This window comes from Bos taurus, chromosome 19, assembly GCF_002263795.3.
Source record: "Bos taurus isolate L1 Dominette 01449 registration number 42190680 breed Hereford chromosome 19, ARS-UCD2.0, whole genome shotgun sequence".
Taxonomy (NCBI): Eukaryota; Metazoa; Chordata; class Mammalia; order Artiodactyla; family Bovidae; genus Bos; species Bos taurus.
In genome coordinates, this window is record NC_037346.1 from 43,540,260 (window position 1) to 43,611,642 (window position 71,383).

The following is a 71,383-nucleotide window of genomic DNA, read 5'->3' on the forward strand; positions in this document are numbered from 1 at the left end:
AGGCGAGCACTGTGCTTATCCTGAAAAGAGTTCCTATATGTGAGGTGGATACTTAGAGGATGAATTCAGAGGGCAGGGGCTCAGCTGCCTGCCCTTACCCTCACAGGAGCCACAGGTTCAATCCCTGGTAGGGGAACTAAAATCCCACATGCCTTGCAGCTCAGCCAAAAGAAAAAAGTTTGTTCCTAAGGGCTCTCATTCTGGCCTGGGCAAAGGCAGGCATGCTAAATTAGGGTGCCATCTTGGCCCGCATTTTGTTTGGCTAGTTTTTTTTTTTATTGGCCTGGAGGTGGGGATGGGTGGCAGCATTTTGAACTTTTTCCTCTGGCCACGGAGTGAGTAGACACACACACACACATACAGAGAAAACATACAAACAATGCACACACTTACGCACCTGTACACACGTGCACACATATACACACATACACCCATGCACGTGCGCACACATATACACATCCACACCTCCCAGGAGAGACCGCGGGGCTCCCTTAAGCCCCTCAGGGGCGGAGGGAAGGAAGCTGGGTGTCGTATATCTTTTCTCTGAGCAGGCAGTGTCCTCTGCCCAAAGCGGGGGTGGGGTGGTCGGCAGCCTTGAACTGGCCTCGGGGAAGGAGCCCCTCTGGCCCATATTTCACAGACACCCCAGACAGAGCCCGCTGTCAGGAGCGCTGTCTAATTTCCTCCCCTGCCTGCTGGCCCAGATCCCCCCACAAAGAGGGCCATTGTATCGTCCTCCCACCCCTGGCATCTGCTCTGCAGAGATCCGACATGGGGAGGGGGTTGCTCAGAGGGGATTTTCGGGATAAAGGTACTGCATCCTGAGCTGCAGCCCACAGAAGGGCCACAAATTTTTTTTAAGCTTTTTATTTATATTTTTGGCTCCCCTGAGTCTTCGTTGCTGTGTGTAAACCTTTCTTTTGTTGCAGTGATCAGGGGCTACTCTCCAGTTGCAGTGTGAGGTGTCTCATTGCAGTGGCTCTCTTGTTGCAGAGAATGGACTGTAGGGTGCTCAGGCTTCAGCTGTGGCTCATGGGCTCAGTTGCTCCAAGGCAGGTAGAATCTTCCTGGATCAGGGATGGAACCCATGTCCCCCGCACTGGCAAGTGCGTTTTTAACCACTGGACCACCAGAGAAGTCCAGCCACAAATTCTTGGGCAGAGAGAACCTAGTCCTGGCTGAGAGGTCCCCTAGCCACACAGGCCTCAGCCTCTGCAGCATCCTCCCAGGCACCCCACCTCCCCATGCTTCCCGACAAGCTTCTGGAATAGCTGCTCCTCAGGCCTTTCAGGGAAGAGGTGGGCAAGGAAAACACTGAAGGAGTGGTGACTGAGGATGAAAAGGCATTTAAAGGGACTGGAACACTATCTTGTCCCAGAAAAAATGTCCTTAGCCTTTGGTCTCCCTTCTCAGTGAAGAGAAGGCCAGGCCATCTGGGAAGAGGCAGCTGTGCCTGTTTTTTTTTCTGCTCTATACCTCCCATGGGTTGGACATTCTGGGGAGGGAAAGTGGGTCCTTGTGGGTAGTGTCAAGGCAAGACAGAATGAAGGGAGAGTGGGCTGGTGAGAGAGGATGGTGGGCCAAGAGCCTTCGCAAGACTTCCCAGGAGAAGGACTTCTCTGGCAGTTCAGTGGTTAGGACTCCATGCTTCCACTACAGGGGGCACGGGTTTGATCCCTGGTCAGGGAACTAAGGTCCAGCATTCTGCATGCTGTGGGCATGGCCAAAAAAAGAAAAAAAAAAGGTTTCCCAGGAGAATGCTGTCCAGCAGGGCACGGGGCATCCATTTTCTAATTCCCTCAAAAGAACCTCTGAAGAAGCTGCTTCTCCCCAGGTACCAGGCTACTGGATCAAGATCTCAGTGATGCCTCTACTGGTGATGGGAGGTGAGGGGAAGGATGCTTTAATAACTAAACTGCTATCACAGGGTTTGCTGGGGGCTGATGTGTGTGGCCATAGCGTGGTAGTGAGCAGGGGCTCTGCTCCGGGCCAACGTATCAGAAGCAAATCTAGACCCAGCATCCTGTAAACCCTTGACCTTCATCGCTATCCTCTACTGCCTCTCAGCAGTGCTTCTTATCTGGACAGCTTGGTGCTTTGAAAACTTTCTGCCTGTGGTATCTGTTTATCTTTTGTACTCAGAGCAAGGTATAAGATTGTTTTGTTTTTTTTTCAGACCTGGAAATTGGCCCAGAGTGGATAAGTGGCTTGCTTAAAGTCACACAGCAAATGAGTAGGACGGCAGATGCTAAAACCCAGGCCTCCTCCTTGCTCTGTGCTTTTATTGTTGCTGGGTTGCAGCGTCCCTGTAGAAATAGAAGAGAACTCTGTCTAGAACATGGTGTGTGTGTGTGTGTGTTATGTTGGGGAGGGGAGGTGAAGCTAGGGGAAGGAAGGTGGTAAGGAGTAAGAGATTTCTCCTCCTGCGATGCAGAGCATATTAGAAGAAAACAGTCTGAAGAAAAAGCCTGGTCTCACCAGACAGGCAGCTGGCCAGCTCAGACACAGGTCTGTAGCTCCCTGGCCAGGTGTGCTGGGTGCCTTAGAAAGGATTTGTGTTCCTGGAAAACTGGTTTTAAATCATTTTTAAAAACGCAAATAAAAACCATCCTTTACAGGCGCTGGGGAAGCCTGCAGCTTGCTAGGAGGCTGCAGCCACGTTTCCTTCGGTACCATCAAGAATTCTTTAGAGACTTAAAATCGCTTGACTGGCTTTTCTCAAAGCATGGTAAACGTGCTGGATGGGAGAGAAAACCGAGCATCAGGCTCTGGGCCAGATGAGCACAGGCTCGATGGTAGACGCCCTTCAGGGGGACTCTCAGACCCAGCTGAGCCTGCTCCTTTCCCAGTGATGCCGGAGTTCAGCCCAGCCGCAGGCCCCAACTCTGAGAACTAGGCTGCAGTCCCGAGCCAGCAGCTCCAGTTAGGAAATTAAAAAAGAAAGAGAATCTCTTGCAGCCAGGCCCATGGTGAGAGACGAGTTAGGTCATGTCTCTTTCTTTTCAATCAGATATTAGTCCCGACCCTGATGTCACCTTCAAGCTATTAAGCATCACACTCAGAGGCTCACATTAGCTGCTCACAGACCTCTTATCAGGCGTGCTTCTGAGTCTTGCTGTTGTCAGTGGTTGGCCCTGGACACTATTTCTTTGTCCACTGCAGGTCAAAGGAAGCGGCTCTTTTAGATCTCAGGGCTCTGGGCAGGGAGTAGGGGAGTGAGTGACAGAGGATTTGGTCCTGTGGCCAGATCAGTTCCCTTGAGCTGCAGGAACAAGGTGGGTGTCTACTGTCCCCCTTTTGGGAAAGGGTATTGCCTGCCAGACTTGGTGGGTGCTAAAGGTCTGGACTGCATCAAGCCAGCTGGTTTAACCAGCATCTTGGCCAGAGATTCTGCTTTGAGGTCCATGTGGCCAGCAATGGACACTTGTGAACTGAGAAGCCAGTTGACACCACTAATTTAACAATTCACCCATCCATCCATCCATTCATCCATCCAACTAGCTAGTGAGCCCTCTGTCCATCCAGCCAGTCATCCATCCATCCATCCCTGCATCTCTGCATCCATCCATCCGTCCCTGCATCCATCCATCCATCTTGTCCACTCATGCAGTATCTCTTGAACATTTATTATGTTTCAGGCATCATGCTAGTAGGTGGGAATAAGTGATCAGAGAAACATAATTCATTTTCTTTCCTCCAGCTTGGAATACAGATCACAAGTGAATAAACAAACAACAAGTAAAAGAATTATAAATTGTGGTAACTGCTATAAAGGTATACACATAAGGTGAGAGGACACAGATCAAAGGACAGTGGTGGCCAGAGATGATGGTGGCATCAGAGAAGGGCATGGATGTGAGATATTTTTTGAAGTTATATTCAGGGTTTGTAGCAAATGGAACTGAGAAGTCACAACCAGTGAGAGAAGGAACGTGATGAGAGCCCAGTGCTATGGTGGCAAAGAGAGGACACTATTTGCAATTGCTAACTTGGTAGTTGTATGGGATTAGTTGGCACAGGCCCCTCTGCCTGGCTGGGGAATATATATCTCTTAGTGGAAAATATTTCTACTCAATGTAAGGAAAGAAAGTCACCCAGCATGGGCTTTCTTGTTTACTGGAGCTGTGGCACTTTGGGGTTCCAGATAGGAAAGAAGGGATTCTTGCCTGATATTGGTTCTCCTCTTTGAATAGAAGAACTGTTAGAAATGCATTCATCATAGGGTTTGTCCCAGGCAGGTGGGTAGATTTCTGAAGCCCTGAGTTGTTCCAAGCTCTTTCATTTGGAAATGGATTCTTTTATCTTGCTTTCTTCTCTCTCCCTCTCTCCAAAGGGCAGTCACGCACTTGCTTGTCCTTGATGCTCTCTGAAGGATGGAGAAACCCATTACTGAAGAGTTACTCTTGGAGAATTCTTGCTTGTTTGGATTCCTACCAAGCCACCATCTCTGGTCACAGTCACTGGTTCCCATCAGGGAGTTGCCAGTGGGTGGCCTTGCTTCCCTCATATAGCTTTGCACTGGAGGAAAAAGCAGAAGGTTTTTACCAACTTGAGGAGCAGTTGGTCCCAGCTACTGTTCATCCAGCACTGGCCAATCAAATGCCAATACTGAAGAGTGGGAGGAGTCAGGGGGAAACCAGAAAACTTGACTGATGTGTGTGGTTGTTGTTGTTCAGTTGCTCAGTCATCTTCGACTCTTTGGGATTCCATGGACTGTAGCACACCAGGCTTCCCTGTCTTTCTGTATTTCCTGGAGTTTGCTCAAACTCATATCCATTGAGCCAATGATGCCATCCAACCATCCCATCCTCTGTTGCCCCCTTCTCCTCTTGCCTCCAATCTTTCCAAGCAGCAAGGTCTTTTTCAATGAGTTGGCTTTTCTCATCAGGTGGCCAAAGTATTGGAGCTTCAGCTTCAGCATCAGTCCTTCCAATGAATATTCTGATGTGTGTCTGCACATTTAATTTCATGATCAGACTCTCTTCAGTGGATTTATTAACTATTATTAAAGAAATTAAAATTCTCATATCGAAAGAGATTTTCTTCTATTGACTTTAGAAATTGGATAATGTTGCTGCCTGATGTCAAGCATCAGCCATACTGTCCAATTAAAACTTCCTGTGTTCCTTTCAAGCTGTGCTGTTAAGTGCTAGTAGAATACATAAGTCCTTATGGGGTCCAAGTCTGGGAGATCTTTCCAAACAGAAAGGAATGAGAAGTGGATATAGGCATGAAATCACACTGTATGTGCATGCATATGGAACACTCAGTGGTTTGGTATTGCTAGAGCATGGGTTCTGTGGCACGGGGTACGATGAGATTGTAGAGACATGCAGGGGCCAGAGCACAGGAACCCTGAAGGCATACAAAGGGTTTTAAATTTATTTTGTCGGTGATAGGAAGTCATTGATAGATTTTAAATCAGAGGTGACAAGGTTGAATTTCTGTGTGTGCAGTTCCTTAGGGGATTGACTTGGAGAGCTACTAGAGGCTTTAATGGAGAAGGCAATGGCACCCCACTCCAGTACTCTTGCCTGGAAAATCCCATGGTCAGAGGAGCCTGGTAGGCTGCAGTCCATGGGGTCACTGAGGATCGAACATGACTGAGCGACTTCACTTTCACTTTTCACTTTCACGCATTGGAGAAGGAAATGGCAACCCACTCCAGTGTTCTTGCCTGGAGAATCCCAGGGACCGGGGCGCCTGGTGGGCTGCCGTCTATGGGGTTGCACAGAGTCGGACACGACTGAAGTGACTTAGCAGTAGCAGCAGTAGAGGCTCTAATTCAACTGGGAGACATTGACAGCCTGAACAAAGGCAATTGTGGCTGGAAGGCAAAGCATGCACAGGTGTAAGAGAATCTATATGTGAACTGAAATCAACAGGATCAGGTAACTGATTGGTTCCGCAGAGTAAAGATGTTATTTTCAAGGATGTGTCCCAGGTATGTAGCATGAGTGAATGGGTAGGTCGTGGTGTTGCCAACTAAAATACATGATTCAGAATGCGGGCAGAGGAGCCAGCCTAATCCAGAGAATGGAGGTTTCCCCTTCAGGTATTTTGAGTCTGAAGTACCTGTATGTGGCAAAGGGCAGTTGACAGCAGAAGATCAAACATGAAGCTTCCAGAGCAGGGGTGGGGAATGTTGGTCTGGTGCCAGAATGCCAGGATGCAAATCTCAGTGTCATCAGTGGAGTGGTTGGTTTCCATGAGGTGGTGCCCCAGTGACAAATGACCCTCAAATCCCAGTGGCTTACAACAGCCAATTTTCATGACCTCACTGACAGAGATGAAGGTTATGGGCTGGCTTTAGCTTTGCTCTATGTCTTTCTCATTCTGGAACCCGAGGTAATTGTGGAACCCCCATCTCAGCCTCGAGCAGAAGGAAAATAGCAATGACATAGCCACATGATAACTCTCAAACTTCTGCATCAACAGGGCACCCAGCAGGGAACATTCTATTGGCTGGAGCAGGTCACATGCACAAGACTGAAGTCAATGGGGAGGGGCCATACACTGCTTCCACAAGAGTACAGCACACAGCAATGGTCAGGGAGACATATTCATCTACAGGGGAGGAAAAAAAATTGGGACCCAACCATATGATTATGAGGGCTTCCCTGGTGGCTCAGTTGGTAAAAAGTCTGCCTCCAATGCGGGAGACCTGGGTTCCATCCCAGGGTTGGGAAGATCCCCTGGAGAGGGAAATGGCTACCCACTCCAGTATTCTGGCCTGGAGAATTCCATGGAATATACAGTAGTCCGGGGGGTTGCCAAGTCGAACACGACTGAGCCACGTTCACTTTCATATAATAATGGGCTTCCCTAGTGGCTCAGAGGGTAAAGAATTCACCTCCAATGTGGGAGACCTAGGTTCGATCTCTGGGTTGGGGAGAACTATTAATTAATAATTTAATTTGTCCATGTAAAGCACTTAGAACAGTGCCCAAGTGACTTCCCTTATGGTCCAGTGGCTAAGACTCTGAGCTCCCAATGCAGGGGGCCTGGGTTCAATCCCTGATCGAGGAACTAGATCCCACATGCCACAGCTGAGATCTGGCACAGCCAAATAAATAAACAAATATTAAAAAAAGAGAGAAGGAGACAGAAAGAACAGTGTCTGACAGAGAGTAAATGCTGTATAAATGGAGGTGAATGGAAGGAAGAGGGAAGGTAGAGTTACCGTTTAATGGGTAGCAGTTCAGTTTGGAAAGATGAAAAAGCTCTGGAGACAGTGGCAATGGTTGCGTAACAGTGTGTGAAAGTACTTAATGCCACAGAACTGTACACCTGAAAATGGTTTAAAATTTATGTTGGGGCATTTTACCACAATTTAAACAAATGTAGGTAAATGGGGTCATTTGGGGAAGGTAAGAAGAGGGAAAAAAGGGCAGTAGACAGAAAGAGAAAATCCTGGAGCTAGGAATGCAGGCAAAAGCATTGAGAAAGGGAGATTAAGTCTGCATGGGAAACAGAGAAGGAACATTCTAGACAGACAAGAAAACCAAGAGAGAGGTTGATGTCCTCTGAAGCCACAGGAATTGAGTTAGCAGCGGGTGTTGGAATGCCTGGGGTGTCTGCTTTGCTTGGCTTTGAACCTGAACCTTCCCTTTGGCACCTTGATTTTGGTGGGTCTGCTTTCTTCTGCCAGCTCCTGATGATGTCATTTCTGGTTACCTCCCACACCAGGGCCAAACAGCCTCAGAGCCAAATCCTGGCCAGGACTCTCCTCCGAGCTCCCTCCCTCCTCTCTGTCCAGCCAGGCCTATTTTGTCCATTGCTGACATCTCGGTGAGATAAATCCCTTGTAATTAAAAAGACACAGAATTGAGGACACTTTTTCTCGTGTCATTTTTATTACTGTTGGTATATACTGTTGCACCCTGAAAAACAAAAACCTCTAAACGTTGAATTTAAAAATTAGGGATGGTTAGTTTTATGGTCAAGTTTCCTTTATTAACAAAGGAGTTCACCTTTTGTTTATGGAACTTTGTCTATTTGATAAGCCACAGGTTACAGAAACTGAAAGCTAAAATTTTTCAATGAGAAATGAAGACAATACAGTTGCAAGGAAGACAAGACTGTTTTTTTTTTAAACATTCATTATATTTGCACCCCTACATTTTGAAGAACCAAGGGATACCTTGGTTTACAGGAGTTCTGTTTTCTTGTTGTTTCTAGATCTTGTCTGGCTGATGATCACATGAGTATCAGAGGACTACGTACAGACATGTGGTTCTTAGCTCTTCCAGGAAAATAGACCTGGAAACTCTGCTCTTTTTTTTCTTTTTATTGATTTTATTTCTCGAAGAATTTTCTAAGTTAATTGATCGTACACAGTTAACTTGATGTAATCTAAAGAAAATAGATGAAGTATAGTTTAGAAAAAATTACACATGCTCTAACCAGCCATCTCACTTGGCAATCATTTTCCAGAGAGTCTGTCCTTTCAAGATAGGGAGGTGGGTTTTTGGTTTTTGTATTTTTTTTTTTTACACATGAATGATTACATCTACATATAAGAACTCAAACTCTTGCTGACCTCCCTCTGCAACACCAGCTGGCGTTGGGGGACAGAGCACTGAGGCAAGCAGGGGCCTCTCTCAAGGTGTCAGTAGCCCCAGGTTGCTGGGCCAACAGTCCTGGGGTGGGGGTTGGGCAGTCCACACATAAATGTGGCAGCTCCTCCCATCATAACAGCATTTGTGGAATGCACACTTCGGAGGGCTTCAGATGCATCCCATGGAGAAAGTAGGACATTTTCTTGGTCCTTTTGCAGGCAAAGTTCTTTGAAAGCACAAGACCCTGCAGCTGGAGAAAGAAACCACACCAGGGTCCCACATTTCTAGGCCCTCACCCAGTAAGCAGCCCTCGTATGGTTGCTCCATCCTCGGAACACTGGGACCCTCTCCAGCCCTCACTTCAATAATGTGAGCATCTGGATAGTTTTTCCGTCCAGAAATTACTGATTTAAAAGGAATAGCTGTTCCAGAGATTTGGAGTCCAGCTCAACAATCCCAGGTATGTCCCTGAATTGATTTTGAAGAAGCAGGTGCTGTCCTGGGTCCCTTCTCACCCACCTAGTCAAGCCAGCATGAAAGGCCAGTGTGGGGAACACAGAGACCTATACCAAGCTGCTCTCCTGACTGTCTGCTTCCAGCCAGCGCTCATGAACTTGCCCACGGAGCCAGCCAATTTGGATTCATGGATGGCTTCTGATTTGTAGCAGCTAAGTTTCCGTTTTCAGACTTCCTCACACTGATTTTTCCCTGGGGTTTTGGGACAACTGAGGTCTCCCAAAGCCTCAGAACAAAACCCAGAAAGGAGAGGTGGTCTAGAGTGTGTGTGTGTGTGTGTGTGTGTGTGTCTCCTTGCCCTCCTTTGGGGGCATCTGTTTTTGTGACTCACCAGCTGGTCTCAAGGCTCCTCTCCCATCAGGCCAGGTGTCCAGAACTGGAGGAGGTCTGGCCGGTGTGGGAGGAAGGTTGTGAGAAGGAGGCGTGGGTGGCAGCTTAGACCCGAAGAAACAGTGTCCCTGGAGCTATTCTCCGAATTCACTTGGGTTGACTCCATGAGAATTGTGGTAAGCGAAGGCCCTGGGGAAGGGGCTGCTAAAGACAGAGTAATGCTGGACAGAACTTTCTAGAAACTTCAAGGCTCCCAGGAACCCTGGGCAGCTTTCTGTCCAGGAATCACTGTGAAGCGTGGAGAGGCTGCCCTGGGAGAGTGGGAGAAGGTTAAGGTGGGATTGGGGTAGGGGTCATTGGTAGGGGGCTCAGTCCTCAGTCTTTTTTTTTTTTTGCTCCCTGGAGAATCTCACTCTGAACTTGGAGAGGCGGCAGAGTCCCCATCCTCGGGGTCCTGCCTGTGGGGGGAGATGGGCTGACCCCCCTTCACACGCTTCCACTTCATCCTTCGGTTCTGGAACCACACTTTGACCTGATGAAGGAAGCAGAGGAGCCCAGTCACTTCAGGGCAGGTGTGACCACCTCACCAATACTGATGCTCAAGGTACCTGGGGTGCAGCTCCAGGGAGCCCAACTCGAAACTCTGCTTGCCCCTCCCCATGCCTCCAAAGGCTCCAGGTATTGAGACCAAAGGGAAGACTCATCAATCTGTTCAAAGACCTATCTTATGTCTCCAGATAAAGAAAACATCACAGACAGAAGAACTAGTACTAAATGTCACTTTGCATTGACCCCACCCCCTCCACAAGTCCCACCCCTCTTATGTGGACACCCTCCCTCAAGCTTCTATTACCCAGGAATCTGGGAACACAGAAACACCAACATTTCCCTTAGGCACATTTGGAAAGCATTTTCCAGCTTAGGTAGCTCTGATGTGGGCATTTTCTCATCTGAGCTTCAGCATTTACCTGCATGTAAACCTTTAGGGTGGGGTTATGAAATAACCAGTTGGAGACAGGAGAGGTTAGGAGAAGATGTGATCCAGAGGTCCCAGAGCTATGAAGTGGTAGAAGCAAGATTTGAATTTAAGTCCTCTGATTCTAAATCCAGCACTCCAGCAGATCACTTTCTCAACTGAAAGCTGCTATCAATTATTATTATATTTTACTCCCCATCAGAGCATGAGTATGGGTGGAATGCTCTGAAGAAGAGGCCAAAACAAACGGCTAGGAAGTTTTTCTCAGAGTGTGCCCAGGAACCAGCTGCATGTCCAAATCACCTGGAGAACCTACTAGAAATGCAGATTCCCTCTATTACTCTATTACTGCACTATCACACTGTGGAACCCTGAAATCTGCATTTTAAACAAGGGCCTGGGTGATTCTACTGCACACTCACATTTGGGGATAAGCAGAGCAGAGGTTTCAACCCTGGCTGCATGTGAGAATCACCTGGGGGACTTTTTATTTTTTTTTTTAGTATTTATTTATTTGGCTGCACCAGTCTTAATTGCCTCATATGAGCTCTAGTTCCCTGACCAGAAATTGAACCCGGTCACCTGCATTGGGAGCAGAAGTCTTAACCACTGGACCACAAGGGAAGTCCCAACCTGGGGGACCTTTGAAGAATTCTGATGCCTGGACTCCTCCCCAGACCAGTGAAAACAATCTTTAGGGGTGAGCTCCATACATTGGCCTTGTTAGAATCTCCACAGGTGATTGTCAGGTACAACTAGAATGTCTGGATTGGGTGGAGGGAGAGGAGGAAGGAGAAGGTTCCAGGAGAAGGGGGGAGGGAAGGGGGGGATGAGAGAGCACAGGAAATGAGGGATGGCCACAAGAGGAGGGGCTCCTCCATGTTGCACCTGCCGCTCGGAGAGGTCCAGGTTTACTGCGATCTCATATCTTCGGAGTCGGGTCAGGTAGTTGTGATGAGCAAACTCAGCTTCGAGCTCCCGCAGCTGCTCCTTGGTGAAGGCTGTCCGCTCCTTGCGGGCCTTGCTGGCGCCCTCTGGCTTCGCTCGATTCTCCTGGTTGTCTGGGGAGAGAGGACCCCAAACAGGAAGACATGAACCGCAGGGACCTTGATTCCCTTTCTTTTGTCTTCAAGCAGAGGCACAGCCTGTCGCTCTTATTTTTAAAGGATGCTGAGAAAGATCCCACCGTGTCGCTTTATCATCCCTTCTAATCCTTTCTAAGAGAAATGGAAAGAATTTAGGATCCCAACCTCAAGTGCCCTGCCCCTCAAACAACTATTTTTAATTTCCAGAGTACAGGAAGCTGCCGTTGGCTGCTGAATGACCTCTACCACCTGAGCCACCCTCAACTTGACACTGGTAGTGGCTGTGAGCTTGTGGGGCAAGATGCTTTAAAACGGAGGTTCTCTGTCCTCGGGGAGATCAGCCCCATCTAGGAACTCATTTTGAATGCAAATCCTTGGGCATCACCACACCCACACCTGCTGAATGAAAAACTCTGGGAGTGGGACCCAGTGATCTGTTTTAACAAGGCTTCTGATGATTCAGACACGCAGTCAGGGTTACAAACCACTGCTCTAAGACCTGGCTTCTCAAAGGATGGTCTGGTGGCAGTAGCAGCAGAGCCTGGGCACTGACCAGACTTGCAAGATCTCCTGCTGCCCACCTCCCATCCTCAGATCTACTGAATCAGAATCTGGATTTTAGCACGATCCCCTTAGAAGTCAGGGCTTCCCTTGTGGCTCAGATGGTAAAGACTGCCTGCAATGCGGGAGACCCGGGTTCGATCCCTGGATGGGAAAGATCCCCTGGAGAAGGTCATGGCAACCCACTCCTGTATTCTTGCCTGGAGAATGCCATAGACAGAAGAGCCTGACAGGCTACAGTTCATGAGGTTGCAAAGAGTCAGGGACAAGACTGAGCGACTAACACTGTTACTAACCTTAGGAGTTGTGTGCACATGTAAATTGAGAAGCGCTACTTTAAGTTTCTTCCTGGCTTCCAAGACCTACCCTAGCCCCTACCTTTGACACCAGGAGGGGCCCAGTCTGGGAAGTTCATTTATGAAGGAGGCTCTGGGTTAGACATAGCAGGGGCTCAGTCGCAGCTGCTAACAGGGGTGCAGGGACCAAGCACTTTAGGGATATCAGCCACTTAATCCGCACTGGAATTCAGCCAGGTGAGTTCTAGGACGAAACCCATTTTACAGACCAGAAAACTAAGCACAGAGAAGTGAAGTAAATTGTTCTTTTGGCCAGTGAGTGGAGGGGCTGGAATCCACTCAGGCAGTTTGACTCACACACTGTTGTAATGAAATACATGTAGGAGGGCTTTACAAACTGTTAAGTGCTGTATACATAGAAGGGACTGTATCGTGACCTCCCAGAGCAGGGTAAGAGACAGTGGTGGGTGGAGAGGCGTAAAGGAAGGAGACCGACACACCCACACAATGAACGACCAACGCGTGCCACGTGGCCGGGAAAGGGCTCCGGGAAAGGGCTCCAGGAAGCACGTTTTACGCAGGGCTCTAAAAATTAGAAGTCTTTCAACTCACTGTCCTTGTTTTACAGACTGGGAAGCTGGCCAAACTGCCAGACTGCCAAACCGGGTCGGGATACAGAGCCCCCTCGTCCACTCCGCGTTCCGTTGGGAACTTCAACCTGCCTGTTCTTTCTAGCGCTTTCCACGCAGTGCCTTGTATTTCAGTCGGCGAGTCCCCGCCAGGAGCCCGGGAGAAGGGCGGGGACATGCGGCTCAGGAGTGGGGAGGCGAGCGGGACAGAGATGGGGGCGTCTCCCGCCCCGGACCGGCGTATGGAAGCGAAGCGGAGAAGGCGGAGGAGGGCCGCCTCCCGGGGTCCCCGCAGCCCCGATTCCTGGGCTCCCTGCAGCCCCGATGCCCGGCTGTCCGCGCCGGGTCCGGGTGGGCTGCCCACACGCGCCCGGGGGCCGGGAAGGAAGGGGGCGACCTCTCCCGCCGGGCTGCCTGCCCGGACCTCTCCGGAAGCGGAGCGGGGGCTGGAGGGGAAGGACGCGCCGCCCGGCCGGGGTCCCCCAGGAGTCCTTAGCCTTGGCCGTCGCGGCCCAGGGAGGGAGGGGCGGTCATGGTCACGCCGCGGAGGGGGAGCGAGGCCGCGAAGCCTGGCGCGGTTCCCATCCGCTCCTGCCCGGGGACTCAGTGTTTCCCAGTACTTTCCTTTCACATCAGCGGGTGTGTCAAACCCAGAGGACTTGCGCCGAGGTTTGCATCCTGGATCTTCTTGCTGGAGCCTCTCAGGAAGTCGCTTAACCTCCCTGGGCTTCAGCCTCTTTATCCAGAAATCTACCTCCCAGCGTTATTGGGAAGCCTGGACAAGCTGCTGTAGGTGGAAAATGCTTTTAAAACTTCAAAGCGCTGAAACGAATATATAGTATTCTTCTGATTCTTCGGTTCCTTGAGATGCCATTTGAGGGCCTGGGGTAATAGCAGCTGTCACTTCTTAAAGTCTTACCTGTGCTAAGATGCAGTCACGGCTTTAATCGTCCCCACATAACACTGGAAGGAGTAGGCAGTATTATTATCCCTTTATCTTTGTCATGTGGATTTGTGTGATAATTTGATTCATAGCTCTCTCTCCCCAGGGATGTAACTGCTTTTCTCACTTGCTACTGAACCCGGCACATAGGAGGTACTTGCTAAATGTTTGCTAAGTCCTTCTCAGCATACAGAGGCAGAAGCAACCTCAGAGAGGCCCGGGAACTTGGCTGGGTAGCTTTGGGGCAGCGGAACTGAGATTTGAATCCAGATCCAGCTGACGAGAGCCATGGCCATCATCAGCCCTGGTGTCAGGTTCTGGTGGCTGGTTGGCTGTCTGGGGGCAGCTCTGTACATCTCCACCTCCAGCGCTCTCAGAAGCCTGTCCTGGGTTGATGCTCACACTCCACGCTCCCCTTCTCCCAGGCCTGCTTAGGTGTGCATAGGTGCCCTATGGACACCTCTTCCCCAGTTATACCCATCCTATACACACATACAGAGTCCTGCACATAATCCTTCCTAGAGAGAAGAGGGGAGATCAGGAGCCGAGCCCTTTGTAGCTGGTCTTGGACTGGTTGGGGTGTGGAGGTGGCAACAACCAGGGCAAACCCTCCCTATCCATTCTCCTCTCTCATCTCTTATTATCCTGATTTGGGCACTGGGGCCTCAGGATAAGCTGGGAACCCAGTGTCTGAACCCGTATGTGAACCTCAAGGCAACATTCGGCTAAACAGGGTGGCACCGGGAGGACCTTTGTCCCTCATCAGCTTCCCACAGGCGTTAAGAACCCTTTAGAAATGTTAGAAATGACAAAAGGGCCAGAAGTATATCAAGTTAGCTATCGCGACCACTGTGATCAAAAGGCTGCTTCGAAGGTAAAATGAGATGGGAGACGTGTGTTAACATAGCACAGTGCATGGCATTCAGCTGAGACCCCTTTGAAAGAACCACCAGAAGAGGTTCTACTGGGATGATGCTGGAGAGGTAGCACAGGCAGAAGTAAAACACGGTGCTTCTCGGGACACCACGTCTCAAGAACCGTGCGAAAAGGACGCCTTTTCAATCTCTGGCCTTGTAACCGTTTTCCCTTCTCCCAGTACTTTTGCATATCTGTGCTCGAATCTGTGTCACTATTGCTTCCAGGCACAGTAACTAGAATTGATCTGCTTGAGGATCCACATCAGTCCCTGGTCCTGATTCTTCCCCAGGGCCAAAGGGCACTTCTTCCATGACAGCAGAGGGAGGAGGCTGGCGTTCAGCAGGCTGCCTCTGTGTCTATGGAGGAGCCACGTGACCCCACCCCATCCTCTGCACACCCTCAGAGGGAGCAGGGCCATGATGGAATGGTCCAGAGTGCCCAGAGAAATGCAAACAGGATGTGTCTGTGTGATATTGTGGTTTCCACCATGAGCTTTTACACCATCCAAGGTAAATTATTTCATAAATAGCTGTCACGTTTGGCAGGCCTTCTTAAAGTCAGCAGACAGCTTTATCGGGACTAGAGGGAGGCTCAGACAGACGTTGGGGAATGTGCCTTTTTTGGAGTCCTGTATTCCTACTCCCCAACTCTCACAGCCATTTAACATAAATTTCTATCCAAGACCAGATAGATGGCCACATGCCCCACGTTCAAATAGCACATTGCAGTTGACAATTGACAATGGGTTTCTCTTCCCCAGAGATAAACTTCTGTTGGGCTTTCCTCTGTACTATAGAATCATAGAATAGCAGACCTAGAAGGGGACTTAGAGATGATCTGATGTGGCCTTTTTATGTTATAGGTTAAGGTAAGAAACTTGCCTAAAGACATACAGCAAGTTAGTGGCAGAAGTGGGCTGAGAACCCAGATTTTCTTGAGAGGAAGCTATTTCCTTGCCATGGCTGCTTCCTATTAGATCCTCTTAATTATTCTGTGAAGTAGGTAAGGTATGCTGCTGCTGCCGCTGCTAAGTCGCTTCAGTCGTGTCCGACTCTGTGCGACCCCATAGACGGCAGCCCACCAGGCTTCCCCGTCCCTGGGATTCTCCAGGCAAGAACACTGGAGTGGTTTGCCATTTCCTTCTCTAATGCATGAAAGTGAAAAGTGAAAGTGAAGTCGCTCAGTGGTGTCCGACCCTTAGCAACCCCATGGACTGCAGCCTTCCAGGCTCCTCCATCCATGGGATTTTCCAGGCAAGAGTACTGGAGTGGGGTGCCATTGCCTTCTCCGGTAAGATATACATTAGACCATAGAACAAATGAGGAAATTGAGACCCAGAGATTAAATGGCTTGCCCAAAGTCCCCTGGGACCCGTCCAGGTTAGGTCACCCTGGGCTGCGGGGACAATGAGTATGGAGATGTGGTTACTCCAAGGATGGCAATCTGAATCTGTGTCCAGGTCGGCCTCCCAGGGACTTCCCTAGGTGAGACCTTGGCAAATCCTCTGAAAATGGTGCCTATAGTTTCCTGGGCTACACACCAGACCTTTAATGTGCTCATTAGCTGTGGTTTTGTTTTCTTTTTAATTTGACCACACTGTGAAGCATGTGGGATCTTAGTTCCCTGACCAGGGATTGAACCCACGCCCCCTGCATTGGAAGCATGGAGTCTTAACCACTGGACCACTGGGGAAATCCCCTGCTCATTAGTTTTGACACTTTCAGCTTCAGAGGGAGGAGTTAAAGCCCTCAAAATAGACAAGACCTGGATGGAACCATTCCCCAGATGCGTTTGCATCCAGACCTGTCTGGCTTCCTAGGACTGGCCCGCCTCTCTCTCTGGGCCCCGCCCCACCTCAATGTCTAGACCCTTTTCCTCTCCCATGGGGGCCTGAGGAGACATGGTAGGGCTCCCAGCTTCTTTGAGGAGCCCAGCAGTGGGCCTGGGGAATTTAGGTTATGTTCTCTGGGATGGGAATGCCTAGGGGTAGAGTCATGTTTGCTGAGAGTCCCAGGTGGTGGTGGTGGGGCAGGCAGTAACGGTGGGCTCTGATGAGGGAAAGTGGAATGGACTGAGTGAGGAGTTGGGGTGTGGGGACCATGGAGGTTTGCAGCAGAGAATTGGAGGGGGAGGGGCAGTGGAAATGAGAGGTAGGAGCTGCAGTGAGCTTCTGAGATGGTTGGGGAAGGCACAGGCAGCGCTGGGCTTTGTGTTTATAAGTTCCAGATGTCGCCCTCAGCTGTCACCAAAGGAAGTGTAGGCTTTAGGACCCAGGCCCCGCTGCTCACATGGTTCCTTCATCATTGAATTCAAGGAAGATGGGAAAACATGAAATAGAAAAGGCTAGAGTGGGGGTGGGAGCTGAGAGGTGCCAGGGCAGCCTGATTCAGTGGGCAGAGTGGGCACTGAGGACGCTGGCTCTAGGGGTCTCCAGGGGCCTCAAGTCTTGCCCCTCAGAGGTGGGTATGGATTTGCAATCAGCGTGATGCTCAAGAGTCATGCTCATGACCCAGGTGACACTTACTGAGGTTGTCCATTTATTTTGTTATCACGTCCTTTCCTTTGTCTGTCAAACACCCTGCTTCTCTAGGGATTCCTTCCTAAAACAGTCTCCATTTTTTCTTCTCTGTGCGAAAAAAATAAGAATGCCAGGATTGGGACTTCCCTGGTGGTCAAGTAGTTAACACTTCACCTCCCAATGCAAGAGATGGAGGTTTGATCCCTGGTCGGGGCACTAGGGTCCCATATGCCTTGTGACCAAAAGACCAAAACATAAAATAGAAGCAATATCGTAACAAATACAATAAAGACTTTAAATAACGGTCCACATGAAAAACAAACAAACAAACAAACAAACAAACTCGAAAAAGAATGCAGGATCTCCTTGTGGCCAGAAGCAACACCCTATAGGAATGGAAAAGCTCTAGTGGCCAACAGACCCTGGACCCTGGGCTAGGGAAGCTCTGAGGTCCTGCCAAAGGGATTTATAACTGGAGCATTTGTGCCACTGCTAGAATCTTGTCCCCATTTCCTCTGTTTATGGGCCGAATCGTGTCCCCTCTATCAATTAATATTTTGACATTCTAACCCTCAGTACCTCTGAATGCGACTGTTTTGAGATAGGGTCTTTCAAGAGGTGATGAAGTTAAAATGAGGCTGTTAAGTACTTTCACAGAAGTACTTTCTGTACTTTAAGTACAGAGTACGAAAGTAGTTTAAATACTTTTGCTCAGTCGTGTCCGACTCTTTGCGACCCCATGTTCTATACAGTCCATGGGGTTCTCCAGGCCAGAATACTGGAGTGGGTGGCTCTTCCCTTCTCCAGGAAGGCTGTTAGCGTGAGCCTTAATCCAATCTGACTTGTGTCTTCATAAGAAGAGATGAGGACATAGAGAATGACCACACACAGAAGAATGACCAAGTGAGGACATGACAAGAAGGTGGCCATTTGCCAGCCAAAGAGAGAAGCCTCAGGAGAAACCGAACCTGCCAACATCTTGATCTTTGACTTCCAGTTTCCAGAACTGTGGGAAAATAAATGTCTGTTGTTTAAGCTACCCAGTCTGTGGTATTTGTTATACCCAAGCGGGCCAAGATGCCCCCCACCTAACTCCCTACAGCTGTGCTTACCACTAAGGAGAGAGAGGGAACAAGGCCATGATGGGTACAAAGCTGATGCAAGACCATAGGGACCTCTCTGCAAATTAGAAAAAGGGGTGCTTTCCTCTAGACTGGTGAGCACAGCCACTTGTTCACGTGGCAGTTGGGCCCTTTAACTGCCCAGCCAGGAGCCCCCCTAAGTGCCTGACCATGGTGGGTCCCCTTTGCTGCTCAGCCATAGCAGCTCCCCTTGCTGGACCCAACCCCAGTGCCCTGTAGGGGGTTCCCGTGAGTCAGCCCAGCCTGCATGTGGATGTTTACACATCTTTCTGACCCCAGCACTCACCCTGACCCTGTGCTGGTTTTATGATTGAAGTCTGGCTCTCTGCACACTTTTTCATGTGTGAGACTATAAAAGTCCTGATGCATTTTACAGAAGCACAGCACACATGGTGAAAACCCCATGCCAGGCGGTGGAGCCACTCTCAGAAAGTGAGAAAATGAATGAGTGAATGCCAGATTACAGTAGAGGCTATTGGCCAGACACACAGCTTCTGTGTACAAATGTTACAGTAGGTGCTAGTGATACTGCACAGGTGAATCAGATAGCATTCCAGCTATCTAGACACTTCTGTTTTAAGGAAAAAGGCCATTGTGTGCATCTATAACTCGATATAAGCCAACTGTGGTTTGATGCTAAAATAGAGTTGTCAACAGGGCATGCTCCACGTGTGTGGAAAGAGAGGTCACCAAAGGATTCTTGGACACTCAACAAACCAGGAAGAGAAGGAAATTACTTCAACATAATAAAGGTCATATATGAAAAGCCTGTAGCTAATATCATACTCAGTGGTGAAAAACTAAAATAGTTTTCTCTAACGTTAGGAAGTAGGCAAGGATGCCCATTCTTACTATTTCCATTTGATATAGTGCTGGAAGTCCTAGCCAGAGCAATCAGACAAGAAAAAGAAGTTAAGAGATATCTAAGTCAGAAAGAAAGAAGTAAAATGATCTCTCTTTGTAGATAGTACACTCTTGTATGTGGAAAACCCCAAAGATTCCACAAAAGCCTTTTAGAAGTAATACATTCATCAAGGTTGCAGGATACAGAATCAACATGCACAACTCAGTTGTGTTTCTATACACGAACAATAAACAATTCAAAAGGGAAATTAAGAAAATAATCCCATTCACAATACCATCAAAAAGAATAAAATACTTAGGAATAAATTTAACTAAGAAGGCAAAAGACTTGTACAATGAAAATTACAAAACATTGCTAAAAGAAATTAAAGACACAAATGAAAAGAAAGACATCCTGTGTTCATGGATTTTGAAAGGCAATATTGTTAAAATGTCCATACTACACAAAGTGATCTACAAACTCAGTGCAATCCCTACAAAAATCCCAATGGCATTTTTTGGCAAAACTAGAAAAAATCATCCTGAAATTCCTAGGAAATCTCAAAGAACCCTGAATAGCCAAAACAATTTTGAGAAAGAAAAACAAAGCTGGAGGTTTCCTGCTTCCTGATTTTCAAACACATTACAAAGCGACAGTAATCAAAACACTGTGATACCAGCATAAGAGGAGACACATACATCAATGGAACAGAATAGAGAGCCCAGAAGTAAGCCTTCACATAAATGATCAAATGATCTTCAACAAAGGTGCCAAGGCTACACAATGGGGAAGGAACAATCTTAAACAAACGGTGCTGGGAAAACAGGATCTCCACAAGCAAAAGGATAAAGTTGGATCTTTTCTGTACACCACACATAAAAATTAACTTAAAAATACATTAAAGGCCTAAAAATGCAAGACCTAAAACTAGAAAACTCCTAGAAGAAAACATGGAGAGAATGGATTTGGCAATGATTTCTTGGATATGACACCAAAAGTATGGTCAACAAAAGCATTCTATAGGGAAAACAGTATAGTGGTTCCTCAAAAGATTAAAATAGTTACCATATGATCCAACAGTTCTACTTCTGAGTATATATACAAAAGAATTCACAGCAGGATCTTAAAGAGATTTGCACATCCACGTCCATTGCAGAATCATTGATAATAATCAAGAGGTGGAAGCAAACCAAGTGGCCATTACAGATGAATGAATAAAGAAAATGTGCATATACACACAGCAGAATATTATTCAGCCTTAAAAAAAAATAAAGAAATTCTGTCATATGCTACAACACAGATAAGGCTTGAGGACACCGGGCTAAGTAAACTAAATCTATCATGAAAAGACAGATACTGCTTGATTCCACATATATGAGGTAAAAAGCTGAAACTCCAAGTACTTTGGCCACCTCATACGAAGAGTTGACTCATTGGAAAAGATTCTGATGCTGGGAGGGATTGGGGGCAGGAGGAAAAGGGGACGACAGAGGATGAAATGGCTGGATGGCATCACTGACTCGATGGACGTGAGTCTGAGTGAACTCCGGGAGTTGGTGGACAGGTAGGCCTGGCGTGCTGCAATTCATGGGGTCGCAAAGAGTCGGACACGACTGAGCGACTGAACTGAACTGAACTGAACTGAAAGTTCAAATTCTTAGAAACAGAAAGTAGAATGCTGGTTGCCAGGGCCTGGGGGGAGGGGTGGTGCAGGGAAGAGGGTAAAAGGAACTGTTTTTCAATGGATGTAGAATTTCATTGTATAAGATGAAAAAGTTCTAGAGATCTGTTGTACAATTTTATGTATATATATATATAGTTAATGCTACTGAACCGCACACTTAAAAGTGGTTATGATGGTCAAGCTTACATGATATGTTTTTGATCATAATAAAGAAAAAACAGATTTCAAATATTAGATGTTTGATGGTAAGAAACCTCAGGAGAGCTCCTTTATGAAGGTGCAAACTGTATTTATAAAATCAGCCACAGTTTCTAGCGATACTGTCATTTGAAACTTCTAAACTGTTACTTTCATTGAAATGATGCCATGTACAAGTGGAATCATGAAGGAAGGATGGAAGGAGTGAAGGATCCTTGGAGTAGATGTCTTTCAAGCTGGATGTTAAAATAAGGCAGAAGGCTGTGGGAAGAGAAGGGTGTTTGAGGCAAGGGGAAGCAAGGGGAAGCAATGGACAAATCGGGGTGGTGGGGAGAAAAAGCAGGGTGCCTTTTCAAGGCAACTAAATTGGCTTGGTGGCTTCTTGAGTGGAGATAGAAGTGGAATGGGTGGGCTGTAGAGGGAAACCAGGTGGGAAAGAGGCCACTTTGTGGAGGGTTTTTCAACCTCAGAGGAAATTGAGAGTGTGCGTAGCTGGGCAGGGGCAGGGCAGGTGGACATCAGATCTTACAGGGGAGAAAACAGGGAAGGAGGAGCCCTGGGAGGCACACATGTTGGAGCTTCAGGAGTATGGGGTGGAGGACAAAGCAAGTCTGATGAAGACAGAATGACTGTGAGAGCATCAGCCAGCAGCGGGGATCCCAGGCACGGAGGCCCTCCCAGGCGGCCGATCAGATTCACCTGTTGCTGCCGGGCTGATCACACGCGACCTTCCCTTGAACCCCATCAGGAAATCACCATGAAATCCTTCATTCCCATAAATTAAAGATGACCATGGTAGCCATGACAGATTAGGGGGCAAACAGGAGTGGCAGCTGTCCTTGCCAGCAGGGGTCTTTAACGCTCCCTGGCCCCCTGGAGCGGGAGTGGTTAGGGCAAGTTAACATCACAACCAACTCCTAAATCAGCTTTGTGCAGTGAACCAACAGAAAGTTTCAGAGTGGGGTCCAGGGAGCCCCTCTTTCCTGACCATTTCCTTGAGCAACCAGCTCCACTTCCAGTGATGGCAAGTGATGGGAAAGCAGCTGGGACTAGCAGAGCTTTGAAGGAGACCGGTGAGCAGAGAACGTTCCTTTCGAAACGAACTTTCAGTAACTTTCTGTTACGGGACCCTTCCTGGCCAGGCCAACCAGCTTGGGACACGTTTACCAGACACGACTCACTCCCTCCCCCAGCTTCTCTGGTGAATCTCTGAGCTTCAGGCTCCTAATTGATGGCAACTGGATTTCAGGACCAACGATGATTTTAAGAAGTTTCCACATTTTATATCCCAGGCTCAGGAATTTCTGAGACAGCATGTTTGAAATGTTCAATTCCACTGTCCCCCCAAACAAAGGGCTATTTTTCAGATTCTATGTTCTGGAGACTAGTTCTGTAAAGACGGGCCTGATACCATTAACAACCACTATTATCGAACTCATGTGCAAGGCACAGGGTTCATCTCACGGATCACAGTGTTTAACCTTTGCAGGGACTCTATGTGGAAGGTGATACTGTTATAGTCCCATTTTACAGCTGGGGAGACAGAGGCTCCGAGAAATTAAGGACTTTCCCAACGTCAAGGAGTGGGAAGTGCCAGTGCCAACCCGCAACCTGTCTGCCTGATTGTGAAGCATAATGGAAAACACACTTCTGATCAGTGCTGGTTAACCTTCCAGAGATGGCCTAGCAGGGGCCGGGGCGAGACACTCACATTGAGTACAACATGCAAGGGGTGCCAAAAACCACAGTAATGAAGAGAAAGCATATTTTAACACAATGTTTAAAAAAATCAAAATTCTTACAAAAAGTCCATGATGAATAGGATATCAAAGTTTAAAATAGTCCAACCAGTGGATCAGGATTGATAGGGTGGGTGGGGGTTCTTTGTTTTGTTTTTCAATATTTATTTTGGCTGTGCCAGGTCTTAGTTGGAACATGCAGGATCCAGTTCCTGACCAGAGATCGAACCCCAGTCCCTTGCATTGAGAGTGTGGAGTCTTAGCCACTGGACCACCAGGGAAGTCCCAGGGTGGTGATTCTTTGTGGATTTGTCTCTTGTGATCTGAATTCCAGACTCCTGGAGTTAGTTGTGAGCCCTGCCCATCGCTTTCCCTTTTCTTTAGGTTCTTACAAAGCTGATCTTTCCTGCCTCTTTAATTAAATCCCAAAGGACGATGCAAGCCACTGGGGGATAAAGATTTCCATGTTGACCACAGAGTGTCTGGAACCCCAGAGAATGAATGAGAGTCAGCTAATTGTGCCCTGCCTTGTGTGACTGCTGCTGCCAGTGCTGCTTCTGAGAGGAACTTGAGGGAGAGCTCAGAGCCCCTCCTGGGTGGGAACCTCTCCTGACCAGAAGTTGACTCTGTGAGGAGGGTGCCCTGGGGTGGCCAGCTGCTTGGCATGTGAGAAGCACCATCCACGGGCCACTCATCAAAAGGAAAGATGGTGCATTTGGGTCCAGCTGAAACATGGAATGACCTTGTCTAAGCCTGGCCCTTGGCTTTGTCCATGCCTTCCCAGTACCCTTGGCTCACAGCTCCCTGGAAAGTGTCTGGATGTAGCTGAGGTGGGTGTGGGCAGAGATTGAAGAGTTACAGTGGCAGGCGCTGTAGAGGGGCGAGCTCTTCAACTAGGCACAGCCAAGGAGCTGAGCGTTCCTTGGAGAGGAGAAGCAGAAAGTGTCCCATTCTCAGCAAATCTCCAGCCAGGCCTAGGAACAGTTCAGGGTTTAACTGGCTGAGAATTTAAAGAGCCCTCCTATTCATAGCATCCAAGAGGGCTATGTTTTGTTTTGATTTGCTTTTAAATCAAAGAAATTATTGTTTTATTTATTGGTCTTGAAGCATGGCACCTGGGATCTTAGTTCCCTGACCAGGTATCAAACCCTTGCCCCCTGCAGGGGAAGCACAGGGTCTTAACCACTGGACCACCAGGGACTGTGGTTTTTATCATCCACTGTGAGCACACTGAGGGACTTCTTCAAGCATGGAGGCCAGATATTTCAAAATGAGGATTGTGTTTGAGATCTACTGAAGGGTGTGGGATTTGGGGTCTGAAGTCTGAGGTTTGAGCTTTCTTCTAGGGTGACCAACTGTCCTGGGGACACTGGACTTTCAATGCTAAAACCAGGGAAGTGCTGGGTACATTGGGATGAGTGGGTCACTCTCTTTTAACTCCATGTTAGCAGAACTCCTCTCAAGCTTTTCAGTCTCTTCTTTTCCATGAGTGAAGAATCGAGGCACTGATAAGACCTGATGGAGCAAACTCGAACCTGTGCGACTCAGAACTATCGTATGTTTCTTACAGCACCTTGAACCCCTCAGTCATAGCACAGCGACTGCCAGTGGCATCTGCTGGCCTCCGCTCCCTCTCAGTTTGAGCTGTTTGGGGGCGAGAACACCTTATTCATCCCTGCAGCCCCAGGGCCTCTGCCAAAACTCAGCAAACAGAAGGTGCTTGGGAAATCTGGGCTACTTTGCAAGCACTTTGTAAACTAAAGCAGAGAGTGTTCTCTTTGGTTGGTCTTCTCATTCGCTGCCTGCCCCTCATTAGCCCCATGAAAACTTATCTGTAGGTTCAGACAGATAGATGTACCCTAAGGGCAGCCGTTAGGAGGACATAGTCGGGCAGTAGGTGCAGGAGGCAAGGGCACTGTCTTGCTCTGGTCGAAATAGAGACGGCGAATGAGACAAAAGGTGAATGGGTGGTGAGAGAAGTTGGGAGGTCCCATGGGGAGATGAGGAAAGAACAGTCCCCACCACCAGGAGGAGATGGACATTAACTGGGGTCTGAACAAGCAGGTCAGCTCCATCCTCTGGCCTCTGATACTCCACCAGTGCTTACCCTCTGCTGCCTGCCTCTCTGACTCTCCCCAAGATTGGTGACTCCTCAGGAGGGCTCCTCTGAGGAGTGGCCTTTGGGAGATCACCCAGACCTTAGCAGGTTGTGCTGCCCCTCGGCCTGTGCACACAGCCCAGCAGGGCAGCGCATTCCTCACGGGCAGTCTGCCCCATACCTTAGCGTTTGCCTCTCGCATCCCTGCCCTATGTCTGCTTTGCTGCCTCTAGACTTCCAGAGACACAGAGTCCTGGTTCTGTTTGATTGCCCAGGGTCCCAGCCTTGGTCCTAGCCCTCTGAGCCTTGGGGAGTAAGCTAACTCTCCTGGGGAGTAAGCCCGGGGGCTCTCGGGGCCATTTGGAACCGGCTGGGGCATACTGGGGAGAACTGTAACCCAGACGCAGTCCAGTTCAGAAAAGCCCCCTCCAGCCTTTGCCAACCTGTACCCAGAAGCTCCATCCCACCTGCCCTCCAAATCTTTGTGGATCCTGTTTCATTCTCTTTTCAGCACATCCTTCCTGGAACCCAGGAGAGGTGAGGACACAGACACAGCCCCTATCACCAGAGAATCCCAGAATTCTGAGCAGAAATACCTCCAAAGGTAACTGGTTTAAGTCTCCTGCCTTTGGGGAGGTTAGATCATATTATCCCCCATTCACATCAGGCTACCTAGGCTCAGAGAAGGCAAGCAACTTCCTCAAGGTCACACAGTAAAGGAACAGTCAGCTGTTCCTCAGCCACCTACCTGAATTCTCCTTTTTCCGTCTGGTTGACTTCTTCTCCGTCTCGTTGGCAGTGCTCCCAAGGACCTCATAGTCCTCGCCTGGGCCTCCCGTGGTGTCCACCAGGCCTGGGCTGTTGGCCCCTATCTCCTTGGAGCCCCCCACGGGGCCTGGGTTGAGCCTACGCCGGGCCTCCGAGACAGGGAAGTGCCAATCGGGGGGCTGTGGGAAGGCAGGGTGCTGCTCAGTGAAGCCTCGCTCCTCCCGGGGCAGGCTGTGTGGGGTGGCTGCCAGGCATGAGGCTGAGAAGTCGGGGTATGCAGCTGTTGCTGTCGCTGGGAAGTCTGGTTTCTGGTGGAAGGAGAATGGGGTTGGCGGGTAGTGGGGGAGCCCTGAGGCCCCAGTGCCTTCCGAGTGCGGGTTTCGAAGGCAGCCCCAGACGGGGGCTGGGGGGTGGGGACCCCTCATGCAGCTGCTGGCCGCTGGATCCATCTGCTGTCTGCTGCCCGCCTCAATCCTTTCAAAGTTTGGATTTTTACCCTTTTTATATTCAAATTGTTAAAAATGCAACAAAAAAAGATTTTTTTTCAACAGGAGGGCAAAAGTGTTCGATAGAAAATTTGCCCCAGGAACCAAAACAAAAACCAAAATGAAAATTGCTCCTCAGAGTACGCACACGTGTGGGTGGCCACACATGCGTGTGCCCACACCTATGTTGGATTTGGCTCTTGGCTTCCTGTTCCCCCTGACCCACCAGCCTGCCTAGTGGGGTCCCCTATACGTGTATTTGTCGCCGATGACACTAAACATTTTCACTGTCCCAGCCCAGACGCACCGGCTGACGAGGGCTTGTCCTGGAGCCCGCAGCAAATGCCTGCAAAGAGCTGGTCCAGGGCTGCTGAGACACACTTTTAAATCCTGCGGTGGGGAGAGAGTGACAAATTTCTGAAGTGAAATGTGAGAGAGGAGAGGGAGGGGTTAACCAGCACACACACGATCCCCTCCAACCAAAACCCGAGCAGGCAACTATTAATCATCAGAAACCTTATATGCACATCTAATGGGATTTGCAGATGGAGTCTTTTAAAGAAACATTGTCTGTTTTTTTTTTTTAAGGAAAGAGAGCAGCACACACACACTTTCTTTAATGTGCCTCCTATAACACTATGAAGTTATTTTATTGCACTGTTAACAAAATTCCCCAAGTCTTGGATTTGAAAAAAGCCTTAAGTCAGATCCAGAAACCATCAAGTGCCAAATTCCAGGGAGTGAAGCGGGGAATAAGTGCAAGAGACAAGTTTGCTGATTGCATTTGATTTAAAGGCCCTTCTACTGCTGCTTGCAAAAAGGAAGGTGGATTAAAAGCAATTTTTTTTTGCAAGTCTCAGTGGCCCACTATGGTCTGTAGTAGAAAGAGAGACACGCTCCAGAAAAAAAAGTATTTCTCTCGGCCCACAGTGACATTCTCACTTTCTCAGTAACTTAAAAAAACAATCAGATTCTTCCTTCCGCTCTTTAACCTCCAACTTACATGCCAATTAGCCACACTCTTGTCTAGTGGGGTTTCAAGTCATTTTTCTCCAAGGCAAAGGAAAGACACTTAGGTAGGTGCCTTGAAGTTTCTCCTGGCTTCCCCCACCTGCTCTCTGGCCCTGTAACCTTCGCCCACCTGCTTTGTCTTCCCCACCCCCAGGGGCCAAGTTTTCCATGGAGTCTGTGCATGGAAATAGGAATCAGGAGCTTCTTGTTCCCCAAAGAGTTCTCTCTCTCTCTTTTTAAAACTATTTATTTACTTGGCTGCACCGAATCTTAGCTGCGGCACGGGGGGTCTTCGATTTTTATTGCAGCACATGGGATCTAGTTCCTTGACCAGGGATTGAACCCCGGGCCCCCTGCATTGGGAGCATGGAGTCTTAGCCACTGGACCACCAGGGAAGTCCCCAAAGAGTTCTCTTTGACAAACAGTCTCATGGTCTAAGAGCTTCCCTGGTGGCTCAGAGGGTAAAGAATCGCCTGCAATGAATGCAGAAGACCAGGGTTCAATCCCTGGGTTGGGAAGATACTCTGGAGAAGGAAATGGCAACTCACTCCAGTTTTCTTGCCTGGAGAATTCCATGAACAGAGGAGCCTGGTGGGCTACAGTCCATGCGGTCACAAAGAGACAGACACACTGAGCGACTTTCACTTTCTCATGGTCTTATAGGCTGGTGCCCATCACAGGAGGATCCATTGCCATTTCAACTGGCCAGTGAGTCTACTCAGTCACCATGGCTTGCTGGTATCTCTGGAGGGTTAATACAATTTCTTGGAGAATGACATTCCAAGCATATAGGGTCAGAGCTCCTTGCCCACTGAATTATTTACATAGTCTAGTGCAGCAGGATTGGGGCTGAAATGGGAATGGACGATAAGAATAGTGTATATGCTGGCTGGTTCCAAAGATGCCCAAGGTTCCCCGAGGAGGGGCCATGGGTCTCAGCCCTGAGGCCTGGAGGCAGCACACATGATGTTAATTAAACAGGCATCTCATCTTCCAGAACAGGCAGCCAGGGTGTTGCAGGCTGGTGGAGGAGCTGGGGTCAAAGCCACAAACCAGACTCCCCTCTCTGCTTTGTCCAGGACTTACCCATTGAGCGTACATCTCTCCTCTGAACCTTACAACCCTCCTATTTTGAGTAAAGAAAGAATTACACTCTACATTTATGCACATGAAGAAATAGAGGCTCAGACAGATAATGTGAGCTGCTCGGAATCACATAATTAAGAAACGGCAAAAGCAGGCATTGCCCTCAGGTGGCCGGCTGTCCAGTCTGGAGCACTTTGATGCTGAGGAAGGAGCACGGACTTTGGTGTTAGACAGTTCAAAGTTCAAGTCCGGAATCTGCCACTTCCCAGCTGTGTGCCCCAGAACAAGTCACTTCATCTCTCTGAGCTTCCTTTTCCCCTAACCTGGGATAGTCCTTACAGCTTCCACTCAGCCACTGATCTTAGTGCCTCAACCACGTTCCCCAATGGATGCTACAAAAGCCCACTGGGTTCTCACCTTCTTCATCTTTTAGAGGAGGAAGCACAGAGAGACTGCATAACCTGTACCAAGTCACACCGCTGGGAAGTAGAGGATCCAGGATTCAAACCCAGGCAGCCTGGCCTCACTGCCTCAGAATGCCCGCCCCACAGATGTTGGAGAATTCGAAATGAAATCATTTATGCGAAGTGTGAAGTAGGTAATGGATAAAAGTGGCTCCCTTCCTAGTCCATCTAGTTTTCCTTTACCTGGATGATTCCAAATGGGACTGAGGAGGGGGCACTGAGGGAATTCCACAGAGAACAGCCTGGGGAGGTCCCTCGAGGGGCTGCAGGCTGTGGGGGCTCTGGAAGGAATCCACAGGAGGCTGGTGGGGAGAGGAGCCTTCCTGGGGTCTGGCCCGCAGGCTATAACCGGACTCCGGCTCTGTCCTCCCCATCTGGCCAGGGACCCCATCCCAGGGAGGCCCAGGGCCTGGCCCTTTGCCCCTGGAAGGCTGGGTCCTGGGTCATGGAGGGGGCTGAGAGGTCAGGAGGGGTTTGGGGAGGGGTGCAGGGGGCCCTCTGCGCTGAGAAGGCAGGGCCCTGGCACCCTGGCGCCGCACAGCTGCCGGCGTCTGTCAGCCTCCCCGCGGGGCGCGGCCGGGGGCCTGCTGGCCTCTCCATCTTCCTGACAGGCTCCTCTTCTGAGGCCGGGAAAGAACAACAATGGTCCTCCCCTCACGGCGACCCATTTGTTAGATGAAGGCCGAGCACCGGCACCTTTAACCTCCTCAAAGTCAGCGTGTCCCTGCCAAGGCCCCGAGGCCCGCAAGACAGAGATGGATGGACGTGGCTGTTTGTGGAAAAAAGCCCTGAGCGGCCAAGGGGAGCAGGGTTTCCAGGAAGGGAGGGGACCCCGTTTCTGGTTGTTGTTGGGGGAGTTGGAGGAGGAAGAGGAAAAGCCTGCGTGAGGAGGAGGGTCCCTGAGGAAGATGGTGGGCTTGGCCACACCTGAGCCATCCCAAGGAACTTTTGGAATTTCCCCCATTGTGCTCAACACGTGGGCGTGTCCTTGGGAATCCCCCACAGCTCCCCACCCCCGACCTGTGCCTGCAACTGCAGGGCTGTCAGGGGAGAACCTGGGCCCGGAGGCAGAGGCTCGAGTTCCACGTGTGGCCTTGTCCTTCTTCTGCTATGTGGCTGTTGAAGCAGAGATGACAGTACTCGCCTCGTGTGGCTGTTAAGAGGATCCACGATCTGATGCCTGCGAAAAGAACTGGCTGACCATAAAGGGCGATGCACGTGGGGAATTACTTTATCTCCTCTTTCCTTACTCTGCTGGACTATGGGGCAGGTCACGGCTCCACAGAGGATGAAGACAGCACATCCTAGCTGCCCTTTGACTCCCACACCTTCTTCTATGGTAACATAACAGAGGGTTGAGGTCATGGCCTTGGGAATCAGGAGAGTGTGGGTTCTCAGCTCTGCCACTAATAAACTGAATGGCCTTGGGTAACTCAGTTTATCATTTGTGCTTCATTTTTTTTTTTTTTTTAATCTTTTTTGGCTGTGCCGCGCAGCTGGTAGGATCTTAGTTCCCTAACCAGGGATTGAACCTGGGCCCCAGCAGTGAAAGCTCTGAGTCCTAACCGCTGGGCCACCAGGGAATTCCTGAGCCTCAGTTTCTTCATCTGTAAAGTGGGAATAAGTTTTTTCTTCTTTCCCTTCTTTCTCAGTTGGGTTGCTGAGAAGTGAATGAGGTATTGTAGGAAATCTCGTGCCATAGCTTAATGTACAGTGTTTAGTGGTAATGTCTGGATGACGATGATGGTATACCTGAGGTTTTTGCCTTGAGGACAACTTCAAAAGGCCACTTGAGAGGGAGAAGGCCATTAACATTCACTCACTCAGTAGAACAAGAGTCGGATAAGACACCTGATCCCCAGCAAGACCACGTATTGCTGGGATGAGAGGGAGATGAGAGGGGAGAGGGATGAGAGGGGAGACAGACAAGCTGTCTTATCTTCCAAGGATGGAAATCATTTTGGACCTGAATGTTTGTGGCTGGTCCTGGGATTAATTTTGAATGTATATGTCCTTTGTTTCTTGGAAGGCTTTGAGATACCAGGGTCACTACTGACCTCTAGGACTTTTATGCTGCTGCTGCTAAGTCGCTTCAGTCGTGTCTGACTCTGTGCGACCCGAGAGACGGCAGCCCACCAGGCTTCCCTGTCCCTGGGATTCTCCAGGCAAGAACACTGGAGTGGGTTGCCATTTCCTTCTCCAATGCATGAAAGTGAAAAGTGAAAGTGAAGTCTCTCAGTCGTGTCCGACTCCCAGCGACCCCATGGACTGCAGCCTACCAGGCTCCTCTGTCTGTGGGATTTTCCAGGCAAGAGTACTAGAGTGGGGTGCCATTGCCTTCTCCAAGGACTTTTATGAGGCTCAACCAATTCGATGGACAGATTGGAGTTGAGTAAACCACAGAATACTGTCCTCACAATGGTCACAGATGCTTCCAGGAAGCTTGCAGGACATTCCACGCCAAGGACCCAATGACAGGGTCTTGCCTTAAATCCCGGAAAACACTGTGTTAATATTAGAGACAATTTCTCAGATGAGTTTCCTCTCTTGTGTGTAAATTTTTGGTGCAGCCATCACTTGTCTGCACCGAGACTGTGGGCAGAGGACTGGAAAACACAGTCATCTGAGGCACTGAGTCACCTGATTCTGACCTCCAGCTCCTGAAGGCCACCTGATCTCGGTCTCCTCAACTGAAAAGTAGAAGCTCACTGTATAGACAACCTGTAGACACTCAGTAGATGCTCAATAAACGTGCCCTTTCTAGAGCTTCTGTGCCTGAAGGAGCTAGAAGCATGTGAATCTCAAGGGCAAGCTCTCGTTAGGGCAGCCAGGAAAAAAAATACAGGGAGCCCAGTTAAGTATGCTCTATGTAATATTGGTGGCTCAGTGGTAAAGAATCTGCCTGCCAATGCAGGAGACACAGGAGATGTGGGTTCGATCCCTGGGTCGGGAAGATCCTCTGGAGAAGGAGATGGCACCCCACTCCAGTCTTCTTGCCTGGACGATCCCATGGATAGAGGAGCCTGGAAGGTTATAAGTCCATGGGGTTGCAAAGAGTCAGACACGACCTAGCACACAGCCACTCAGATATAATACTGGAGCACACTTAAGCTAAAAAGGAATTTTTTATTTATCTGAAATTCAAACTCAACTGGGTGTCTGTTTCCCGCCCCCTCCGCTAAGTCTGGAAACTGTCATCCAAGGCAAAACTAATCTTCAAGATGGAGAAAACTCTGGCCTTACTTTCTGAGCCAGGATATCTGCACTTTGACAGAAGGCTCTGGAAGGACATTCTCAAGGGGAACTTCCAGAGGGAGGGGTGGTGGTCGGGCAGGTTTTACTTTGTCTGTGGGCTTTCTGGTTGCAAGAGGAGCCCAGGGTCCCCCAGGAAGTTCTCCTGTGGAGGCCTTGGGAGTGAGACAATGCAGACAGGAGGCAGGAGGAGCAAGGGCATGCAGGTGGAAGGAGTGAGGACAAAGGTGAGTGCCCCTGGGCAGGAAGTGCTGAAAGGGAGAAGGAGGGAGGCCCGGGCAGGGCGCCAGCCTGGGAGACTCCCGGCCCACTTCCCTGGGCGAGCCTTTCCAGCCCCTGATGCAAGGCAGCCGGGCCATTATTTGGGGGGAAAACCAGCTAACCAGATAGGACAGCAAACCAGGGATTTATGTGGTGTGGGAACAGCTCGGGTTTCCCTCACTGTTTATCCAGCAGTATTTTTTAAAACAGAAATCAGCGCGGGTAACCACAGCTGTGAGTTACTGGCTCTGGCTGCAAGGCCCTTGAGGGCTGAGGAGAGTAGAGGGGGTCTCCTCAAAGGTGCTTTGCTCTGCATCGGCTTAGAAGTTGCTAAAGGAATGTGTCCTTCCAGAGCCTGGGGCCAGGTGGGAAGGGCAGCCCTGGGCAGGCACCAAATCACTCTCTCTACTTAGGACAAAGGCCAGCATCCCTGGGGGAACCGTGACTGTCAAGGCCTGAAGCCTTAGAGACCTCTGGGTCTAGGGGTCATGAACCCTCAAGGGGCCAGGCAAGTAAACACAAGCTAGGGAAGCCAGCTGGGATACCCAGGCTACAATGAGAGACAGAGGGGGCCCAGAGCTGCTTAGCAGTAGTAGTTTAATTGCTAAGTCATGTCCGACTCTTGCAACCCCACGGACAGTGGCCTGCCAGGCTCCTCTGTCCATGGGATTCTCCAGGCAAGAATACTGGAGTGGGTTTCCATTACCTTCTCCAGGGAAGAGCTGCTTGACACTGGCCAATTTTGCCTTGCAAGAACTTGGGCTTAGTTTTACAAGATCTTTCCACTATTTTTTTAAAAGTCAGGATTCTAAATTTTACAGGTGATTTCTCAGTTTGTATTGATATTTATTTATTTATAAATGCTTATTTATTTATCTGGCTGCATGAGGTTGTAGTTGCAGCATGTGGAATATAGTTCCCTGACCAGAGATTGAACCTGGGAGAGAGGAGTCTTAGCCACCGGACCAGGGATGTCCCTATATTTATTTATTTTTAATGGAAATATAGTTGATGTACAATATCATGTTAATTTCAGGTGTATAACATAGTGATTTGACATTTGTATACATTCTGAAATGATCATCATGATAAGTCTCCATCCAGCCCCATACAAAGTTATTACAATATTATTGACCATATTCTTTATGCTGTGCATTGTATCCCCATGGCTTAATTATTTTATAATTGGAAGTTTGTAGCTCTTAATCCCCTGTACTTATTTCAAACAAACGGCAAATACCCGTTTGTTCTCTGTATCTATGAGTCTCTTTTCATTTGGTTTTCTTTGTTTTGCTCTTTAGATTCTACATATAGATGAGATCATACAGATTCTGTTTTGTCTTTCTCTGTCTGACTTATTTCACTTAGCATAATATCCTCTAGATCCATCTGTGTTGTCACAAACAACAAGATTTCATTTTTAATGGCTGAATAACATTCTCTCTCTCTGTGTATACACACACACACACACACACACACATATATATATATGTATGTTTTTGTTGTTCTTCTTTAGTCACGAAGTTGTATCCAACTCTTTCCAACCCCGTGGACTGTAGCCTGCCAGGCTCCTCTGTCCATGGGATTTCCCAGGCAAGAATTCTGGAATGGGTTGCCATTTCCTTCTCCAGGATCTTCCTGACCCAGGGAGTGAACGTATGTCTCATGCATTGCAAGCAGATTTTTTACCACTGAGCCACCAGGGAAGAGCTATATATATGAATATATATGTGTGTGTATATATATATATATGTTTCACATCTTTATCCATTCATCTATCAATGGACACTTTGGTTGCTTCCACAGGTTGGCTATCGTAAATAATGCTGCAATGAATAATGGGGTGCATATATCTTTTTGAATTAGTGTTTTCATTTTCTTCAGGTAAATACCCAGAAGTGAAATTGCTGGATCATATGGCAGTCCTTTTTTAAATTTTTTGAGGAATCTCCATAATGTTTTCCATAGTGGCTGTTCCTATTTACAATTCCATCAACTGTGCATGAGGGTTCCATTTTCTCCATAGCCTCACGAGCACTTATTTTTTGTCTTCTTGTTGAGAGCCATTCTGACAGGTGTGTGAAGTGAAAGTTGTTCAGTCATGTCCAACTCTTTGCGACCCCATGGACTGTAGCCTGCCAGGCTCCTCTGTTCATGGAATTCTCCAGGCAAGAATACTGGAGTGGGTAGCCGTTCCCTTCTCCAGGGAATCTTCCCAACCCAGGGATTGAACCTAGGTCTCCTGCATTGCAGGCGGATTCTTTACTGTCTGAACCACCAGGGAAGACAGGCGTATAAGTGAAGTCACTTCAGTCGTGTCCAACTCTGTGCGACCCCATAGACGGCAGCCCAACAGGCTCCCCTATCCCTGGGATTCTCCAGGCAAGAACACTGGAATGGGTTGCCATTTCCTTCTCCAATGCGTCAAAGTGAAAAGTGAAAGTGAAGTTGCTCAGTCGTGTCCGACCCTTAGCAACCCCATGGACTGCAGCCTTCCAGGCTCCTCCATCCATGGGATTTTCCAGGCAAGAGTACTAATTGCGGTTTTGACTTGCATTTCTCTGCTGATTAATGATGTTGAACATCTTTTCATGTGTTTGTTGCCATCTGTATGTCTTCTTTGGGAAAATGTCTATTCAGGTCCTCTTCTCACTTTTGGGAAGGTTGTTCAGGGTTTTTTGATGAGGTAGTTGTATGATCTCTCAGTTTTTAAATATTGGTGATGAATTTAAAACACTCCTAGTCCAGGAATTCCCTGGCAGTCCAGTGGTTAAGACTCGGCGCTTTCAGTGCCACGACCCAGGTTCAGTTTCTGGCTGGGGAACTAAGATCCCACAAGCTGAGCGGTTCGGTCAAAAAACAAACAAACAAAAAGTCCTGTGGGCACAATTTGGTTCTTAAACTGCCAATTTGCAATCTCTGGTCTCCTCCAAGTCTGCCTGCTCTCCATTTTACAGATGATAAAGCTGAGGCTCAGAGAGGCCTAGTGACCTTCCTAGGGCTTCACAGGTCACTGTTGGGAAAACCATGGGTCCAGGAAGCCTGTCTAGTGCTCCTTGCCCAAGATAGCAGATTTGTTGGCTGAGCCCAAGGTCTTAACAAGCAATTCTCAAATGCTTCCCACGTATCTCTCGTTTGCACAGACATGAGGTTTACAAACACTTCATAACCTACTTGATTCTAGCAATGGCCATGAGGGAGCAGGGCTGGCATTAATCCATTTTCTTTTACAGGTGAGGAAACCAAGGCTTGGAGAGGCTAAGTGACTTGCAAGGTCAACAGTCTTAGAGAGGGCTGGAGTTAGGGCCTCCAGTAACCCCTCTATGATTTTTCTACCCCCAAACTCTGTCATATTTGGGAGATACAGCCTGAGATAGAAAATAAACTCCTAAAAAGGAACAGTAAATGGATGGGATACTTGGGTAAACGGAATATTCTTCGTAACTTAAAGTTAATTGAAAATCCATAGGTTATCAATTTTCCAAGCAAGCGAATAAAACAGAAGATATTTCAGAGAGCAATTACACAAGCAAGGTTTAATCTTTCTTTGATGATTCCAAAGGCATTTCAGGGGAACGTAATGCCTTGGGGCATCATTACGAACACCAATAATTACCATGTAGGGCTGTGAGATGAGTTCTCATCAATTTCCTCCTGGCTATTTGGGGATGTTCTAGAAGATTGCAGCGCATGGTGGTGAGCATATGTCTGTGTTCCTGTTGCTCTTCCCATCTTTGCCCATTTCAGGGCGGCCTTGTGGAAAGAGCAGTGACTCACAAAGGATCTTGCTGCCCTTCACCTGTAAAGTGGGGATAATACTGAGTCCTTCTATACTCACTGTATAGGTCCTACTGAAAGGACCTCAGATCTCACAGCATCAGAGCAGGAAAGCATTTCTGATCATAGGATACATCAGTTTCATTTTACCATGGAGGAGTCTGAGACCCAGAGAGGTTAGGGGCCTTGTCCAAAATCACACAGCTAGGGATGAGGTGTTGGAATCCAGTTTCTCTTCTTCCTCAGTTCAGTCACTCAGTCGTGTCCAACTCTTTGCGACCCCATGAACCACAACACGCCAGGCCTTCCTGTCCATCACCAACTTCCAGAGTCCATCCAAACCCATGTCCATTGAGTCGATGATGCCATCCAATGATCTTACCCTCTGTCGTCCCCTTCTCCTCCTACCCTCAGTCAGTCAGTCACTTAGTTCAGTCGCTCAGTCGTATCCGACTCTTTGTGACCCCATGAATCACAGCACGCCAGGCCTCCCTGTCCATCACCAACTCCCGGAGTTCACTCAAACTCACGTCCATCAAGTCGGTGATACCATCCAGCCATCTCATCCTCTGTCGTCCCCTTCTCCTCCTGCCCCTAATCCCTCCCAGCATCAGGGTCTTTTCCAATGAGTCAACTCTTCACATGAGGTGGCCAAAGTACTGGAGTTTCAGCTTTAGCATCACTCCTTCCAATGAATACCCAGGACTGATCTCCTTTAGAATGGATTGGTTGGATCTCCTTGCAGTCCAAGGGACTTTCCCAAATACTGCACTGAGGCAGAAAAGACCTATAGGAACTGAAAGATTAATCACACTTCCAAACAAAGACACATGAGCTCTCTTTGGCCACAGAGAGGAAAAGTTCAGATCTCCCCAGCCCAGTCTGGGGAGGCAGTGAACTCCTTAGTTCAGGGCTGGGAGTTACCTAGGCTGGGGAGGTAGCTAAGACATCATCATCTTGTGAGATATATGGTTTCATGAATATCAGAGCATTTTAAAATTCGGTAATTTCGAGTATGCAGTCTCCCAGGGCCCTTCTTCTTTTAATTGAAGAAATAAACAATTTCCCCTAAGGAATCCTTGGCCAAGGGGAAAGGCAGGTGCAATGTTGACTGAGGACAGTGGCAGCCTGGGAGGACATGGTGTCATGAAGAAGTCAAATGGCCAGAGAGCTAGCTGGCCTGGCCTGAGCCCCAGGAGAGGCAGGTCACAGGGGGTACGCCACACACATGAACATGCAGACACACATGCACACCTCCTGCCCAGGCCCTGGGTCCCGACAGGAGCACATACATGCAGCCACCTGTCACACAACATCCAATCCAGAGCGGCTCAGCGCACGTGTGTTTGTTCATGACAGATGTTCTCAGAGCAGCTAGTGGACATGCCTACTCAGCCTTACGGGGTTTCCCAGGTGTCGCAGTGGTAAAGAATCCACCTGCCAATGCAGGAGACACAAGAGATGCAGGTTCGATCCCTGGGTCAGGAAGATCCCCTGGAGAAGGAAATGGTAACTCACTCCAGTATTCTTGCCTGGAAAATCCCATGGACAGAGAAGCCTGGTGGGCTATAGTCCGTGGGGTCAAAAAGAGTCACATGGGGTTGAGAACACACACATACACATACTTAGGGCAGAGCCCCCATCCTCTGAGCAGAAATACCAAAGCAGGGACAGAGACACACAGCACAGCCACAGACACTTGATCCAGATACTCCCACTGACACACACACACACACACACACACACACACAACTAGATGCACTAGAAGGCACATCAGGATGGAAGTGTCCCCACATTTGTTTCCCTTTCTACATATGAATGTTGGCCCTCCGCGACCCCTGGAAGGAACAGGTTTACCAGTCCACGCTCTCAGATGGTTGGACACAGAGATGAGCTCTGAAACTCCAATGCACAGTACACGGGCTCTCTGGTCACACACACACGCACACACACATGCACACACACAAGCACACAGTGATGCATGTCCTCAGCCTTTGAATTCCTTTTGTTGGTTTCATTTTCAGACAGTAACACCACTCATCTCCTCTGTCAGCTTAACCCACAGCCCAACTCCCACGTTCGGCACACAAACAGTTAATGTCCCAGTTCTTAGACCTTCAAAACATCTCACACTCGGGTCAAAGGGTCCTGCCTTATAATCTCTAGAGGAGCTTACACCTACAAGGAAAGGAAGTTAAAAAAAAAACTGGTTCAAGGGCTTTATAAGGTTGAAAGATTTTCGCAGAGGAACGAACTCTGGTCATTATGGCGCCATCTGGTGGTTATAAGCAGAACTGCAGGGCATTCTGTAAGGTTCGCTCAGTCGTGTCAGTCGCTATATGGGCTTGTAGTTCGCCAGGCTCCTCTGTCCATGGGATTTCTTGGGCAAGAATACTGGAGTGGGTTGCCATTCCCTCCTCTAGGGGATCTTCCTGACCCAGGGAGGGAACCTGCATCTCCTGCATTGCAGGCAGATTCTTTACCTCGAAGCCACCAAGGAAGCCCCGTTCTACAATGGTGGTGGTGGTTTATTCGTGTCCCACTCTTGTGACCCTCTGGACTGTAGCCTGCCAGGCTCCTCTGTCCATGGGATTCTCCAGGCAAGAATATTGGAATGGATTGCCATTTCCTTCTCCACAGGATCTTCCCAACCCAGGAATTGAATCTGGGTCTCCTGCCTTGCACACAGATTCTTTACCAACTGAACGATGAGGGAAGATCATTCTACGCAATGAGCTCAAGCTTAAGCTTTAACCTCTTCCAGAGTGTAAGGACCTGCTTTTGACCCTAGATTGGTGCGAGAGGGTTGGGATGTCAAGAGCCTATGGTCCCTGTGGTGTCTATGGCCCCACAGCTGCATAGAGACAGAGAGTATGGAAAGAGAGCTCCCTGTGGGTTACTGAATCTCTCCCCTTCAAAGCACCCCAGGCTTGTGTAGGTCCCAGCTTCTGTTTTCTGGATTTTAAATGGAAGGTATATGAAAGGCAGTGAGCTGGACAGTTGTCCACTCTACAGGGCCACAGTGTCCCCTTCCAGTGGCAGAGTTGGGAGGCAGACGCGCTCCGGGCCTGCATCTGCCTTGTTCACCTGCCCAGGCCCAGCAAAGCACCTGGCCCAGCACCTGCCTCGGGTGGGGTCTCTAACATGGAGCAAAGAATTCGCATCCTACTAGATTCCAGGGCCAGGTGGGGGTGGGGCAGGGGACAGGCAGGACTCGGGGAGCCACCAAGGGGCTGTAAGGACAGGAGTGGCACGGTCAGATCTCTGTGTTGGAAAAACCCCTTTTGGTGATGTTGCTGAGAGCCGTTCCATGCAGCAAGGTGATGATAATCATCACGCTGCTGTGAGCCAACACGTCCAGTGTTCTATGTCAGGGTGTGGAATTCTCAGGACCTGATTCAACTAAGAATCTGAAACGATCAAATAACTGATCACCCAGATGGTCAGCAAGTCAGGGCAAGTGTGGGTAGTGCAGGCAGCATGCACAGGCCGCCAGACTGGGAGCCAGGTCAGCCCGTGTGCAAGGGCTTGGCCTGCCTCAGGCAAGCCACCTGAACTTGGGTTTGTGGTTTAGTCTACTTAAGGTCAGCTTTCTTGTCTAGTGAATGGGGATAATGGCTAAAACCTAGATTAGATCATGTGGGTAAAAGTGCTCTGCCAACTGTGTACAATTATGAAGGTTTTTTTCCTTTTTAAAGGTGTTTATTTGTTACTCGAGTTTTCCTTAGATCTTATCAACCGCCAGGTACAGACGTGGGTTAAGCTAACAATTTCTCCCCGTGTTTCACAGGCACTGGTCCCCACTGGCCACACAGGCTTCGAGCAGGGTGTCACTCTAGCTGTCCCTGAAAGTCCACGGGGAATGTCCTAAACTTTGGGTTTGCTCTGCTTTTACTTGGAAAGGCATTTAAGGGCTTGTATTGTCTTACGACACTTTGGCCACCTGATGCAAAGAACTGACTCATTGGAAAGACCCTGATGCTGGGAGATATTGAAGGCAGGAGGAGAAAGGGATGAGAGAGGATGGATGGCATCACCAACTAGATGGACATGAGTTTGAGCAAGCTCCGGGAGTTGGTGATGGACAGGGAGGCCTGGCGTGCTGCAGTCCATGGGGTCGCAAAGAGTTGGACGTGACTGAGCGACTGAACTGATTGATCGTCTTACAAAGGGGTGGGTAGGGATGATCTTTCCGAAAAGGTGACATATGAGCAGAGACCTGATGGAAATGAGAAGGGGAGAGAGGGTTTTGAATCCAGGAGAAGAGCAGTCAGGGACAAGAGAACAGCCTGTGCAAATGCCCTGAGGCAGAGGAGCACAGAGAAAGCTCAAGGAATGGTAAGAAGGCTGGAACGGAGTGAACAAGGTGGAGAAACGTAGTCAGGGACATAGCTGGTGGAAAGGAGCACGCAGGGCAGGCCACTAGACACTGGGATGTGTCTTGTTCCAAAATGGAAATCAAGGCTGCTCTGGGTGTTCTCCGTGGAGAAGCTGCTGGGGACTCAGCACCACCCTGAACACTTGACGATACACAATGATTAGCCTGGTCCCTCCGACTGTCTGCCACAAAGTCTGATTTCAGAGATGAGACATACACATCTAAAGCAATAACAAAGGATATAAGACACACAAGTATATAAGACACACACTAAACAGTGTGGCGTCCATAGGCATTGGACGCCTGGTAGGTCATTTGGTCCTGGAGTGGTCCCGGAAGTCATCATGGAGGTATGAGCCCGGCATGGCCATATGGAGGAGAGGGAAGAGGGCAATCGGGAGCGGGTACAGTCCTGGCAAAGGATGGCAGGGGATAGGAAGTGTCATTCTGAGAGTACACGTGCCACGTTTCAGGAACAATGGTGTCTTGATAATTTATTTAACATGTATTTATTGAGCCATGCCCTGTTCCTGAGTTGAGCCACTTATTGAGTAGGTGACCCATGGCAAGTCCCCAAATCTCTCTGAACCTTAAGGCAGTGTGGTAGCTACACCACCATCAAAGCCAAGTCATGGGGCCCACAGTGACGGGCCAGGGGTTGTGGTGGGAGTAAGGAGGCTCGCCTAGAAGTTCATAGTCCAGAGGAGGGAAGGTGGTAGCCCTGTTAAGTGCAGATTATGCCTTAACTCAGTCTTTGGTGGAGACTGAGACTTGCTGCTGAGAATGGGTGAACAGAGGGGGCCTTGTGGAAGGACAAATGGCCTAGCAGGACAGGGCTGGGGCCACACTCAGGATGAAGGGCCTGCCTCTCCGGAAACACATTTTCGAAGCAGACTTGTGCCTCCAAAAATTCAAGAGTGAAAATTTCAGAGAACCTAGCTCATTTTCCCTGTGTTGCTCAGAGAAGACTGTAAATGAGAGAAGACTTGTCAACCCACAGACAGGCGCTGAGCACCTCCCTAGGAGATCAGAGAAGAGAACCTAGTCTGGGAGCTCCTGCAGGGGGTTTTTGGGGGGCCCAGCCAGGTCTTTAGGAAGAAGAGCCAAGGGGGTGAAGGAAAGGGTGCCGGGACCCTTGTTCAGAGGAGAGAGGTCTTGGGGCAGGGCTGGCCTGGGAAAGCGAAGGGAGGCTGGGGCTGGAGTGGGACAGGAGGGAGGTGTAGGACTCGGGAAGCTCGGAGGAGGGAGGCAAGTGTGTGAGCAGGAAGTGGTGGAGCTGCCTGTCAGGAGGGACAGGAAAGAACAAGCAAGAATATGCACTGGGCATCCTAGAGTCAGGGCAACAGGGAACAGGAACAAACCGGAAGGGAAGGTTCTGGTGGAAAACAAGGAGAGAGAATGGTGGAAGAGTCGCTGAGAGTCAGAATGGAGAATTTGGGATGGGGTTGGAGAAGGAGTCAGAGGGCGCAGAAGATGCTGAAGTTTGTGTGTGTGTGTGTGTGTGTGGCAGAGTGGGGGGCATGATGGGGGGCTGGGCTATGGCGGAATCCAGGCGGTGGGTGGTGGCAGGAGCAGGAGGGGATGGCATCGGGGAGGCCAGTGTCCTTTCACGCTCCCACGGGAAGCAGCTCTGGCTTCGGTGGATCTCTGGGATTTGCTGCTGGAACGCTCCTCCGGCTGTAGAAAGCTCCTTGAATGAGTGCCTCAGGCCCCTGCCCCAGTCTGGGGTCTCATAAATTCAGTGGTGGGGCACACCTGTGTTTGTGGGGAGCAGCCCAGCCCCTCTTGCCTTTTGTCACTGAACAGGTCACTGAACTTGCAGAGCAATCAGACCCCAGGCAGGAGGGGCTGGAGGGCAGAGCAGACCCTCCTTCCACCGCCACCCCAAGGATGGGTGTCTGCCTGGTGCTTCTCTGGATGCAGCTAATGTGTCCGCTTTTCTTTCTTCACTTGGGGATCAGAAAAGAAGTTTCGAGGCCCGGCTTTGCCCCCTTGCTGCTCTGGGACAGGGGTCACCTCAGAGCCTCCTAGCTCTTGTTAAGTCCGCCATTCGAGGAGGCGGCTGCTAACATTACCTTCAGGGAGCCGACTTCCCTGGTTTAAAACCCTTTCTCCTCTGACAGGGACCCCCCCCCCCCCTTATCCCCCTGCACTCATTTTCACCCCAGAGAGGTCAGACTTGGGTGAAAGGTCAAGGTGAAAGGCCATGAGACCTGCTGCTTCCCTGGGGTGAACAGGATTCCCAGGCGGCTTCCCCCACCCCCCGACTCCAGGGAGGCTCTGAAGCCCCAGGCAGCCCGTGGAGAGCTGCCCCAGGGCCCGGTGGGGGACATTTGTGCCTCTTCCCTCACCAAAGGAGGGCATAGCGGTGACTGCTCTCAGGTCCCAGGCCACAAGGAGGTCCCTCCAGCTCCCACCACCGTGCACTTGACCTCTTCCAGGTCCCTGTCCCTGCCCTGAAGAGAGTTTGCACCAAGAGTCCGTCCTTGACCAGGGGAGGCTGGTCAAAGTCACAGCCACGGGGGCCTTTGCCACCGTGTCCCAAGCACTCTGACTTTTTTTTTCCAGAGGAAGCAGAACCTATGAGGCCTCACCCTTCAGCCCCATTTCATTCTTAGAATAAAGCCCTATTTCCGGTAATTAGGTTTGATGGCTTTGGCGGGGGAGGAGTGGGGAGGATACAGAATACCAAGCTAAGGGAGACTCGTGACAATTTCTCCTTAGGGCGAGAGGAGTAAGCCGGGCACGAAACACTGGCAGGACTGGGAGAGCTAGAAGGGAAGGCTGACCAGTAACACCAGCCCCCCCGCCCCAACTCCCATGGACTCGGTGAGTTGACATTTATCAAAGGAGCTGCATGTACTCGCATTTAATTTCTTCTCCTGTATTGATCACTGGGGACCTTTCCTAGTTCGGGATCACAGAAAGCACCAGTGTCTGCCAGGTGGTCAGCCCTTGGCACATGGGTCACTCTGGGCAACTGTCTAGAGGGTAGAGGAACCTCTTCCATTGGGTTTTCTGAGATAGCTGAGGACAAGTGCCCTCCCCTCCACACACACTGCCTTCAGAGATTCAGGGATCTCAGGTGTGCTAACCCTGCGATTTCACATATCTGGAAACAGAGGAAATACTCAGCCTTTCCACCACCAACTGGGACCAGATCTCTGGAGGCAGGCACAGGGAAGGGATCCCGTTTTCCGCCTTGGCCTGAGTGCCGCGGCGCTGTCCAAGGACTCCCAGCTTCCCTGAAGCAAGAGAAATGCCCTGGCAATGTTTGGCCCCCACCTGCCCACAAATTTTGGCTTCAAGGAGCATTGAAGGGAGAGGATCCGCGGGTCCTGTTGGTCCGGGGCTCTTGGGGATGAAAGCCTACGCCTGGTCCCACTGCAGCCTCGCCGGCCGCCCACGGGCTTCGTACTCCCCCTGCTGACCAATCCCAGAACTACATCATCCGTTTTGCTGGGTGCAAACCCCTCAGAAAGCAGCGGGAAGTGCCCACTGGTACCAGGAGAACCAACCTCTGTCTCACTATGGAAACTGGCCTGTTTTAGTTTCCTTCCTTTAATTTACAGATTATTCTGGGGGAATTGAAGATGAAAGGAGGGCATGAGTCCAACAAAGTTGGTTACAAACGCTTCTCTCCTTCCAGGGAGGATTTGAAGACCAGTCCTCTCTATTTTTAGAAGAAGGGCAACTGTCTGTCTCAGGTCTTCCCTGGTGGCTCAGCAATAAAGAATCTGCCTGCAATGGAGGAGAGGTGGGTTCAATCCCTGGGTCAGGAAGATTCCCTGGAGAAGGAAATGGCAACTCACTCCAGTATTCTTGCCTGGAGAATCCAATGGACTGAGGAGCCTGGCAGGTTACAATACATGGGGTCACAAAGGGTCGGATACAACTGAGTAAAACTAAACAAAAACAACAGTTGTCTGTAGCTAGTGATTTAGATTTGACTTTTAATGGGCCATCAAGATATATCATGAGGGAAAAATGAAGGAGAGTTTTTTTCTGTGAAGGACCGAGCAAGTGTAAGGTGGGACCCCAGGGGCGAGTGAGGGGAGGAGTAAGCAAGGGGTAAGTAAGTAAGTAAGATAGGGGACCCCAGATTTAGGGACAAATCTGGGGAAGGGGTTCATGAAGCTCCTGAGTCAGGAAGTGCTGCTGAGTGGACGGTGAAAAGGGTCATTGAGGACACTGTCTACCAGAGTCATCATCAGCCAATGCCCACTGCAGAGACAGCCCCACAGTCTGTGCCCAGGGACCTGCCATTGGATCACCAAGGCTGCACCCAGGATGGGAAGTTACTCTATCTCCACCCCATTACCTGGACCCCTGGAGCGCTAAAGCAAGTCTCTGGATCCCTAGGCAGGTGTGGAGAAGAGTTCTCATGCTTGTACTTGGGAGGGAGTTTAAGGGGAACACAGGGAACACCCTGCCAAGAATCTGCTTGCAATGCAAGCGATGCTGGTTCTATCCCTGGGTTGTGAAGATCCCCTGGAGAAGGGAAGGGCTACCCACTTCAGTATTCTGGTCTGGAGAATTCCATGGAATATATAGTCCATGGGGTTGCAAAGAGTCAGACACAACTGAGCGACTTTCACTTTTTTCACTTCACAGGGAAGCCCCTTATACACAAGATCTTCTGGAGGGTCTTGTTCAAGAACTGAGCCCCCTGAGATGAAGGGGTCATGCCTTCATTTGAACTGCTCCACAAGTGGTCCCACCCCAGGGAGGGCCTGGAGGGGGAGGGGGAGTAGCTGGGTGAGGCTGGGAGAGGTGGAGAGGGGGAGAAGGAGGAAAAAAGGGAGGGAAGGGGGAGGGGATTTATGTTAATTCTTGGCAGAGAGTTGAGGGGTCTAGAGGTGGGGGGGTTGCAAGGCAATTTGCTGCTCCACGAGGGTTTCCCTAAGTCTGGGTGTGTTGAAGGCCAGATGGCCCAAGGTTGGGTCACACCAGAGTGGCCTTACTGCCCCTCCTCTGCATTTCTCAGCATTGCTGGTCCAAAGAGACTCCTTCAGAGAAGAACATGGCTGGCAGAAGGCAAAAGACACTGCAGAGGGAAGGAAGCGCAGCCCTGCTGCCCTGAGTATTAATATGATTTAGTAGATACACAGGTCACCCTCTCATGACTGAAAGCCATCCTGGAATGCAGGTTTGCAGCCATTTCTAGGCAAAATGGTGTGATGAGATGAAATAGCTCAACTCCTGACCATTAAGTCAGGAAGGCCGTGGCCGTCGTAAATCTCAGTGTCTGCAGCCTTCTCTGTCCTGCATGGAAGCACAGCACAGCCAGTGCCAGCTGCCTTGGTGGGATTCTTATGGTCCTAGCAGTGTCTCTGAAGACTGGGCAGGCTTCAGAACCAAGGACTATGAGGGGACTTGAGATCCACACTGAATGTTAATTATTTTTCCTGGGTCATCTGGAGTTTTTCCTGATCTGAACTAGCTCAAATCCTCTACAACTCATATCAGACAAGCTGGCCCTGCCACTTAGATATCTGATCACTTTGGGCAGGTAAGCTTATCTCCCTGAATCTTTATTTCCTCACATTAAAGGGTGAGCAAGGTAGTTTTTGAGTGTGAAATGATATAATAATCATAGTGTGCATCCTGGTACAAAATATGCCTTGTATCTTTTTCTTACAAAGCCTGGCTCATTTCTGTCCCCTCTGCCAGGGGTTTCTTTCCCCTGTTGTCTTCCTGGCTAATTTTTAATCCATCCTTAAGGTGCCCCTCCCCAGGAGGTCCTTCCAACTCAAACAGAGCTGATAGCCTGCTTCCTTCTGTAACTGTACTTAGGGCCATTTCACATGGTGGTTTTAAGATTTAGAGGCAAGATAACTGAAGCATGGAAATGGCTGGATTTGCTTTGTGTTTAAGGAACTAGAAAAAGGGAGATGGATTAAAGAAGGTAATGGTTGGGGAAAAACTTCAGACTAATGGGTTTGGGATTAAGGGAGATGTAATTATTGGAGTTAGGAATATAGTTCCTCCCCCTGGCTAGTGGGTGGAGGAAGAACGTGTCTTGTCGCTCCGACACTAGGCCTGTAATTCCACTGGTGGCCACCAGGTGTCAGTGGTGTCCCTAGGATAGCTTGAGTGTTGAGAGGCTTCCTCTCAGCACTCCTCCCATCCTGTAATAACGAAGTTAGAGCTGCAATTCTTGCTACTCCTGCCCTGCCACATCTTGTGATGACATTTACTGGCATCCCTAAGAATCCACCTCAAGGACTATGAAGAGCAAGTTCAATTCTTCACAGACTTAGGTACTTTAGAACTAGTAATACGACACCTATGACATACTTCGAGATGGCGTGTGGTGTCAATGTAGTTGAAAAGCATTGGGCTACAAATGCTGAGAAGCAAAAACTCCAGTGAGGAGGTTGTCACTGCTGAGATTTTCCTGGTATCTTTTCAGAGAGGCAGCAGAGGGGAGTTATTAAAAGCATGACTCTGGAGCCAAACTGCCAAAACCTGTCTCCACCACTTATCAGCTCTGAGAACTGAAGCAAGATTTACCCTCTCTTTGCCTCAGTTTCCTCATCTGTGAAATGGGAGTCCTACTAGACCAATCTCTTCTGGTTGTTGGGAAGACTAAATGAGTTAATACAATGCCAAGTGCTGAATCAGTGTCTGCCACATGGCAAGACTTGAGCAAGTATTGCTATTGTTATTGCTAAGTCACTTCAGTAGTGTCCAATTCTGTGTGACCCCATAGACAGCAGCCCACAAGGCTCCCCCATCCCTGGGATTCTCCAGGCAAGAACACTGGAGTGGGTTGCCATTTCCTTCTCCAATGCATGAAAGTGAAAAGTGAAAGTGAAGTCACTCAGTCATGTTCGATCCTCAGTGACCCCATGGACTGCAGCCTTCCAGGCTCCTCCATCCATGGGATTTTCCAGGCAAGAGTACTGGAGTGGGGTGCCATTGCCTTCTCCGGAGCAAGTATTAGCTCTTATTATTATTAGAAGAGGCCCCAACTTACCCAGTTGCATCAGATATTAGGTCAGAGTGTTGTTCTTTTAGGATCAGACATGGAAGATTTCCTTGGTGGTACGGTGGATAAGAATCTGTCTGCCAATGCAGGGGACATGGGTTTGATTCCTGGTCTGGGAAGATTCTACATGCCACAGGGCAACTAACCCACGTGCTGCAACCAGTGAAGCCCACACGCCTGGAGCCTGTGCTCCACAGCAAGAGAAGCGTGCCACTGCAATGAGAAGCCTGAGCACCGCAACTACCAAGGAGCCCCTGCTTGCTGCAACTAGAGAAAGCCCACGTGCAGCAATGAAGACCCAGAACAGCTGGGTCTTTTTAAATAAATAATAAAAAATAAAAATAAGAAAAATTTAAAAGAAAGATCAGACATGGAGAGATGGTAGCAAAGAGTTGATCAAAATACAACTCTCATCCCAGCAGACAGGGCTTCGTGGGTGGGTCCTGCCTTAAAAGGGCCTCGACTTCTCGTTTCATGCTCTTCTGTTGCTGTCTTGATAGTCTTAGTCAAGCATGAAGAAAGGACCTTGCATTTTCATTTTGCATTGATCTTGCAAATAACAGAATGATTCCTGCAAGCAGCTTCCTTTGAATGCAGAAAGCCCTTGCCCTCCTCTTCCTCTTCTCACACCAATTTCTTTCTCCTCCCATCACAGGCAGACCCTCCACCTGGGGAAGATTTGCCTCAGACTGAGCCTTTTTCCCCCTGCAACATTTTAAAGAAAAGGTCTCAAGAATCTAGCAATGCTGAAAGAATTTTAGAGTGAACACTCGGAACCTGTCACCAAGAGCATTTCCTCTGCTTGCTTCATTATCTCTTGCTAACCGTGCTAATGCTTCTAGCTTTTAGTCTGGACCAAGAAAGGCCTCTTGGGCTTTGGGATCAGAGGATGGCCTGCAGGAAAGGACACTGGGGGTGAAAGGAGAAGGTGGTTGGGGGTTCTGGAGAATCTCCTGGGGAAAGGCCCTGTGGAAAGGAGGTGCAGCAGCAATTAGGGCAAGTTCTAGAAAAGCAAAGAGCAGCCATGTGCTCACTTGTGTCCCTTTGCAGCCCCATGGACTGTAGCCTGCCAGTCTCCTCTGCCCAGGGGATTTCCCATGCAAGAATACTGGTGTGGGGTGCCATTTCCTCCTCCAGGGGATCTTCCCAACCCAGGGATCAAAGCCCGTGTCTCTTGCGTCTACAGCATTGGCAGATGGATTCTTTACCACTAGTACCACCTGGGAGGTTAGAAAGGCAAGGAAGGTGTCATTCTGGAGTTTGTGGACTGAGATTTCCCACTTGTGGCCATAGTTCTGGTTTTTCATTGTATAGTTTCTTCCACCTTCCATGCTCTTCCAAGTGTTTCTCACAATGAGGTCTGGTGGGCAGACCCTGGCAGCCCCGGGAGGGGGCAGGGAGTCTTCTCCCCACACTGCAGCTGGGGAGACTGAGCCTCAGGAGTTCTTGGCATCACCTGCCCAAGGCTCTAAGAGGCACCCTGGGAACCACTCCCAGGTCCTCAGACCCAACGATAGGTCTCTTTCCTTTGATCTCATGGAGGGGGGTGGGGGGCGGACAGCAGCAGCATCACATTCCCCTGTGTAATTTGAGGGAAAAATCCCCAAACTTTCTCTCTTGAAAATAGAGGGTGTCTGAGCTGTGATTTACCTTTGAGAGTGTAGTTGGGCCGGGACAGATCCCATTTCAAAGGGCTTCTCTGGACAGTGCCGGCTTTTCCCTGCCCGCCCCAGCTCCCCCCCCCCCTCCTGAGTGCCACAGGCGGGTGACACCTGTATTATTGCTAAGGGTTAAAAAGCCCCTGAATCAATAAAACCCATTAACGAGTGTTGGTACCTCGAAGGCTACAGATAAACCCCTTCTGCTCGGTGAGTTCAATCCCATAAAACAGCTCTCCCCTTTCGATCCTGGCATTCATTCGATAGAAAATGTGGAGAAATTTTTAAAAGGTGACTTACTAATTGCCTGTAAAATAAAAGGCAGATGGAAGCTTTATTACAGTTGAAGGAAGTCGGGAATATTAAGGTAAAATGTCAAATAACAATTGATTTTCCTCAGACATAAAGGGACGATTTATGGCTTCCTAGTTACTACAAATGAGAAATTATTTGAAGTTCTAAAAAGTATGAGGCGAAATAAAGATTAAGTAGAAGATGAAATCATAGGGATTTCTCGGGGAGGTGACTTCAATGCCCCTGGGACTAGGATTCATGTGGCTAGGGCCTCAGGCAGCCGGGGCTTCTCGTGGTAGTTTCAAGATTTGGAGGCAAGATGTCTCTAAGGAGTGTTTGCTTTGTTGGAGGACGTAAGAAAGGAGATGGGGCAAGAGACAGTGCTGGTTAAGGGTAATTTCAGATGGAGGGGGTTTGGCATCCAGAGAGATGGGATTATTGGAATTGGGAGTATAGCTCAGCTCGCTGGCAGGCAGATGCTCAGATCTAAGAAAGGATAGTGTGGGGACTACAGTGGCTTTCTTCCAGCCAGCCTCTCCTTGTTCTTCCAGGCCACAGCACAGCCCAAGGCCCTGTACTGACTTTTTCTGGTCTGGTCTAACCTCATCTCCACACTGAGAGCCAAGGAGAATTCACTTCCTGGCTGCCAGACCCTATTCTAAGGCTCATCGCCACCTGGAGTCCCCCAGAGACTCCTTGCCAGTAGAATCAGGGCAAGTTGTTTATTTGAGAGTTGTGTGTGTGTGTGTGTATGTTAGTCATTCAGTTATATCCCACTTTTTCCAACCCCATAGACCGTAGCCTGCCAGGCTCCTGTGTCCATAGAATTCTCCAGGCAAGAATATTGGAGTGGGTAACCATTCCCTTCTCCAGAGAATCTTTCCAATCCAGGGACTGAACCTAGGTCTCCTAAGTTGCAGGCAGATTTATTGTCTGAGCTACCAGGGAAGCCCTTATTTGAGAGGTGGTCACAGCCAACTCCAGCAGGAGAGTGGGAAAGAGAGGCGGGGAAGGGAAGGCAGCTGACGAGGGCTGTGTTATTAACCTGGAGAATGTTATCACGCTGTGGATGATGGGGGTTTAATCTCGCTGGGGGACTCAGGGAGCCAGTGGGGGAGCCATACCTCAGAGCGATCTGCCTAAAGGACGAGGGAGCATTTATACACCAAGTCCATTCTGTCCTTGGATGAGTGTGCTGAGGGAGCTGGGAGCATTCATGCTGTGGCACTTCTGGGCCCTCAGACAGTCACAAGTTAGGTCTTTTGGGGCTTCCCTGGTGGTTCAATGACAAAGAGTCAGCCTGCTGATGCAGGAGACATGGGTTCGATCCCTGGTCCTGGAAGACTCCATGTGCCTTGGAGCACCTAAGCCCATGTGTCACAACTTTTGAGCCTGTGCCCTAGAGCCCACGTATTGCAACTACTGAAGCCCTCGTGCCTGGATTACTTACTGCTCTGAAACAAGAGGGGCCACTGCGATGAGAAGTGCATCTAGCCACCAGCCGCAGCAACTAGCTGGTGCAACGATGAAGGCCCAGCACAGCCTAAAACAAATACATTTTTTTTTCAAGTTTTCTAAAAATTGTTAGGTCCTTTGGGCTCCAAGATGATGGGACCCCGAGGCATATGGGAAGGGTATCCACAGACTCTGCCTCCATGCTTTATGTGTGTATATCAATCTTCAGCACTCCCATTATGTGTAAATCAGAACCCCCACTTTATGGCAGGGACACGGTGGGTGTGGAGAGGTCGCATGACTTCCCCAAACTGGTAGGGCTCAGCCTGGAGTGGCTGAGCTCACACCTTTTCCTTAATAAAAGAGAAGAGTCCAGGAAAATGTGCTTCAACAAGCTGCCAGGCAGGCTAGGCAGGCCACCAGCTAGACTTCGAGAATGACCACCACTGCCCACCTCTTTTTCACAAATTTTCACTTTCCCTCTTCCCCTCAATTTGGATCTGTTTCCCAGGAGCTCTCCTGGGAGCTCCTTGAACCACCTCCCTGTCCCTGAGGACCCAGGATGGAGAGAAGAGTCACTAGACTGGAGCAGGACCCCAAAGAGCCATCGGGAAGAAGCCTTCCGGCTCTGTGGCTCCTGAAGCCAGGAGGGGTGGCAGGAGCTGGTGGCTGAGAACAGGAGACCCTGCGGGGGGGGGTGCATTTTAGGGGAGGGGGGATGCCCTGGAAACAGTCACCGTTTCCTTAGTTTCTCAGAAAAGAGAAGGGGGTGGGAGGACCCTTGGAGGAGAATAGCTTATTCTCCTAAGACTGAGGTGGGTTTGTGATTGCTGTTGTTCGGTCACTCAGTTGTAAAGAATCTGCCTGCAATGCAGGAGACTCAGGAGATGTGAGTTCAATCCCTGGGTCAGGAAGATCCCCTGAAGGAGGAAATGGCAACCCACTGAAGTATTCCTGCCTGGGAAATTCCATGAACAGAGGAGCCTGGCAGGCACAGTGCATGGGGTCGCAAAGAGTCAGACACGACTGAGCAACTGAGCTCGCATGGAGAACGAAGAAGGCATAGAATGGAATCCCCAGTCAACCCATGATGATCACATACCATGAGTGAGAAATAAATCTTGGTTATTAAAAAAAAAAGAAAAAAAGCCCTTACTCCCTCACCTTTTCTGGCTTCTAGAAGCCACTGCACTATTCTGACCTCTTTTCTGTTCTTAGTTCTCTTGACTCTCCTGCCTCCCTCTTTCATTTACAAGGATCCTTTGGATATTGCACCCAATGAGGATAATCTCCACATCCTTTGTTTAATCACGCCTGGAAAGTCTCTCTTCCCATGTAGCAAGTAACATATTCTCATTAGGGCAATGAAGGGATTAGAGCATCTTTTGAACTTCATTTTTTTTTTTCAGCCACCCATGCTGCTTGCACGGAGAAGCCTGATGTGAAGAACTGACTCATTGGAAAAGGCCCTGATGCTGGGAAAGATTGAAGGCAGAAGGAGAAGGGGATGACAGAGGATGGATGGCACCACCGACTCGAGGGACATGAATTTGAACAAGCTCTAGGAATTGGTGATGGACAGGGAAGCCTGGCGTGCTGCAGTCCATGGGGTCACAAAGAGTCAGACAAGACTGAGTGACCGAACTGAACTGATGTGGCTCGCATGGTTCCCAACATGATCTTAGTTTCCCAACCAGGAATTGAACCCATACCCTTGGCAGTGAAAGAGTGGAGTCCTAACCTCTGGATGGCCAGTGGTTAGTCCCTAGGATGTGGACATCTTTTAGGGGTTGGAATAAAGACCAGAGTTTCTTGTCTCATTTATTGGCCTTGGGCCGATTTTGGTGACTGTGACCATGAGTAAGGCACGTCCCCTGTCTGGGCCTTGGTTTTCCCACCTGATTGCAATGAAGATGGACCTCTCCAGCTCCTCCAATCTGATTTTTTCGCTGGGGGAGTACCTTGGGTGCCGGGGTATAGTCATTCTATTTCAAGACCTGCCAAAGGCCCACAGCGGTGTGTGCTATGCCATGTGTGTATATGTTTAATTTTTTATATTTGGATGTGGTCCTAATCCAATAAATGCTTAGGAGGTTTCTACAGAAGAGATTAATTTTTACTAGAAAAAATATAATTGGTGGATGTTAAGGCGACTGCCCTGACAAATCCGCCTTGGCCATATATCTGAGAAAGTAAAAGACCCGATACGCTTGCACATAAATATGCCATCCTCCCCGCAGGCCCCGGCGAAGCACTCCGGGGAGGTTTCCCTCAGTGATTTATTCTTCATTAATAAGCTCAATGCTATATTAGGATCAGATTTATGACTCTGCCTTTCCAATATTTCTGACACTTCATCAGCCAAGAATTACAAATGAAATCTTGAAACTTTGTCGCTTCTCCCAGCTGGTGTCCAGGATGGGGAGGTCTGAGGAGCAGGGCACAGAGGCAAGTTTTAGAAGAAGGGACAGTCAGCTTGACTTTGGATGACTTTGTTTTTAATTAGTTGATTTTTGGCTGTGTTGAGTCTTCACTGCTGCGCATGGGCTTTCTCTAGTTGCGGCGAGCAGGGGCTCCTCTTGATCACAGTGCACGGGCTTCTCGTTGCCGTGGCTTCTCTTGTTGCGGAGCATGGGCTCTAAGGATCCGGTTCAGTCACTGTGGCACATGGGCTTAGTTGCCCTGCAGCGTGTGGAATCTTCCCTGACCAGGGATCAAACCCATGCCCCCTGCATTAGCTGGCAGATTCTTAACCACTGGCCTAGCAGGGAAGTCCTGGGTGGCTTCAGGATTGGATGCAGCTCGAGACATGAGCAGTTCAGGCTGGAAAGTTGTGACCACAACCACAGCAGCTGCAGTCACACCAGTGACATTTAGCAGAGGCCAGCCTTGGTGCCAGGCACAGTGATTCATTCATTCATTCGACAAATATTTATCAGGCCTTTACTGTGCCAAGTGCTATGTGAGTTGCTTGATGACTGGGATCCAGCAAAAGACAAAATGAAGCAAAGATGAAGATCCTGGCCCTGATGTGGACGATGCCTAGCGGAGGTAGGGGATGCTAATCAGAAAAGTGTGAACATGATACATCTGAAAATATATAGTATGCTTGCAGATGATAAGGGCTTTGCCATAAAGCAGAGTAAAGGGAGCCAAGCATGCCGGTCATGGTGTCAGTTAAGGAAGCGCTTCAACTCATCTACTCAGGGGACTGTGATCATTCCCATTTCACAGATGAGGAAAGAAGTGGCTCAGGTGGACAAGGAGCCACACAGTGAGATGTAGGGACAGTTTGCAAAATGCTATCTCAGTCTTCAGTGTCCATTCTTCCCTTGACTGCACACCAGAATCCCCTGGCAACCTGAAATATACTGTCAGCTGGGTCCCACCTACAGAGGGTCTGGGTGCAGAGTGGGACTTGGAAGTGTTTAAAGGGCCCACCCATGATGCTACTGCACCATGAGGACTGGGAAGCACCAGCCTCAGGGCCAAGTTCAGGTGTTAAAGGCAGAAAGGACTGCCATAGAATTTCATTGCTGCCCCTCCACCCTCCATTTTCTCACCTGTAAGATGCAAGATGTGGGTTTAAATATTTGGTTCCAGGACATCCCTGGCGGTCCAGTGGTTAAGACACCACACTTCCATTGCATGGGGCATGTGTTTGATCCCTGGTCAGGGAACTAGGATACTGCATGCTTCGGGGTGCAGCCAAAAAAGAAAAACCTTATGTTCCTGCCCTGAGGATGGCGTGAGAGTGGCATGTGGCCACAGTGCTCCAGTCCCCTTGGCCCCTCCTCCATGTCAGCCTTCCAGTCAAGCTGGCCCTCCTGACCCTAGAGTGACTCTGTTATTTCACTCCAGGAGCCAGAAAGTAGACCCGTGGTCACTCTGTAGTGCTGACCAGTGAGCGCCTTTAGTGGTCACAGTAGCCTGCAGTGATTTCTGCGGATGCCCCCCAGCATGTAAGGTGGCAGGACGGGGACTCTGTCAGTCACCCCCATTCTGTTCATAAATTCATAGTGGGTTCCAGCATGGATGGTGGCACTCTCTTATCTACCCACCCCCTCCTGTGACAGAAGGGATGAACAGAAATATCTGAAAAGTTTAAGGTGCTGGGCAGAAAGGGCAAAATGGTGGGTATATGTGTGAGGTATGTGTAGGGAAGGCAGTGAGAGTCTGTGACTGTACTCCTGGACACTGGATATTCACCCAAGGCCGGGGAGGCTTCCTGGAGGAGGAGGTACTGGTAGAGGCTAAAGAAGTGAGGCCGGCTGTGGAGGTTTGGAGGGTGTTGTGAAGGGGACCCACTGCCAGCACCCCCCACCCCGAAGAGGACTCCTTCTATTCCTCCCCTCGTTCTTTTCCTCCAAGGGGTGCTCGCTCTGCAGGGGAACAGCTCGAATACCAGCAGGGAGGCGGGGAGGGTAAGATAGATCCCAGCTGGGAAGAGCCAGGAGATACAGGCGGAGAGAGAAGATGGTTCCAGGCTGGGTGGGCCTGGATACCAGGCCTGTGTGCACTTGAACTTGCTGGGGAGCCAGAGAAGCTTCCCGAATGGGGAAAGGGCAGGATGACAGCCCGACTAGGGGGCGAGGGGAGAACTGAGTGGCAGCAGGTCACATGAGGACCCTACACAGATGCTCCTATCAACGCGCTTTGTGGCTTGAGGTGTCGTAACCGCCCAAGCCTCAGACCCAGGCTTATTTGTTTAAAGGGAGGTTATGGTGATTGGGAAAAATGATTAGGTAAATAACATGAAAAGTGCTTTGGAAAGCATAAACCACAGTGTGAGTTCTGTTGCTAGTGTTTGAGGGACTCATTGAGCTAGTCTCTGCTGGCTGAGAACCACTGCAGTAAAAAAGAAAGAAAAGAAAGATGTTTGTATCTTCTGCTTCTGGACTAAAATTCATTGACATTGATCTAAAATGACCAATTCCATATGAACATTTTCTTTATTAGCTGCCATTATATATATATATAAAATATATATTATACACACATATATGTATATATAATATATTATATTATATATATACACACACATATTTGACTGCAGCAGGTTTCTTAGTTGGGGCATGTGGGACCTAGTTCCCTGACCAGGGATCAAACCCAGGCCCCCTGCATTGGGAGTGCAGAGCCTAACCCACTGGACCAATAGGAAGTGCCTATTAGCTGCCATTTTATTTCCTAATCATGGACTCAATGGACATAAGTTTGAGCAAACTCCAGGCGACAGTGAAGGACAGGGAAGCCTGGCGTGCTGCAGTCCATGAGGTCCCAAAGAGTCGGACATGACAGCGACTGAACAACAACAACAACAAATCAAATTTAAGGTGCAGGTAGATTTACTCCAGTGCTCTTGCCTGGAAAATCCCATGGATGGAGGAGCCTGGAAGGCTGCAGTCCATGGGGTTGCTGAGGGTCGGGCACGACTGAGTGACTTCACTTTCACTTTTCACTTTCATGCATTGGAGAAGGAAATGGCAACCCACTCCAGTGTTCTTGCCTGGAGAATCCCAGGGATGGGGGAGCCTGGTGGGCTGCCATCTATGGGGTCGCACAGAGTCGGACACGACTGAAGCGACTTAGCAGCAGCAGCAGCAGATTTACTTTTGTAAATAGGACCTAATGGATTTAGTTTTGCCAGCAGCCTAAAAAGTTCCACTGGCTCATACAGGAATGAGACACCAGTTGGAGGTGCTGCAATGGACACGGTCTTCTGACCAGCACTCTGGCACCTGTTTCTCAGCTAGACTGCTGTAGAATTTCCTGAGCCTAAAAACCATATTCCCCCCTCTCTCACCTTGAAGTTATGTTTCTCTAAGTCTGGTATGAGGCCCTGAAGCCTGTGTTTTAAAAACTTTACAAATATCTTAGATGACCACCTAAGTCTAATATTTATAATATTTCCCCTCATTCTTCATTGTCCTCTTAAACCTCTTAAACCACCCTGGAAATGGTCCTGCTGGGGTGCAGTTCTAAAACTGGACACAAGATGTCGCTTTTCAGCCACAATTCCCCAGTGTGACCGGGCAGGGAGGCAGGTGCCTTCTGCGGAGAAATGGTGGCCTTCCCCGAAGGACCAAGGCCTCGATGTCCTGGTTCCTTCTCGAAGTACAGCTTCTCCATGGATGTGAACTGTCTTCGCTGCCAGCCTGCCCTGCCTCAAACAAAGACTCAACAGACAAGAGCTGGGAGCAACCAACCAAGCTATTACTAGTTCCTTGTGTTTGGGCTGGAGAAAGGAATGGCAACCCACTCAAGTATTCTTGCCTGGAGAATTCCATGGACAGAGGAGCCTGGCGGGCTACAGTCCATGGAGTCGCAAAAGAGTCAGACACAATGACTAAACAAGAACAAAATTGTGTTCAGAGCCACCAAAGACAGAAACATTAGAGCTAAAAGGGACCTCAGAGCAGTGCAGTGGGTTTTGAACTTAAATCAAAAGATGTGGTCTTGAATAATATACTTGGTTGTATATTGTTGTATCTCTGCCTCAATTTCCTCTGTAAAATGGGATAAGAATATACACTGTGTGTATAGTCGATACGAGGAAAAGAGAATGATGCACGTGAAGCACACGGTCATGGCCTCCATGAGTGGACGCTTTTCTTGTCACTATAGTTTTACGTATGGGTTCCCTGAAGCTCCATGAAGGGAGGTGACTTGCCCAAGGTAATAGAGTCAGCGCGTGCTGGATCCGGGGGCTCCAGCTCAGAATTCCTGTTTCTCATTCTACCACTACTCTCAGTGCTCTGATTCTTCCTTTAGGGAAAAGTCAAAACCCCAGAAGATCGTGATTCTTTGCCACCCCATGGACTGTAGCCTGCCAGGTTCCTCTGTCCATGGGATTCTCCAGGCAAAAATACTGGAGCATGTAGCCATTCCCTTCTGCAGGGGATCTTCCTGACCCAGGGATCGAACCTGCATCTCTTGCATCTCCTGCATTGGCAGGCGGGTTCTTTACCACTGAGCCACCAGGGAAGCCCAGAAGATAGACAAAGGCTAATAAAAGATGGCTTTTGAGGCAGTTGAGTTCTACCTGAAGAGGGGAAACGCCCTGATCATGGCTTGAAGACAGAGTGGTGAGTTCCCCTCTGGCCTTTCTCTGGTTTGTGGATGAGAATGAATCTCCATCCCTGGGACCATGAGAAGCACAGGATCAGACCAGAACATCAAAAAGACTTGTCAACGTTCAGTGTGATCAGAGAGCCACCGACCCTTCCCCTGCCCCGCTCCCCCATCCCTAAGAGAGGTGGACCCTCTTAGGAGGCCATGAACCCAAGACGTGGCACCAAACTGGGATCCCAGAGCCCTCAGCCTAAGTCTGGTTCTACTGCAATTTGCTTTTTGTCAAATCACTTCCTTGTTTGTCAACTGGAGAAGTTGAATGAAATTATTTGGAGGGTTTCCTTCTGGCTCTCGTAATCCTTACGTGCTCACCATGTCCTCTTCAATTTAGTCCAAGAAAAGGTTAAGCCATGGCAGTCCCCTCCCAGTGGTGGCAGCCCCTCTCCCTCTTTGGGCAGGAAGGTCAAGGGTGAGGCCAATACAAGAGGCAGTCACTGTTGCCGGAAATGATAACACGGACTCCCTAGACTCACACTTGTCCCCTCTGCCTGAAATCTTGCCTGTGGCACCCTCATGAAGACGTTGGCCAGGCGCAGGAGAGCGTCTCAGCCCTTCTCTGAAATGGATACGCTGGTCGCACCCGCACCAGGCTGGTCTCATTTGCCTTCATTTTTAGACACATTCCAAACTTTTCAGCAAATTACAGTGTTTGCCAACTGGCCGTCTGGAGCCCAGGAGAGATGCTATTTATAGGGCACTGGGACGCCATCCCAGAGCAGCCTGTAAGAAATTGGGCCAGAGTGGCTGGGGGTGGCGTCCTGCACCCTAGGGACGGGCTGGGGCTCTTGGAGCAGACTGGCAAAGCTGAGAAGCCTATAGCAAGGCCCACTGGCACAAGTCCATACCAGGGCCCTGGGGTCTGCCCGCTGTGCCCTGCACGTCCGAGGCTCTTTGGAGAGTCCTGAGAGCCTTGGAGAGACAGAGGTACTGCAATGACTGCTGAGCAAAGTCAAGGTTAAATCTCACTATGGATCCGCTCTTGTTCATGCTGATCGCTACCCCATTTCACTCCATTCACTCCCTCTCTCCCCCGTCCCTCAGGGCCTGGGCGTCAGCTCCATCACCACCTGGGAGTGTCAGGTCACCTTGATGGGCCTGGATTTTCCCCATCGGTGCAGAAGGTGGATCTGAGCTCCAAGGGTCATTCTAGCTATCCATGTGAGACCCCGGCAGGTGTCTAGTACACAGCAGGTGCATAATAAATGTGTTGGTGTTCCCACCCTCTTCAGTACTGGGCATGATGGCACACAGAGAAGAAATATGAATAAATGTGGTCATTGTCCTTGAGAGGTGGGGCACAGGTCAGCTGGACACGCGCAGGACAGAGCATGCCCTCGTGTTTGTCCTGGACGTTGCGATTCACAGAGGGATTTGTGGCACGTGCCGATCCCTATGAAGTGTGGCCATGCCCTTTCTTGCTTTCCTTCTTTGGCTGCACTGGGTCTTAGTCGTGGCATGCAAGATCTTTGTTGCAGAGTACAGACTCTTTAGCTGCGGCACGTGGGGGCCATGCCCAATCTCACGGGAAGCACTGCATCTCAGAGAAGGTGAGGATTGGCAAGTGGGGAGGTAAGTGGGGAAGGGGCCGAGACCTCCTGGTGCTTTTTTGGGGCTCTGCTGTCCATTTTAACATGCTCTCTTGGAACTTCTGGATGCTGGGTCTCCCCTCTGCAGGGCTCCCCGGTTTCCAATAAGAACTCAATTTTCTTATGCTCTTTCTTCTCTTTTCTCACCCTTGGAAAACTCTTCTGCTCCCAGAAAAGGATTTGGTTTGGTTGTTTGCACCACAGCTCACGCCCAAATTACTGTGGGGTCCCAGATGCTCAAGAGACTCGGCGTGGTGCTGGAGAAGAGCCTTGAGAGTCCCTTGGACATCAGAGAGATCAAACCTAAAGGAGATCCTAAAGGAGATCAACCCTGAATATTCACTGGAAGGACTGATGCTGAAGCTGAAGCTCCAATACTTTGGTCACCTGATGCGGAGAGCCAACTAATTGGAAAGACCCTGATGCTGGGAAAGATTGAGGGCAGGAGGAGAAGGGAGTGACAGAGGATGAGACGGTTGGATGGTACCACTGACTTAATGGAAATGAATCTGAGCAAACTCTGGGAGATGGTAAGGGACAGGCAAGCCTGGCGTGCTGCAATCCATGGGGTCGCAGAGTCAGATACGACTGAGCGACTAAACAACAACCCAGGTGCTGGCTCCATTTCCCACTGGGGAAATCGAGGCTCTTCTCTGCTCAGAAGGGGTGTGGAAAGGCAACTGTTAAAGACTTCTTTTTTGTTCCAGATAATCTGATATATTTTTTTTAACCACACCATGTGGCATGTGGGATCTTAGTTCCTTGACCAAGGATCAAACCCGTGCCCCCTGCATTAGGAGCCTGGGTCTTAACCACCAGAATGTCAGGGAAGTCAACGTCTCTTTTAAAGGGAAGCTTTAACTGTTCTTACATTATAAGATTTTTTTCTTTTATCTTTTCTGTGTTTTCCATTTTTCCACGATGAGTATACATTATTTATTTGTTTTGCCAACAAACTTGACAACTTAATTAAGCTGAATGATATCAAAGACAAATTATAAAAATTAACTCAAAGAATAACATCCGAATAGCCTAATATCAATTAAAGAAATTGAATCAGTAACTAAAAACTTCAAAACAAAGTAAAAGCATGCATTACTTTTACAATTAAAAAGGAAATTTTCATCTAAAAGAACAATCAGACTCAAGGCAAGATATGCTTTAGTGCCCAGAAGCCAAGTGGCAGGAGAAGCCACTTGGCCACTGAGGCTCTGAGTGGCCCCACCTGGAGGGAGGGGTGGGAACGAAAAGATAGGGGAGGGTGGTGGGGGCTTCCTGGGGGGCTCCAGAGGCTGTAGGCTCCAAGAAGAAAGAGGTGGATTATGCTGGGTACCCCTCTGCTCCTCAGCACCCTGGACAGTGCCTTGCACACAGTAGGCCCTCAGTAAATACCTGTTGCACTCAAGGCAAGGTGAAGACAGAGGTGAAAATGTTCTGGAGGTCATGGCGAAGGAGAGGGTCCCATTAGGCTGGAGGGGAGGGTCTACCCAGGGAACAAAGGTGACCTGAGACCCAACTGGAGAGGCTATTCAGTGCTGGTCCCAGGAGGGTTTCTCCATCTCCGGGAGAGAGCAGCCACCCAAGGTGGGGGCTAAGGAGTGACATTTTGAAATTGGCATTTTATCAAAATGGAACCGGTGGTCCAGAGGTGCTGACCTGTGAACTTGAATGGACTCCAGGGGTGGGAGGGGATCTACAGACCTCCTAGGCCTCAGACAGTCTCTGAGAGCCTCTCCCCTGGGGATGGCCTCAGTTTAGGCCAAGTCTGGAGTGTGAGGCTGCCTTGAGGGACGTGGCTAAGTAGGGAGCTCTTGATGGAATGCCCAGGGTCCCAGAGAGAAGATGGGGCTGGAGAGCTGGGAGTCATTCCCACCTTGAGAGCTGACCGAGGGGAGCAGGAAGTGGAAGGGTGGGTGTTGGGAAGGCCCTGTGAAGGGCTGGGGAAGCAGAGAACGCACTGGGGGTGTTGGAGACATCGGAGGGGAGTAAGCGTAGGGAAGGGTCACTGAGGCAAAGGGTAGGGAAAGCCTCACAGAAAATCAGGAAGATGAAGCTGGGAAAAGGCCCCCGGACACTGGCTGGATTGTGGCCTACAATGGTCCTTTCCTTGCAGGTCTCAAAGCAGGGGGCTCAGCCAGTGACTTCCCCAACCCCTCTGCCTTTGCACGTGTTCTTGAGCTCTTTCATCAGACAGCTTACGAGTTATACTAGATGATGAGAATAAAAGTCCACATCCTTCCCACAGGGTCTGGCCCCAGGACCCTTCCTGAGCCATCTTGTGTCACCCCCACTCTGCCCTTCCGTAGGCTCCTGCTCCTCCAGCCTCAGACTTGCTCCTCCAGGAAGCTCATTCCTGCCTCGGGACCTATGCACTTGCCATTTCCTATGACTGAAATTCCCTCCCCTAGATAAAGCCACATGACTCATCCCCACTTCCTTCCCCCAGCCCCCTTATCAAAGAGCCTTCCCTGGCTGCCCTAGCTCCGCGGCACCTACTGCCCTTTTCCTCTTCTCCAGCTTTCCTTTTCTTCCTGTCTCTATGACCCCCTGACACGGTGCATTTACATGTTGGCTGGTTTCTGTTGTTGCTGCCCATCTTAGTCAGCTATTACTGAAGCAATGCTGTGTAACAAACCACCCCAGTACTCAGGGGCTTAAAACAACAGCATTTCTTTTGCTTATTCGTGAGTCTGTGGGGCCGCTGGGCAGCACAGCTCCAGGTTGTAGCTCCAATGCAGATTCAAGTAATTCTTCATTGTCCTCGGACCAGTGGGACTTAGCCTTTCCATGGCAGCAAATGGCAGAAACTTAAAAGCCAAGTTAAATGTCACAGCATATTTAAGGATGCTCATAGTGTTGCTGTTGTTCAGTTGCTTAGTCATGTCTGGCTCTTTGCAACTCCATGGACTGCAGCACACCAGGCTTCCCTGTCCTTCACTATCTCCCGGAGATTACTCAAACTCATGTCCATTGTTTTGATGATGCCATCCAACCATCTCATCCTCTGTCACCCCCTTCTCCTTCTGCCTTCAGTGTTTCCCAGCATCTTTTCCAATGAGTCAGCTCTTTGCATCAGATGGCCAAAGTATTGGGGCTTCAGCTTCAGCATCTGTCCTTCCAATGAATAGTCAGAGTTGATTTCCTTTAGGATTGACTGGTTTGATCTCCTTGCTGTCTAAGGGACTCTCAAGAGTATTCTCTAGCACCACAGTTAGAAAGCATCAATTCTTTGGCACTCAGCCTTCTTTATGGTCCAACTCTCACATCCATACATGACTACTGGAAAAACCATAGCTTCGACTATATGGACCTTTGTTGGCAAAGTGATGTCTCTGCTTTTTAATATGCTGTCTAGGTTGGTCATAGCTTTTCTTCCAAGGAGCAAGCCGCTAACATTTTACTGGCTAAAGAAACATCATGGCTAAGTCTAATATCAGCAAAGTGAGGAAATATATACCCCTCACAACAAATGTGTGGATGTATGGGTATGGGGGGTTGGGCTGGGTGGGAGGGGAGTGACTCTTTCCATAACTGCAGTCCAAACTATCACATCCCCCAGGAACTTCCCTGGTGATCCACTGGCTAAGACTCCAAGCTCCCAGTGCAGGGGGCCTGGGTTTGATCCCTGCTCAGGGAACTAGATCCTGTATGCCACAATAAAGATCCCATGTGCTGCAACTAAGACCACTGCAGGCAAATAAATAAATATATTTTAAAAACTCCCAATCTGTCACATCTTTCAATAGAACATAAACAGGGGCTGGAGCTGGGGCCCAATCCAAGTTTTATCCCCAGCATATAGACTAGTTCTCGGCACATAGCAAGGGTGCAATAAACACTTGTTGAAGGAATGTATAAACTAGCCGTTTAGCGTTCAGATGACAAAGCTGCCCATCTCCTCCCACCTCCTGTGCCTAAATGTTGGTTGTCTCCCTATCTCCCTAACACAGCTCCCCTCCCCCCCCGCCAACCTGGGCCCAGGGATTGGTGCTGTCACAGGAGACATGAGAGCCTCCTGTCTCCCTTAGGCTCCCAATACCTTTGAGAACCAGTATTCTCCTTCCCCAACGCACCTGGACTCCATCCTCTAGGATCCCCTGGAAGAAGCTTTCAGGACTCCCCAAGCTTAGCCAGATCTTAACATCTGGCCCCACTTGCCCTCCGAAGCTTGGTCTTGTTTTCTGATCATAGCTTCATTACTCCTATATGACTGCCGGTCCTGGCCAGCCGTGAGGCAAGGGGCAAAGGGAATCTGTTTCCTGGGTCTTTGACTATTGAAGAGTTTGTTCAGCTGGATTGAAACAAAGAGCTGCTATAAAGGATGGTATTGAACAATCAGTGGAATTAGAAAATGGACTGGAAATTAGATCATAGTATTGTGTTGGTATTCAACTTCTCGAGATTGAGCATTTTCCTGTAGGGATGTAGGAAAATGTCCTTGGAGTATTTGAGGAGGGGGCAGATCATGATCTCTGCAACTTACTCTTAAATGGTTTCGCAAAGTAAAAGACTAAGAAGAATAGCGGTGTATTTTATTATATTAGATATATGTATGCACAGCAAGAAAGAACGAAAGCAAATATGGCAAAATGCTAAAAATGGGAAAATTTAGGTGACAGGCGTTTGGATGTTTTACAACATTCTTGCAACTTTTCTGTAGGACTGAACATTTTCAAAATAAGTTTGATAATAAAAACAAAAGCTGACAGGTGGAGCCTTTCAAACATTCTCTGAGGGAGCTGCTTCCCCCTTTTTCTGTCCTGTCCTTTTCTCTCAAGCATCCCTACTCCCCACCCAAGGGCCCAGCGTTTTGTTTACTAAACAACTCAGCAATGAGCTCTCACCCCCTGATTCCATCAATTATAAATGTGCTTGCAACTCACCACAGGGCAATTTGTGATGGACTGTGGTTTGTGGTGAGAGTAGCACCATCCAAGTTCACCGCAGCCTCGAGTAGAGGCGAGGGCTGGGGCCAGACACAGGGCTGTGGGGGCGGCAGGGGCAACCAGGCAGCCCTGCCACCTTCCTGTTTGTCGGCTGAGAGAGGCTGAGGAGGGCAGTGTGCAAGTGGGTCGCTGCTCAGGCTGGCTACTGCTGCCAGGCCAGTATGGGCAGGTCTGTGCCGCCAGAGCCAGAGGCTTCTCCAGAACCTTCTGAGGTGTCCTGGCTCCTGGGAACCATGGAAACACTCCCTCCTTCATGTATCAATCCGTTTAATCTGCACAACAAACCTAGGAAGAGCTATTGTTATTATACTCATTTTGCTGATGAGGAAACTGAGGCGTAGAGAAGTTAAGAAACTTCCTTAAAGTCGTTGGTAAGTGACAAAACCAGGTTTTATTCTCTTAGCCATTATGCCATATTACTAAGTGGTTTGCATTAATAGTACTATGTATGTTTAACTGACACCTAATGATTCTAAGATGGCACCCCACTCCAATACTCTTGCCTGGAAAATCCCATGGACGGAGGAGCATGGTGGGTTGCAGTCCATGGGGTCGCTAAGAGTCGGACACGAGTCCGACTTCACTTTCACTTTTCACTTTCATGCACTGGAGAAGGAAATGGCAACCTGCTCTGGTGTTCTTGCCTGGAGAATCCCAGGGATGGGGGAGCTTGGTGGGCTGCCATCTATGGGGTCACACAGAGTCGGACACGACTGAAGTGACTTAGCAGCAATGATTCTAAATCATGAGTAGCAATAATTTTACTGCTGCTACTCATGATTTATAATCAAGAGGGACTCACCTCCCTGCTGATAATGTCTTTTCCCTGGGTCAAAGCATCTATTAGCTCCTACTGTCACTTTATAAAGTAGAAATCCATGATCTGTCATACAAAGCCCTCTTTCCTATCGAACTTCCTATTTCTTCTTTCCCCTTTCTGGTAATAGCCTTTTGCCTACCAGCCTTACAGGGAGTTTAAAGGAAGCTGACCCTGCTTTGCCATGCCACAGACCAATCACATGACCAGGCTTGGCCAATCAGGTCACAGAATCCCCCAGCCATAGTGGCTGGTGTAGGGAGGGACACATGACCCGCCAGAGCCAATGAGGATCTATTCTGGGACTTCTCTCTGAACTCTTAGGAAAAGAAAAGATGGGGGGTCTGGGAAACCGAATGTGAACCAAGAGCTCCTACAGCCACTGTCTGTTTCAACCTCCAAACAGTTTTCACTCTTTTGAACAATTCCAAATCTTAGGTTTTTCCCTACATTTCTTCCTTTCACCAATACTGTCATGGCACTGAAGGGCTTATGTGGTTTCTGAGAGTTTCACCCTCTGGCTCTCCTGGTCACAGTGACGGTCTGAGCCCTGCTTGCTTTCTGCTGATGGTGGAGAAGGATTTAGCCCTCCTGCCCTTCTTCCTTGGTTAGTTCTCAGACTGCAGTGCTCTTCCTTGCTCTTCTCCCACACAGGTAACAAAAGAGAGAGTTAGATTATGGCCCTAAATATTCCAGAGGCTGGTGGTGAGGCAGAGAGAGTCCAAAATTGGGGCTAGAAGACTTTGGTTCAAGTCTAAACTTTGTGATTTATGAACGGAGTGTTATTATGCATGATAGTTAATCTCTCTGAGGCTCAGTTTTCCCATCAGTAAAATGGGTAGTGCCAAAGGTTAAAGGAGATGTGGTGTTTTGAAGTATTCTCTAAACTACAGGGCACTATGCTTCCTGATTGTTGCCTCAACAGGATAGAGTTGGGGTTCCCTTACTCTGGGTGTTTTTGCACTTCTGGTCATTGTGAGATGTGTGACTGAGCACAGGTCTTTGAACACCCAGTTGAGGCTGTCTTCTGTGTTTCTGGAGCATTCCCAGCCAGTGCCAACCACATATGGACCCTGGATCAGAGTTTGCAGAATGAGTGAGTATGTGAGAATGTGTCAGAAGACAAATGTAGACACTGTCTTATTTTCGTTAACATTACTCCAAGGGGCCATTTCTGCTACAGTAATATTGCACAGAACCCAGAAATTCCAGCATGTAAACTGAGATTATGTTTGTGACTTAAAGTGACCTTAGAATTCTCTCTTACCTAAGAGTGGACAGAAAAATCATGGGCCTGCGGGTTTTTCATTCAGAAAGAAGGGAGATTCTCTCATGAGAGAAAATTGAAAGGAAAATGAGGGACAAAAATCAAGTCGTGTTTTGATGATCCTAGGAATTGTGCTTGTTCAGTGTGTCATTTACACCTGCCATTACAGAAGTTAGGAGGGCACCTGGGAGTTCTAAAAATTATATTCACAAAAGCTTCTGAGGCCACGGGAGCAGGAGGTGAGGGGGTCCCTTGGATAAAATTGTGTCTGAAACCCCAAGAGTCTTCCCAGCCTCTCAGCCCCTGTCTCTAGGGACCCTGTCCTTCAATCTCACTGCTTCTTCCATGGACTGCTGGAAGTCTGAATTGGTCCCCACAACCCCCTCTCCCAGGCCCCAGCTGTGGGAAGGGGAGCCCCCAAGCAGTAGGCAAGCCCTATTTGGCCTGGACCCAGATTCCCATCCATGGGGTGGTCTTGGCAGTGGCCAGCCCGAGTGGTAATTACTGCCAAGGTACAGGGAGCTAAGGTGGATCCCCCAGGCCCCCACCTCCATGTGGGCAGTGAATGGCCCTGGCCCCGGATAAGACGGTGTCAGCAGGTGCCTGCCCAAACCCTGCTGGGTTCCCAGGCCCCTGGAGCCCTCTCGTAATAGGAGCCATTTGCCCCACAACCAGTGGGTGACCAGGTTTTTAATCTTGGAGGCCCCTTGCATCTCAGCTGGGAAGTGGATTTGTCATTCGGGGAGGGGAGAGCCCGTCTGGGAATGCCAGAGGGCTTCTCAGCAGAAGGGGGTCGTCCTGGAGCATTATGTCTCCATTCCAGACCAGTCCCTCCAACCTCCTCTAAACCCAGAAGACGGCTCTGCACCTCCTCGGTGTCTCTGACGCACCCAGAAAATGCCTGAATTCAAAATCAGGGCAGCTTATTTTGTACTAACTCTGATACATGTCAGATTGGGCTGCCTCTTGGCTAAATCCTCATTCTCCCTTCCTTGAAACTCTCTCTGACCTTCTGCCTGTCAGCAATTGCCCTGTAAAGACCCTCTCCTGGGCCACTGAGAAGCTGCCTCCGGGTTGTCAGGAAAGGTGAGAAGAATACCAGGCCAAAATCTGCCTACTCTCTGCCACAACTTGCTGTGTGATTTCGAGCAAATCACTTCCCCTCTCTGAGCCTAAGTTTTCAAAAGTAGGGGGACGGGGATTTTCCTGGTGGTATGGTGGATAAGAATCCACCTGCCAATCCAGGACACACGGGTTCGATGCCTGGTCCAGGAAGATTCCACATGACATGGGCAACCAAAGCCTGGGTGCCGCAACGACTGGAGCCCGTGTCCTAGAGTCTGCACTCCATAACAAGAGAAGCCACAGCAATGAGAATCCCACACACTGCAATGAAGAGTAGCCCCACTTGCTGCGACTACAGAAAGCCCAAGAGCAGCAACACAAACCCAGCTCAGCAAGAAGTAAATAAACAATTTTTTAAAAAATACGGGGACAGACTTGGAACTTCTTAAGTGTCCAGTATGTACTACGTTCTCGACATGCATGATCCTGCACAAGCCCTTGCCAGTGGCCTTGTGACAAAGCCTTCTTGTTCTCACTTTATAGGGGAGTGGATGCTGCCTGGCAGAGAGGAAGCAGTGGTCATGGGCCACACAGCTAGTTGGGCGGTGAGGGCCAGGATCTGAAGCCAGGTCTTTCAGATTCCACTGCCTGAGCACTTTTTCCTCCTCAGTGACCTCCAGGTGATCCCGAGGACACCTTCCAGCTGAGATTTTAGCACTTCGGGTCTTCGCCACCTCTCCGTGGCCTTTGCCGTCTGACTACCTAGTTCCTTTTCACTAAGAAATTGCTCCTCCCATCTCATCTTTCCCAAATTTGGGGGGATGTCCAAGCCACCCAGGGTTTCACCTCTAAGCCTCCTTTTCCTAATCTGTAAACTCAGCTTTCTAGGGAGGGTTGATAACCTCAGATACCACCTCCTCAGTGAAGTCTTCCCTGACTACACTGTGTGAACCCAAGCCATCATTCTTGCAGGGGTGAGATTGTTTTATCTGTATTTGCTCCCCACCAGCTGTCCTCTCACTACAATGGAAGTTACACAAGGGCAGCAGTTTGACCTGGTACTTTCACTGTTATTTCCTGTGTGTGTGTGTGCGTTTGTGTGCTCAGCTGTGTCTGACTCTCTGCAACTCCATGAACTGTAGCCTGCCAGGCTCCTCTGTCCATGGGCTTTTACAGGCAAGAATACTGGAGCAGGTTGCCATTTCCTATTCCAGGGGAACCTTCCTGTTCCAGGGATCGAACCCAAGTCTCTTGCATCTCCAGCATAGGCAGGTGGATTCTTTACCACTGCACTGCCTGGGAAGACCCATTTTATGCTATATCAGCACCTAAACCATGCCTGGCACCTACAGAGCTCAGTATGTATGTGTGGAGTGGACAAATGAATGAATTTATAATAATACAGCTACCAGTTCTGGAAGGTTTACTATGTGCCAGATGCCATGTCAGTCTTCACAACAACTCCGTAAGGAAGGTCAATTATACCCATTTTACTGATCTTGAACCTGAGTCACTCAGAGGGTAAATAACTTGCCCCACATCCTATGGTCTGGCTTTGAACCTCTGCACGTCTGACTCTAGTGCTTATCAGGTTGCTTTGTCAACTCAAAAGTGCCTTAAAACTCAAGTGACTTATATCGACAGAGCTTCCCTCAGCCTTGCTAAGACCTGGACCTCTGATATCCGTGGAGCCCTGTGTGTACCTGGCTCTCTCCTAGGCCTCTTGCTCTTGCCAGAGGAATAAGCACTGAGGCCCCACAGAAGTCCCGAGAACTGCGACCTGGATCTTTTCCCTCTCATGGACAATGGTCCAAAATTGAAAACAAACACTTTAAAATACAAGCCATATTAAAAAACAACCCCAAATTTCTGCCTTAAAATATGGTGAGCCAGGGGGCAATTAGCAATTATGCTGTATTTTATTATGAGAAGATGAAATTCTAATTGGACTGATTTGAATTCCACACACCTCCACAGATTGTTTTGGGAATTAAGGTATCAGTTGTATCGGTAATTATGGTTTACCATTAAATTACCCCCCCATAGAAAACTGTTAAATTGTCTGTGACAGGGTTTAAATTTAGCCCAGACCCATGTCCAATGAAGACTGCGCAAGTCAATACAAGCCACCCGGAAACCACTGGGTGCCCTGTGCCAGGCGGTAATTAAGGGTTGAGGTTTCCAAAGTTTTACCTGAGACAGCAGGGACAAGCCCTGGGCTGCAGGACACTCACGTGGAGGGCTTGGCCACCCCCCCCCCCCCCACCAGAGCAATGTTCTAGGAGACTGCCAAGCTCTGCAGGGCCAATACCTGAGCTACAGTAGGCATTCTGGAAAGCAATGTAGTTTCAGCTAATGGGTACATCGATACTTTGGTGAGGTATACCAGCACAGAAGGAGCCCAGGGGCAGTGGAGGACAGCGTATGGCACAGAGACATTGCAATCAGACACTCTAGCATTGAGTCCCTGCTCTACCTTTTAGGGAGGAAACTCAGGATAGCCACTTCATCTCTTTGAGCCTCTGTTTCTTCATCTGTCTAATGGGTATACTCCCCTGCCTCATGCATGGGTTATTATGGAGATTAACTGAGAATAGCACGGTGACAACAACCATCTATGGTCCCCTTGTGATGTGCCAGCCATGTACATTCATCTTTAATCTCTATGAAAAATCTCTGAGTTGGATAAAAGTGCTGTGTTAGAAGGACTGTTTGACTGCATTGACCTGGGATCCAGCGAACTTAAACAAACCAGAAACTTATTGGAAGGGCAAAAGGGAGTTCATAGAATGGAGAGGGAAGTTGGAGAAGAGGCTCTGAGTAGTCAGACCCAGTGAGTGCCATGGGTCTCAGGACCTGGAATTGCTCATTATATTCTCCTGAGTGCCCTAAAGGAACCAAAAAACTCTGGTTGCCTCCCCCATCCCTGGGCTCCAATTCAAGACCCCGGTTGAGCTGTAAACCCAACCAAAGCAGGAGGCTGTATTTTCTCCTTTCAAGAATCCCCACTCCCCACAAAAGATTCTGTGGGCAGTTCCTCTTCCTTGAATACAGAACTAAGAAATGTTAATAGGAAAGTGAATTTTTAATACCACGATGCAAAGGAATGAGTTCTGCTGGAGGCTCCTTGATGTGACCTGATAGAGCAAAGGGTAAGACAAGCCACACCCAGTGAACTATGGAGGTCATTATCCATGGGACAGGAAGATGGAGTAGACAGGGAATCCCACAAGTCCTTGTGGAAGATAATCACTGGCAGGCCATGCGTGCTACTTCTGGCAGCTTCGGTGGTGGATACATGGGCTCTGGTTCAAGTCCTGGTTCTACCAGCTTCCTAGCTGTGTGATCTTGAGCAAATCACTTAACTTCTCTGATCCTCAATTTCTTCAAGCAAACGTGATGATTCAAGGAGATAATAAATATGAAGTGAAAAAGTGAAAGTGTTAGTCGCTCAGTTGTGTCTGACTCTTTGTGACCCCATGGACTGTAGCCTCCCAGGCTTCTCTGTCTGTAGAATTCTCCAGGCAAGAATACTGGAGTGGGTAGCCATTCTCTTCTCCAAGAGATCTTCCCAACCCAGGGATCAAACTTGGGTTTTCCACACTGCAGGCAGATTCTTTACTGTCTAAGCCACCAGGGAAAAACCAAT

At 49.2% G+C, this 71,383-nt stretch overlaps 1 protein-coding gene across 2 annotated transcripts; it reads right to left on the reverse strand.

Moving 5' to 3' along the window:
- Positions 1 to 7,827: 7,827 nt before the first annotated feature.
- Positions 7,828 to 26,649, reverse strand: MEOX1 (mesenchyme homeobox 1). 2 transcript variants are annotated; one of them, NM_001035376.2, is given in 3 exon segments: positions 7,828 to 9,939; positions 11,272 to 11,444; positions 25,787 to 26,502. In NM_001035376.2, coding segments are annotated over 3 exon segments (765 nt in total). In that variant the 5' UTR covers positions 26,256 to 26,502; the 3' UTR covers positions 7,828 to 9,816.
- Between the last annotated feature and the right edge of the window lie 44,734 nt (positions 26,650 to 71,383).

Coding starts and splice junctions, on each gene's coding strand:
- MEOX1 (XM_005220894.5), bottom strand. CDS start 26,255: ATGGATCCAGCGGCCAGCAGCTGCATGAGGGGTCCCCACCCCCCAGCC. Junction 9,940..25,786: donor ACGGAAAAAGGAGAATTCAG/GTAGGTGGCTGA, acceptor TTCCTTCATCAG/GTCAAAGTGTGGTTCCAGAA.